The 72,089-nt window shown below is 42.5% G+C and overlaps 1 long non-coding RNA gene across 1 annotated transcript; it reads left to right on the top strand.

The window, feature by feature from the left end:
- The first annotated feature begins 18,544 nt into the window (after positions 1-18,544).
- On the top strand, positions 18,545-66,072 carry LOC129624968 (uncharacterized). The gene is made up of 3 exons (XR_008701207.1): positions 18,545-18,655; positions 61,243-61,335; positions 65,872-66,072. It is a non-coding gene; the product is annotated as an uncharacterized LOC129624968 (long non-coding RNA).
- The last annotated feature ends 6,017 nt before the right edge of the window (positions 66,073-72,089 follow it).

Genomic DNA, 72,089 nt, shown 5'->3' with positions numbered 1-72,089 from the left:
GCTCCTGGAGAAAGAGATTAGCAGTTTTTCTTTTCATAATAAAACTTATTAGTGACTTTAAACAGTTTCAATTGCTTCAATTTTGACTATTATTTTCTTAATTAAAAACATAAACCAGGCAGGAGTAATTAGACATGACAAAATAAATACAATAGATCTCTCAGGGAAATAAAAAAGTGAACAATTTTAAATAATATTCAAGGTAATACATTTCTCTGAAAAATATTTTATCCTAACACTTTTACTCATATCAACAACTGAATGCTTACTTTTACCAATTTGGAATTGTCATGATGAAACCTGGATTTGGGGTTGGAAAGATCTGGGTCAGTTGTTCAAAACCCCAAAGCAAACACTTTCATTTAAGCCAAGGGATCCTGTCCTAGCTTCTTACAAGCAGCATCATTACATAAAATATCAGTTAAAATGGAAATGGGAGCCTAGATGGAGATTCTGGGACCTGAAAAACCATTCTAAGAAAATGCAGTTAAACTGCAATACCTCCAATCTCCTGCACATTTTGGAAGAAGCACGGGAAATCTTTTTTCAAATATTGAAAACTTGAGATGAATGAATGAACAAAAGAACAGAAATGCAGCTATCATTTCTAGTACATAAACAAATGGAGATGAAAGAAAGTTTGAGTTTTTGCCAATTGTGTCTTTGAACTTTATTTCATGAAGCTTCCAAGAAGGCATTTTTGTGTCAGAGGTCAGCAGGCTGGTCTTCATCCCTCTGCTACGCAGGGAGGTGGGAACCCAGTTTCCGCTGATGGGTACCCAAGACCTCCTCCCAGGAGGTGGGAGCTGGATCGCAACCATGGTTTGTTGACAACCGTGGTGATAGAGCACCATCCACAGTTACTCAATACCCCTGAACTGGCACCAGAAGGGAACACTGGTGAAAGCCAAAGCAGCACTGCCCTCTGAGGAGGAGTGGGTTCATGGGTCTTGGCAGAACTTTCTGAAAATACCACTTGAAACAGCTGTTATCTTTGCTCTCCACATGTTTGCCAACTGCCTGTCCCCCTAGCATCACTCTTAGGTGATGGCAATCTCGTCTTCTTAAAAGTCTCATTCATATATATGACTCTAGACTTACTGTTTCTCAGCAGAGCCAAGAAAAATGACACTGTGAAAGACTCAAAATATATAGAAGATGTGTTGACATCCTCATTGCTAACTTTATTTTTCTTTAAGTCACTCCCTGTTTAATGGAGCTGATTCTCTTAGAAACTGTTGGGAGGCTGTGGACATCAGCATGGTTATACTGGTAAAACTGAATTAGAGCCAGTTTCCCGACTGGGCTCAGATCCGTGGTCTAAAAAGCATTTGCCACATAAGTAACTTGATCCAAGAAGTTTAATCTCTTTGGACTTGAGCTTCTTCATTTGTGAAGACAAACTGATTTAATAAATCCAAGGCATGTGGAACATCTTGCATTTGCCCCCACTATTTTTTTTAAATGATTTTATTTCGTTTTGGTTCAGTAGTCTTTGTTGCTGTCTGTGGGTCTTTTCCCAGTCGTGCCGAGCAGGGGCTACTGTCTAGTTGTGGTGTGTGGTCTTCTCGTTGCGGGGGCTTCTCTTGTTGCAGAGCACAGGCTGTAGGGTGTGTGGGCTTCAGTACTTGCAGCTCTCAGGCTTAGTTGCTCTGTGGCATGTGGGATCTTCCCAGACCAGGGATCGAACCCATGTCCCCATTGGCAGGCAGATTCTTTACCACTGAACCACCAGGGAAGTCCTGCTCAAATTATTGACATGTTCAACTGTGATTGGTGTTTGAAGGAAGGATCAACAAAGTTCTTGAGAAAATAGTTCCTAACCTAAATTATAAATCATCTGCGTAAGCTTTCCCTTCCTATAAAAAAAATTGTCCAATAAGATATTAAGCAAATACTAGAGGTATTTGTTCTTAGAGACTACTCTTTGAGAGCATACCTGGGCCTTCATGATGCTTCAGGACCCAGCCAATGCCATTCTGAAGTGTCCAGAGGTGCACGCATTACACAGACACAATTAAATTAGCCTAACCTGGAATTTATCTGTAGACACATTTAATTAAGCACTGCCTTTTATCTTGCTATTTTTTAAAGCCTTGTAGCTGCAAATCTGACATGGCTGCAATCCAGTAGTTTGTGTTTCTGTATCCTGGAGGCATGAGTAATTTGAAAACTCATTGAAGATTTATAATCTCGTTCAGACAGGTTTTGTTAATATTCCTTACAGACTATCCCCATTTATTAACATGTCATAAGGTCTCTTTATGCAATAATTTTTCTCATCAATTTAATGTGACAAGACCTGCAGTTCCATAGTTTCATATGATCCCTAAATCCGATTATATCAAACATGTATAATGAACAAAGACTAATTATACAATTAGCTGCTGTCCTGTTGCATTTGAGAAACTGTCCATATTGCATTACCTCCAAAGTTTCTCTTAGAATCACAAGAACATCTTCTTGTTTTAGAATGAAGCATTAACTTTGAATTAATTTTCCCCTTTTTTTAATAAAAAGTTTTGTTTTATTTTTTTTGTGGTTACACACGAGTGTTACTTTTCATTGCACATCTACTGTATAAACAGTGAGTCCTTCAGCTGCTGGGGTGCAGAACACCCCTGATAAGCTGTGCTTGCCTTTCAGGATCTAACACGCTGATTTACTAGAGACTGGGCCTTGCATGGACCATCCTCCTTTTATGAGAAAGTGTCTATGCTTTCTTCTTACACTCCGATTTTTCTCTCTTCAGAGATAATGGTCCATCCACAGGGTTTGTGATTTTGAATGCACTTTGAAAAAGCTAAAGGTATAAAGCAATGGTTTCTGTCCTTTGATCATCGTGATTAAGAAATTTTTATGACATATTTAAGAGGTATTTCACTAAAAGCTTCATGCATTTAAAACAAAACTTAAAATGTGACTGCACAAAAGTATATTTTCTTAATGAAGAGAAGGATTTTGCTTTATGTAGTGTGCTCCTTCAACTTAATTTAATAAGAAAACTAGAGAAAAAATATTTGAAATTCGGAACGCTAAGGACTTTTAGCCTTTTAAAAAAATTCACCAAATAAAAGGGGGGAAAGCATTAGAATATAGGTCAAAGGTGTTGTTTTCTTAAAATATTAAGCTACTTGTCAGCATGAATTTTCTTACAAAATGAGACACACATGTGGTGTGGAAAGAAATGGAAACATTCAAGCACTGCCCTTCCTCTTTTTGCTCACAAAGTAAAAAGTGTAAGAAGATCCTGTAGCCCTATACTGGTGAGAAACGGGTTGGTATGTTTTAATTTCTTGGTCCATCCCAAGGTGTTTTTTTTTGTTTGTTTGTTTTGTTTCTTGTTTTTATAACATGAATCCCAAAGCTAAAAAAAAAAAAAGAAAACTATTTCAATATTGGACAATTCAACATTGGACTTTTTTGCATGGCTGAACTCAGCCTGGTGCTGATCTGGTGGGTACAGGACAAACCCTGACCACCCATATTTCCCGGGGAGGGGGGCGATCCAGGCAGCGTGGGTGACAGAGGTGCCCTGGTCCTGCCCCAGCTCCCTCAGTGAATCATGAAGTGAGGCCAGGGTCCCCACCCCTCCAAGGAGTGCCCTGTGTCTTGGTGAACAGCATGTAGACCAGATGACTGCAAACACAGGTACTAAGGAGCCTGATTTTCTTGCTCCCATCTCAAATATTCTGTGAATTCATTTTCTAATTCACTGTTGCTAGCTAAACGTTTTATGTGCATGGGAAACTGCACCACAAGAAAAATATATCATCTATTTTTGGAAGAGGAGGTAAATGTAAGCTATCAATAAGCGATTTTATGTTCCTGAGCTAAAAACGAGGCATTTAAGTTTTACAAGAAGAGCCTGTCTAGTGTAAATTATAAATAATATGTGAATTATTGCAAATAGAAAGCTCTTGGTGTAACATAGCTTATATTTATCACTGAGCAAATTATGGGTTGGAATTGTATCAGCAAGTGGTGAACAGAATTGTATGTTTTTGAGGGAACTTTCTTTAAAGACTGCTTTAAAATGTAATACACTTCAAAATAATCTTGTTATTATTCCCTGTGGTAGGTGTACAGCTGCATACATTTACTATCATGTCAGAAAGCCTGTTCCGTCTACCTGCAGACTGAGGTTCCTGTGGACCCCACCCCAGGGAACCAGCAGAGAAGAGTTGAGGGCAGGATGCAAGCTGGGTGGGGCCTGGGGGGAAAACCATCCTCTCCAAGCAAGAGGCATCCTAAATGCACCCTCCCACGTCCACGTGCTTCTGACCAGGTTGCAGCCTATGGCCGGTGGTTCTGGGTTCTTCAACACAGGGCTGTTTGCCAGTCAACCCTCTCTCTTGACCTCAGGGTGGTTTCACATCAGGCTGGGGGCCACACGAGACTGGTCTTTATGAGCAGGGATGCTTCAGTCAAAGAAACAACTGCTCACGAGATGTCTTTACAGGCCTGTGAACCAGTGGTGGTTCAGAAAGCGTCTCCAGGTTTCATTAGAGGGTGTGTAGCTGGCAGGGCTCTGGTTTTGCATGAACAGGAGCCACCTGGTTGGAGCCTAACCTCGGGATCTTTCCAGTTGGGCGAAGTCTACCACCCCACCTCATGATCAGGAAGGCTGGTGTGTGCATGGCCGATCCCACCACCATCTCCTGCTGGAGCAGTGTCCCCAGCAGTCCCCACCCCACCTGCTGAACGCCTCCACTTGCAGTGAATAGAGACGGGGGTGTTAGTCTGATCCCTCCTGATAGGCCTTCCTCTGCCAGTTTGCCTCAGTGAGTCGGCAACACGTCCCTGGAGCACCTGTGTTCCCCTTTCTTGACAGCCCAACACATCAGATGCTGTCAGGAGCCATTGCTAATCAGGGATAAAGACAACCTGAATAATAATAATAACAGTAACAATAAACAGAATGCATGTAATCTCTCATTTTGCATCACTGGCTGGAAGCTGCCGGAAGATCCAAGGAGATTTCACCCTCTAGGGGAGCAGTTATATAATGTCCTAAGCAGTCCTGACAAATTAAGAACTTGTGTCCATCTTCAAGTCAAGCGTGTGGTTTAAGACAGTAGTTTTAACTTAACATTTTATCTTAAAGACATTTACCTAAATAAAGCCTATTGAAAAAATGACAATTGTAAATGATTGCCTTCTTGAGGGGGAAAGAAGTGATGCAGATTGTCAAAGTTTGTAAAGATCAAATAAGTGACTGGAAGATTATGGAAGGTTTTATAGTGTCAGTGAGCTTTCAAGAAGTCTCTGTGAGTTTTACTCATTTTGACAGTCTTTATTCCCAGAGATGGAGAAGGCAATGGCACCCCACTCCAGTACTCTTGCCTGGGAAATCCCATGGATGGAGGAGCCTGGTAGGCTGCAGTCCATGGGGTCACTAAGAGTCGGATACGACTGAGTGACTTCACTTTCACTTTTCACTTTCATGCATTGGAGAAGGAAATGGCAACCCACTCCAGTGTTCTTGCCTGGAGAATCCCAGGGACGGGGGAGCGTGGTGGGCTGCAATCTATGGGGTCGCACAGAGTCGGACATGACTGAAGCAACTTAGCAGTAGCAGCAGCATTCCCAGAAAGGGTGGTTACATAGATTCCCAGTGCTTAAGTATTTCTAGTTGACTCTGAAACTGAGGTACACATCAGTGTCTGCTAAGAATTTCTTGTGTTCTGAGATTATCTCTCTATATATACATCTGCACATAGAGATATACTCACTAGAGTCTCAAAAAATAAAACTGGAAAATACATGAAGTTATGCCATGGTGGCTTCAAATTTAAAATTTAACAATAAAATTAAACCTATGTTTCTATTGTAAAATCATCATCAATTTCTCTAACCCCATTCAGGCTACAGTTTCATCCTATAGAAAAGCATATTGTACTTAATAAAGAGTTTTCATGTGGCTTGATATGTTCTTAGTAGGCAAAATATTAAGTTCAAATTGAAATATATTTACATATTTTGCTATATGTAGAAAATACTTGTGTAAAAAATAAAACAGAACCGAGAGAAAATCTTTAATATTATTTAAGAAAAAACTGATTTAAAAAATCATTTTCAAGAAAGCATTTAATACAATGCCTTTAATTATGAAGCATTTTTATCTGTCCATTAAGAACAACCCTTAAGGTTTTTACTTGGAAATAATTATTGTCCATAGAACAGAAAAACTTACCTCTTTAATTTCAGTATTTTAGAATATTTTTTGTTGATTCTAGAATTTCAAGAAAATTTCAAGAAAATCAACTTAAAACTCTAAAGATTTCTGACGGCATATAATTTGATCCTTGGCTATTATTATTTATAAAGTTTACTTTAAAACTCTCAATGTGCTGTGCTGTGCTTAGTCTTGTCTGACTCTTTTCGATCCCCTAGACTGCAGCCCCCAGCTTCTCTGTCCATGGGATTCCCCAGGCAGGAAAACTGGAGTGGGTGGCCATTTCCTTCTCCAGGGAACCTTCCCAACCCAGAGATCGAACCCAGGTCACCTGCATTACAGGCAGATTCTTTACCAACTGAGCCACCAGAGAAATCCAAAAATGCGTGGTGTTAATATTTCTTAACACATGTGCTTGATGTGCAAATGCATATAAGTGCATATTTACCTTGTGACAAACTTCTGAGGTGGTGATGAAATGAACTAGATTCTATTCTGCGAGGGGCCTTATGTTTCCTACTGGGGCCAAGAACTGTCCATCTGTTAATGCATATAACCCCCTGGAGCTGTCTGGTTGGTCACACTGACTAAAGGAGACAGCAAAGCGGAGAGACAGTACACGCAATGCCCAGGTGCAGAGCTGGTCCCCCGCGTGTTTGCTCCCCTCAATGCCGCTCTATTCTGGAGGTAATCCCAAGGAGAGGGGGCCGTGGGGACTCGAGACCGTGCCCCAGGAGACGAGTTTAGAGCAAGGTCCCTCTTCAGATGGATGGATGAGACTCTGGACCTTCCTTAGGAAGACCGCTTGATTAGATGTGTCCTACAGTTCTATATCTGAAGAAATGTACCAACAAGACACATCTTTTGACATCATATAAAGTGAAACTTCTGAACAATCAGAGGTAAACCTCAAATGGCTTTTGGTGTTACTTAAACGCTTTAAAAACAATGAATGACTAACTATTGCTGAGCCCCGATTTCAACGATAACCTGAGAATACTGAGTTTTCAGGGTCAAGGACAGTTATAAAACTCATGTATCAAATGGGTATGAAACCCTAGACTGATATTTGCTGTGCTCTTTTCCAGGTATCTAATGGTACGTAAATTACATTAATCCTCCTGCATGGAGGTAGAATTTTGGTGAGTTAAATATTATAATGTATTTAAGAAAACATTGACCTAAAACAACCAACCAAATAAACATGCAATTGTAAATCTGATTATTGAAATAAAGAAAAATGGCAAGAGATCATCACGATGGAGAAACATAGCACTTAGCCGCTCTGAACACGTGACATTTGACCTGAAGACTGAGGAATGAAAGTGTCCAGATGGATGGAATGAAACCAGGCCAATAGGAGCATTCCCTAGACAGCAGCCCCATAATGGGAAGGGGCCATCACCCTGGGTGTGTGACTCAGTGCAGAAGGGGGAGGGGAAACATCAGGAGCAGCAGGCAGGGCGAGCTCGGCCAGTTCCTGGAGCCCGGGGGCTGTGGCCAAGGCTCTCGTCCGTAACCTCAGAAACTGAGGGGCACCAAGCACACGTAAATGGGAGCTGACCTGAACTAGGTTCTGAAAGATAATTATCACTCCACCAGTGGGGGTGTCTGGGCAGGGTACCCACAGGAGCCACACAGGGGCCCCTGGGCAGGGCTGACAGTGGCCAGTGAGAGGCCTGATGACCTGACAGCTGGGAAAGAGAGCCCACGAGAAGGAAAAGGTGTGCAGGGCACTTCAGACCAGGCCGCACGGGGGCCTGAGGAACAGGGCAATGTCGGGGGTGAATCCAAGTGGTCGGGCCTGTTCTTTTTCGTAGCAATCTCATTTTGCAGAAAATATTCTCTGGAGGAGGGCAGGGCAACCCACTCCAGTATTCTTGCCTGGGAAATCCCATGGACAGAGGAACCTGGCGGGCGACAGTCTGCCGTCGCACAGAGTCAGACACAACTGAAGCGTCTTAGCAGGCACAAAGCTATTTAGTAGCATGAGCTTAAAAAACTTCAGTGATTACTCTAAGACCCCAAATTTAAGAACTTAACTTTCACATTGCGCTGGATCAGGTGTAATTCAATTTGAACATTACAGGTAAAACGCTGGTGTTCAGAATGAGCAGACAAGAAAAGTGGTACCCTTGGAGCATATCTATTGTCGTAACATATTACCCTCTGCCTCTGTCTCATATGTGATGCGTGGTTAGTTTAATAGTCTGATGTGTGTAGCCTTGGATTCTCATGGATCCAATAGATGAAGTTGATCCAGCTTCAAAGAGCCTCAAACTGTATGTCTTTGTGTGTGTGTGGTATTTTCTGGGCTTTGCACTTTTCACTTGAATCTGAAAGGGCACTTACCCACATAGGTTTAAGAACCACTGGGGTAAAAATTTGGGAAAAACGAGTTAGGTTTGTGATTGTGGAAAAGGGATTTTCTTTTAATCACCAGCAGTCCTCTAGCACCCACTCACCTACCTCTACAAATGAAATGAAAGAGCTATCTTGAAATGTGTAAGAAAAGGAGGAATGAGCAAGAGCTACAGTGGGCAGTTGTCCTCCTGTTTCTCTTCCATCCCAAATGAAGGGGTGGAGAAAGGGAATTGGGTGCCCTCAGCCAGCTGGGCACAGAGGCTGGACACGGCAGAGGATCAGGAAAGGCAAAGCCAGCCCAGGGCAGGCAGCATGCTCAATGGACAGTGCTGGTTCATGAGCTCTGTGGACTAGAGCCTTCAGCATGAAACAGCTTTTAACTCTGCAGTGCTATACCACCCAATACAACACCAGACTATAATTTCACTAATTAGAGTTCAACTTATTCTGCAAATGCACACTATTTGCTATTTTGCCTTATAAAATTTTTTTTTCTCTTTTCAAAAGACTTTGATTCTACAATTCCATTTGGATCCTGAGCTCCAGTTTGGATTTTGGGTGATGGTTTGATAAACCCTATCTCAGAGGACCTCGTAGCCTGGTAAGTCTCCTCTGGAAGCCTGACTGACTATGTTAGCCTGAAATGCAAATCAACCCCAAGAAGGAAGAGTAGGTTGACATTCGGTGGCCTGACACACTGCCTAACAGATTGCTGTGCCAAATCTAATAAAACCAAAGCAAAGATCCAATGGCAGGAGAAACTGGAGCCCCATCCTGCTCTAAAGAGCTCAGTGCAAACCTGGTTCACACCTGCAGCCTGGAACACTCTTCCTTCATAAGAGTCCTTGACTTCCTTCCATCCACACGCACCTCTTTACGCAGGTGACAAATGAGTTCTGATGTGGAATGGCATGCAGGTATCTAGTCCTCTGGGAAGAGATAACAGAATGCCTGGTCCACCAGGTTGTCCTGGTTTCCCATGAGCGAATGTATATTTAGGTCTCTCCAAGAGATCTTCATACGGACAAATAAAGCTGTTTACTGATGGCTTAGGGTGGAGGAGTACCACATTTCACTGAATCTAAGTTGCCATCTACTGCAACTTACATCTTCATTTCCAACATGATGCGAAGTAAAAATAGGTATTTGCACTGATGGAGAAATCCAGACGCAGGAAATTCATTTAAGAAAAGTACGGACTAGCTTGGTGATCTCAGATACACAAAAAATGAAGGTGCACTAGAACGTTACTCAGAGGTTCTTTTCATTCTATAGGTAATAAATAATACACCACCTGCAAGACCAACTACAGGTACTGGGTAAAAATAAATTACATTACAACTGGATAATGGAATAGTATGTAGACCTACAGCATGAATTAGATCTATTTGCAGTGCATCTGAATTTTTAATTATTGCATATATTTTTCTTTTGTTTGTTTTCCCTTTTTCTCCCCAGTTTTACTGAGGTTATAACTTAAACAAAAATGCACATAATTATTGCATACAATTTGGTAAGTTTAGATATACATTCACTTGTGTTATTATCACCACAATCCAGGGGAGAACAAAATAGGTTTCAAGACAGTATCATGAGAATTATGATCCCATTTTTATAATATTTATTTTAATAAATATCAGCACATCACTCAAATCTGAGTGTAGGTATGGGAGAATAAAAATTAAATAATCTGCAATCACTCTTTCTGGGAAGTAGCATGTTTTGGGGTGACAGGTAGAGTCTCTGTTTAAATTTACACTCTCTGTGTGTGTTTGTTAGACTTGTTTTTCACACCAAGTATATATTACTTTATAACTGGCAAGAACAGTAGAAGCATTTGGGTTGTGGGAAAAAATATGTAATCTACATCTTTAAAATTGTTAACCAGTTTTGGAGAAGGAAATGGAAACCCACTCCAGTACTTTTGCCTGAAAAACTCCATGGACTGTCACCCGAGGAGCCTGGTAGGTGACAGTCCATGGAGTCGCAAAGAGTCAGACACGACTGAGCAACTTCACTATCACTATGCAATTTATGTGTATATACCGCTGAACAAAACAAACACCTTCCCCGTTTTTTCAGAGTCATAGTCAAGCCTGAGAGCTGGGCTAAACACATGGAGCAAAGTCATGACTGTCTAACAGCACAGGTGGCCCTGGTGGAGAGCATGATGGAGCCTGGCCCAGGGGCGGAGAAGCTGGGGAGGGCGTGTGGAGCAGGGGTGTGAGGAGGACCAATCCCAAGTGTTGGGAGAACTGCAGAACCCCCTGAATAAGATTACGTCTGGGGAGCGGGTGTTTGAAGGGGCCCTGAGACAACTTCCCTCATGGCTCAGTTGGTAAAGAATATGCCTGCAATGCAGGAGACCCAGGTTCTATCCCTGGGTCAGGAAGATCCCCCAGAGGAGGGCATGGCAACCCACTCCAGTATTCTTGCCTGGGAAATCCCATGGACAGAGGAGGCTGGTGGGCTACTGTCTATGGGGTCATAAAGAGTCAGACATTACTGAGGCTCTAAACTGGAGAAGGCAATGTTAACCCACTCCAGTACTCTTGCCTGGAAAGTCCCATGGATGGAGGAGCCTGGTGGGCTGCAGTCCATGGGGTGGGGAAGAGTCGGACATGACTGAGCGACTTCACTTTCACTTCTCACTTTCATGCACTGAAGAAGCAAATGGCAACCCACTCCAGTGTTCTTGCCTGGAGAATCCCAGGGACGGGGGAGCCTGGTGGGCTGCCGTCTATGGGGTCTCACAGAGTCGGACACGACTGAAGCAACTGAGCAGCAGCAGCAGCAGCAGCAGAGGCACTAAACAACACTGAGGTGCTTGGGTGAGGTGTCTGAGTCTGAAGCTCAGAGGACTGGTCTAGAGTGGGCAGACCATGGAGAGCCCGTGGCGGAGGGGGTGGCTAATGACAGGGCCCTCTCCTGAGGAGATCAGGAGGGGAGAGCCTGAAAGGGGTCCTGGGGTTGGGGGAGGCACAGCACGGCCAAGAGGCAGAAGAGCAGAGCTGGGACCAGCACGGGCGCTACAGGCACTGGAGTGACTGTGCAGATACAGCTCAGTGACACAGGCGGGTCCGGCCTATTTAATGCTCAGATTTGTTTGCAGCGCTAGTTTATCTTGAAACCTTGATTTTGCCTCAAGTACAATAATAGAATCAATTTATGGTTTTTTTTTTATTTTATTTTATTTTTATTATTTTTTTTTGTGTGTGTGTGTTTTTATTTTATTTTATTTTTAAACTTTACATAATTGTATTAGTTTTGCCAAATATCAAAATGAATCCGCCACAGGTATACATGTGTTCCCTATCCTGAACCCTCCTCCCTCCTCCCTCCCCATACCATCCCTCTGGGTCATCCCAGTGCACCAGCCCCAAGCATCCAGTATCATGCATCAAACCTGGAGTGGCAACTCATTTCATACATGATATTTTACATGTTTCAATGCCATTCTCCCCAGTCTTCCCACCCTCTCCCTGTCCCAGAGTCCATAAGACTGTTCTATACATCAGTGTCTCTTTTGCTGTCTCGTACACAGGGTTATTGTTACCATCTTTCTAAATTCCATATATATGCGTTAGTATACTGTATTGGTGTTTTTCTTTCTGGCTTACTTCACTCTGTATAATAGGCTCCAGTTTCATCCACCTCATTAGAACTGATTCAAAATGTATTCTTTTTAATGGCTGAGTAATACTCCATCGTGTATATGTACCATAGCTTTCTTATCCATTCATCTGCTGATGGACATCTAGGTTGCTTCCATGTCCTGGCTATTATAAACAGTGCTGCGATGAACATTGGGCCAAAGAACTAAATAGACATTTCTCCAAAGAAGACATACAGATGGCTAACAAACACATGAAAAGATGCTCAACATCACTCATTATCAGAGAAATGCAAATCAAAACCACTATGAGGTACCATTTCACACCAGTCAGAATGGCTGCGATCCAAAAGTCTACAAGTAATAAATGCTGGAGAGGGTGTGGAGAAAAGGGAACCCTCTTACACTGTTGGTGGGAATGCAAACTAATACAGCCACTATGGAGAACAGTGTGGAGATTCCTTAAAAAACTGGAAATAGAACTGCCTTATGATCTAATTTATGGTTTTTAAGCAATGTTACCTATTTATTTAATTATGTTTATTTATTTTGGTGCCTATGTCTGAACACTTTGTGTTCTAATCCAGGAAAAGATACTGTCAGGGTCAGAGCTACAGAATCTTGAGTGAATCTTTGCTTAAGACTCTGTGCCTTGTATTTTCATAGAAAATACACTTTTAACCAGTGGTATTTTTAAATGCTTTGTTATAAATGCTCAATTTTGCAATTATATGACATTAAATGCAAGGTAATAAGGCCGTCTATAACATGGAATGCATTATTTGGAGTTTATTTCAAATATATTCCGACAGTGACTACTGAGTACTGTGACGGCCCATTAGAAAGTGCTTCTCCTAGCTATGGGTTCAGCTTTTCTCCAAGTCAGACTATTCCTCTTGTCTTGTGATACACAGTATGTCTCTCTTTAGGTAATGTAACAACCACCTTTATAATTCATGGATTATGGTTACAAATGAAATGTGTCCTTTTTTTAATTTTTGGAATTTATCTTCTAGCTAGATTGAACTTAGATTTTAATAAAGGTATCAGAATTATCTACTGCAATTCCTATGACTAAGCAATATGTATTTGAGTATCAGGTGGTAATGTAGCTGTTACTGTGTAGATGCTTCATAAATACCCTAAAATAAATGGATTAATGAAAACAGAGCTAGTGTCTTTGGTTCAAGGGTTTTAAACATCTTGAAATCTCTCATTTGCAATTGTTATCATCTTCAGAGTTTGTCTTATTGTCATGGTTCATTTAGTTATTTTCTTAAAAACTATTAGCTCAGTCTTTAGTGTTCACATTAAAATATCTTGAATTCATTTTATGCCTGTGCTTGCAAACTTTGGGGTACTGGTTTCTTTATCCCCAGTCAGTGGGTGATTCATGCCGGCAACGTAGACTGATCTCCAGGTGCTCAGTTACAAGTGCCGAATGTTTCTACTGTGGCTTTGAGGTCTGGGCCATTACTTAGTCCCAGGGGTAATTCACTAGTTTTCTAGAACCACATCTGCTTCAAGCTATCAGCCAGAAAAGAAAACTAGTCCAAGAAAAAAGTATGAGTGTGATCTGTGAAGATACATCCATGTACAAGTGTGTGTTAAAAGGGCCACATTTTTCAAGCAATGAGCTTTAAAAGGCACAGAAACATCCCCTGTCACTTGTAAAGAATACTTTCTTCCCCGGAATGTGGGGTCCTCATTCTGTCCTGCTCAGTCATTTTGCAGGCGATTAAGAAGCCTACCATGAATTTGTTCAGGCTATTTTTAAAAGAATTAATAACTATTTTTTAAAAGCCTGAATCTTTAACATTGCTACCAAAATGCAACAGCAGAAGAGGAAATAACACAGGGTAGTGTGAAGAGGTTGAGGGGAGCCCATCTGCTCTTGGGCTGGCCCAGGCCAGAGGAGAACAGTGGGAGGGTCACTGTGCTACAGGAAACCACTGCTCCTGCCATCTTTTTACAGCTGGTGATCTGTTCAAGGATACTGCAGACGGAGCCGTCACTGACTAACTTCACAAATGTAAACATATTACTGCCTATTTTTAGAGAGGAATTGGCTGTGCTGTTATAATGCTAAAAATTAACCTGCATTAAAATGGAAGTAAACTGCTCCGTGGAATTTAGAGCTCTGCACACACACACACACACACACACATTGGTGCACACACAATGTACTTTGTTGGAATAAGAGTGGAGGTCAAAATATACTCTCAAAATTCTGGAGTCAAAGCACACTCTTACCACTATGTCCTCCACATTAAATAAAATGTGTTCACAGGTGTGATGGCAGGAACAAACATCTTGATATTTGGAAGAGAAATCTATGACAACCAAACCTTTTTGAGCAGGAAGACCCAAATGCTTTCCTTTTAATTCTTCTTCGCCTGCAGAGAACGAGGGCTGTGAACAAGAGCTTCAGCAAGCCCCCTGATGTGGGGAAGGGCATGTCTTACTCTTGTTTGGGCATCAAGAACCCAGGCACCTTCTTTTTCTACTTCTCTGCTTTCCTAGCATCATTCAACGCATGTTCTCTGTTTTAGTCATTTTGAACTGGGCACTAACTGAACTGTCTTTTGTGCTCTGGCAAAGATAATGTATCTGAGTTTCCTTAGTGATATTCTAAACACATTTTTCCTGTACTCCCATACCGAGTGCATAGTTTTGGAGGAATTCCTGTTGTGTGGGAGGCCAGCTCAGCTCCATTCACACACTCGGGCCCCAGCTGCGGCCCCTAGGCTCAGCCCAATCTTGGTCTCAGCCCCCAGCTGCTCCCCAGCATCTGCGCCAACAACCACAGTGGCCTTTGTGCATCTACTTATTTATTTTGTATTTGCGCGGTGTGCTTCAGCAGTTTTTGTTTTATCTTCCTTGGAGTAAGTTAAGATTGTGAAAAAAATTTGCTCCAGGAAAAGGGAGTTCAAGGGCCCACTGATTCCTTCAACTGCTTAAACAGGGGAGCGGGCAGGAGATGGGGGAGGAGAGTGGGGAGAAGTGAAAGGAATGGAAATGAATCAGCACTTTGGGTCATCAGATAAGGTGCCCTTCTATTAAAGGATCAAGTCAGGAGACAGGCTAGAGGGAGGCTGGCATCAGACAGGGGAGGGGGTGCTGTTATTACTGTCCTTGTTAAAATCTGACTTCACGGGATGACTTTTAAAAATCTCAGTGAAACAGGGTACTGACCTCTCCTGAACAGATATGCACAGGAGAGGAGACCTGAGAAGAGAGGAGACCTGAGATGATACTGACAGCGCTTCTGACTCAGGAAGGTCACTGTGTGACAGTTTCAGGGGGACACCTGCAGCAGGGCTTTGTCAACAGGGTCTTGAATGCAAACAAAACACAAGCAGTCTTTTCCCGCCAGGAAGTGACACTTGGGGCCGACCCTGAGCAAGGGCACATCTGGAGGACGACTGTTTCAGGCGGCGATTGCTCCTCTGGTCCATGACTTCATCTGTCGGGTGTCTGGGAGGGGGTTGGAGAGATCTACTTCAAAGCCTGTATGTCTCTAAGTGCAGCTGGGGGCGCAGACCAGGGGCTGGGAAGTCTTGAAGCGCAGGCGCCAAGCCTCCAAGCCACTATTCTGAGTCTGATTTAACCAAATGCCTGGGGGGCGTGGGGTTCTCAAGTAGTGATATAAATGTTACTCATTGTACGACTGAGGGAGAGACATCACTCACAGGAAGTGATTACAGTTCTTTATCTCCCGGGGCCCCGTCGCTAAGGAAACTCTGACTCAGTGCATGAAAGACAGCCGTCCCTTTGGAGTTCAGGCCAGTTAGTCATGACAGCTCTGGATCTACTGTTATTAATAGCAATCCTGTCCAACAAGTGGACAGTCCTCAGGGCCTGAAAAAAGTTCCACATGTATGAGCCTGCTTTATTAACATTCGGAGTCAATGTTATTCATCCTCTTTTCTCAAATAAAGAAATTGAGAGCTGCAGTCTGGTAGGAAAGCAGATTCCAATCCAGGTCTTCTAGGTTCAAGTTCAAGCCTCATTGCCCTGCTCCCCAAGAAATGTTCTAGTTAGATGCACTGGTCTTTAGGCTTCTGTGCACAATCCTGCCAATGTGAACCAGCCGCTGTTGTGGGATGGGAAAGCGATGTAAACATACTGGTGGGGTGCACCTTCACTTTTCTCAATTTTTTAATCAGAAGAAAAATGCTGAGTTGGGCTTGACATGCACCAAAAAGTTTTCCTGGTTCTGCAGAAGGAAAAGTCTTCTGGCACAATTAACTCGGAATAAATCTGTTTCTCTCGGAGCTGAAGTGCTTCAGGGAGGTCCTAAATGGCATAAACCAAAGGTCCTAAATCTCATACTTTCATAAGCTACTTTATTCAAAAAAATCATCTCAGGAATCGTTTATTTTCTGGAGATGGCAGTCTTTATTTATACTGGAAAACATGCGGTTTTATGTGGGTTGTCTTTCATTCTTGGTGAGGCGATGAGAAAAGAAAACAAAATTTGTTTAGAGCTGCAGTGAACAAATAATTGGCTGACAGCTAGGTTAACTGTGGAAATCAGAACTTTCCCATGCTATCTGAGGAATGAAAACACATCCTGGTTAGTGATGCTGACCAAGCTTGGAAGGTTAGAGGTGATTCTGTCTCCAGGAATGTGGTCTGGTCTTATTTTAAGAAGGGCCTCTGAGTCATGTGGAGTCATGTTGAAATGTGTGTTGTGTTCTGTAATTTTAAAAAGGAAGCTTGCAGGGAGGAAATGGAACCAGTTTTTTTTTCCCCCCAAAAAAACCTCTGCCCTTTAATGGAAGAAAAGGGCAAGTCGATTCCCACACATCTCACTTGCTCCCTGTGATGCAGGCTCTGATGTTTTTTTACCACAGATACAGTCTTAATGTGGTTTGCTATAACCTTACTTGCTTAGAGTGCTTTAAGTTTGTAACTTTAACTGATCTTACTTAATAGTTATCGTTAGATGTGGCTATATGCACTGCTTAGGATCGAATAAAATGGACTAGGGATCACTATGATCTTGACTGATTAGCCATCTGGAGTGATTGCTACAGAGATACATGTACTATTTTTATCAACATAAAATATGAATCATTTTAAGTGAGCTTCAGGTTTCTCAACTCAGAAATATAGGAGTAGAGCCAATATTGCCTATACTCCTGGGTGAGCTCCTGGGTGGGGCATCAGAGCTGTTATCACGAGAAGGGGGTTGACATCTCCAGCAGGAAAGGAAGTCCCCAGCAACAGGTGCTCAGATTCCTAGCATCATAGGAACTTGCTCATATACATCCACACCTTTGTAATAAACATTCTAAATTTAATAAAACAGATGCTGTGAACTTGGGAACTCAATTTGGGTTGTAACTCGCCACCTCCAGAATGAGACTTCGGGCTTAATTTTCAGTAGTCTAGGCCCTTTGGCTACAGGGGAGAAGATTTCTTACCAGGCCAATCTAGACGTTTCCTGGTTCCTTCTGCAGATCTTAATCTGGGAATTTAAAGCCCTGAGCACATCATTTTCTTTTCCTAAGTTGTCTAGCATAGTTAGAAGTAACCAACCAACCCGATATTATGTGTATTTTCCACCAAAACGTTCAAACTCAGTAAATACTTGGCCATCCAGAACCTCATCCTCAACAGGCATGTGATGACTACAAGTGTGTGAAGGTGACCATCTGGTCTGAGTGACTGTTTCACCACTGTGTGCTCAACAGTCCTTTGCTGCTGGAAATGGAGTCCTTCTTGTCTTTGATCAGATGAGAAGACCAATTCCAGAAAACCCAGAAGAGAGCTCATCCTTAAGACACTGTTCCTTTCCCAATCCCCCCAACACCAAATTTTATTTCAGGTTTAAATCAGAGAGACAGAGCAGGTCCACATTTGTGTTTGGGTGTCTGGCCTTTGAGGTGTGGGAGCGGGTTACTCCAGCCTCTGTGAGGCTGTGGTCTCCGCGTCTGATGCCAGAGCCCCCAGCCCAGGAAGGGGAAGGAGGACAGGTCGGGAGTGGAGGAAATCACTGACCCCAAAGACAGCCTAAAACCTGGGTCAGCTCTTGCCAGCTCTGCCCTTGGGTGATGCGGGGGACTCTATGTGGGCCACTCACAGAATGCCCGTGGACTTGATCCTAAGGTTTTCCAGTTGCTTCAGCAAGACCGCCTCCTGGCTATTTTCAAAGTCATCTATCTAGAAGCACTCTTAAAAACCAGTGCTTGGTTATTGCATCTCACTGGGTCTTCCACAAAGGGTTTTTCAGAATGTTTCTTCATCCGGACACCACCATCACCAACAGCACAATATTTGCAGAATAATAGGTGCATGACACCCATCATGTGAGGGCTATGGGGGAGCTCCACAGGTGACAATCTCAGCTGGCCTTCTACGATGAGAAAGACTTCCGGGTCAGATTGGGTGTCCCTGCTTGCCTCCTGCCAGGACTCCAAGGGCACTTGCCCAGGAGATGAGTAATGTCAGATGATGGCTGAATCACTGGATGCGGCAGTGTGAACTGGGTGGTGAGTCCCCTCTTGGCCTGTGGCTGGGAAAGCCTTGTAATAACAGAACTGAGGGCATTTGGGTCTTCTCAGGTCACAGCCCGGGGGCCTGGGAGGGAAGGACCCCCCAAAAAGAGGGAAGCCTGGCCAAGACAGATGGGTGGGCATGCTCTGGGCTTCCTTGGTGCTGCTCCTGCTCTGAGGTCGAACACAAAAGCTGAAGGACTGTGAATAGTCATGGATGAACCATCTAGGTCATGACAGCAAAATGCAGAGCTGCTTCCTTGCAGAGGAAGCATGGCCAGACTCCATCACTTCCTACTTCCAGGGCCCTGATGAGGGACGGTGTTTAAAATCTGCTCCAGGGAGATCTGACTTTGCACAGGTTAGGGAGCATCCTCTCCCCAGACAGCATCTTTTCCAGCAACCAGGATGCAAAGCTGGGCATGTTCTCCAGGAGCAGACAATGCTAGAGTGTTTACCAGGAAAAGCGAAAGCAAGGCTAATGAAATGGAAAAATGACCCAGACAGAAATTTTCCAACTTATTGCTCAGAAAATGATTCAGGGTTGGGGGTGGGGGAGGACTGGATCGATTAAAACTTTTGGTTTCCAGCCTCTTCATAGCAGGTGGTTGACACTTCTGTCCCTGTGTTGATCAGCTTCCCCATTTGGATCACTAACATGTAAATGTGCTCAGGTCTGCCCGCTTCTAGGGGGCCCAATGTGACACATATCTGAGTGTGTTTCATTCAGATATGTGAAGAAAAGATACTCATGTATTAACTGAAAGCTAATCCAAACCTCCCATCTCAGGTGATCGGAGGTTAGATGAGTGCACTGATTAGGGAACATGGTCACGTTCATCAGGCCTGTTTCTCAGGCTTCCTCGGGGTCCTGGTGGACAAGGAGAACCTGAGGCCTCTGGGCTCAGCTCCTCACCAGGCCCCCGGCTCCCCATCCTTCCAGGACCTGGTGTCCCACTAGAATCTGCTTCTGGTTCTCCGACTGACTGGCGAATGTGGTCCATGCCCCTGACCCGGCTGTTTGCCTGGATGCTGTTAGTCCCACCGTGGCCCTCCTGGCCACCAGGTGCACCCTGAAGTCCAGATCTTTCTCCCAGGTGGTCCACACAACACTCCCTGTGGATCTTGGCCATTTTTCCTCAAGACCTGCAGGCCAGCTGTGTGGCTACCTCACCTCAGAGGATGCTGGGATGTCTCAGGAAAGGGCCCCAGACCTCCTTACCTGGCCAAGCGGCCCCCTCACTTGTGTGATATAACCCTGCAGTGGCCGAGCAGAAACCCAGGGCGTGAAGAGACAGCTAAGCAGGAGCACCTTGCTTCCAGTTTCACCTCAAAGTTCCCCCGGTCGACAGGCTGGAGGACATGGGTCTCTGTGCCACCCTCCAATCTTCCTCCCAAAACAGCAGACACCACCAACTCCCTCTGCCAACTCCCAACACTTCAGGGCATCTGCTCTCATCCTTCCCTAAGGTTGTAAGCATTGAACAGAGGCCTGTGAACATCCTTTGTCAGAGTAAGTGGGAAAATAGATAAGCTTGCGCTAGTAAAGAATCTGCCTGCAATGGAGGAGACCCCAGTTCGATCCCTGGGTGGGGAAGATCCCCTGGAGAAAGGAAAGGCTACCCACTCCGGTATTCTGGCCTGGAGAATTCCGTGGACTGTATGTGACCATGGGGTCGCAAAGAGTCAGACACGACTGAGCTACTTTCACTTCAGTTCACTTCATGCTCAAAATATGTCTCTGTGTCCTTTGAGAAAGTCACCCAGACCCTCACTTCCTGACTATTCCCCTGTCCCAGGCCATATCCTCAGAAATGTCAGCTACCTCCTTGGTTTCCCATCCACCTCCCCTTACCCCTTCTTAGGTAGTGTTAGTCTCTCAGTCGTGTCCAACTCTTTGTGACCCCATGGACTGCAGCCCATCAGGCTCTTCTATCCATGGGATTCTCTAGGCAAGAATCCTGAAGGGGGTGGACATTCTCTTCTCCAGGAGATCTTCCTGACCCAGGGATTGAACCTGGTCTACCGCATTGCAGGCAGATTCTTTGCCATCTGAGATATCACGGAAGCCCAGAATACTAGAGTAGGTTGCCACGACTTCCTCCAGGGGACCTTCCTGATGGAAACTGCATCTCCTGCATTTGCATGAGAGGTTTTAGTTTACTTTTTTTTTCTTAAAAACCACTGGCACCACTTGGGAAGCCCAAGCTGAAGGCAGGGCACAGAAGCTGTGAGTCAATGAGGATGGGATTAGAACCCAGAGTACAGTGGATTAGTAGTCTATTGCCTTAACCACTCAGCCGTGGTCGTCCTGACATCCCGCTTCTTAGCTTCCTGCAGTCTGACTAACCCCTCCCTCCCTCCCTCACTGACATACCCTGTATGAGGTCAATGACCCCATGCTGGCTAGTCCTGGGACAATTTTCACGCATGAGACTTGACTACTCTCAGGCATTTGTTACCACCAATCACTCCTGACTCTGTGATGCCCCCGCTTCCCTTGGTTTCATGCAAATGTTCTTCCATTGGAGGTCTCCTCCTCAGCTCATCTTAGGCCTGGGTCAGTCCTGAGTAGGACTCATGTATGTGTGTGCACGCTTCAGTCATGTCTGACTCTGCAACCCTACAGACTATAGCCCACCTGGCTTGCTGTCCATGGGATTTCCCAGGCAAGAATACTGGAATGGGTTGCCATTTCCTTCTCCAGGGGATCTTCCATACCCAGAGATTGAACCCTAGTCTCTTGCATCTCCTGCATTGGCAGGTGGTTCTTTACCACTAGCACCATCTGGGAAGCCCGGGAGTCATGTGAGACCAGGCTTTGTCCCCAGCCTGGGCTCTACTCAGTCCCTCACATGCTTGCAACAGTCAGCCAAACATCAGGGAGTCTCAAAGGCACAAAAGTGGCCCAAACACTGCACTGTGCACCGGTAGCCTTCAACCACTGCGCTCAGGGGTCCTACATGTAACGTTTTTGCCCTCCACATGGAGGTAAGCTGGCTGGCTTTGGGAACACAACTGCTTTGGCTAATCAGTATCTCTCCAGCACAGTAAAGTGCCCTGGGGCAGGTGTTCAGTGAATCATCTTTTGAATGAATGATATTAGAAAGAATACATAAAGGAGCTACAAACCGTTTGCTAAAGTAAATAAAATGACCTAGTGGCCAAAACATGAAATAACCTTTCAAATCTTACTGGCTCAACCAAACATTTCCATTCCATTGTCTCAGTATTATTTCTGCTTCCTGTAGGTTTCCCTTATATTTAAAAAAAAATTAATTGTGATTAAAAAAAAAACATAAAATGGGAACAACAGACTGATTCCAAATAGGAAAAGGAGTACGTCAAGGCTGTGTATTGTCACCCTGCTTATTTAACTTATATGCAGAGTACATCATGAGAAACGCTGGGCTGGAAGAAGCACAAGCTGGAATCAAGATTGCCAGGAGAAATATCAATAACCTGAGATATGCAGATGACACCACCCTTATGGCAGAAAGTGAAGAGGAACTAAAAAGCCTCTTGATGAAAGTGAAAGAAGAGAGTGAAAAAGTTGGCTTGAAGCTCAACATTCAGAAAACGAAGATCATGGCATCTGGTCCCATTACTTCATGGGAAATAGATGGGGAAACAGTGGAAACAGTGTCAGACTTTATTTTTTGGGGGCTCCAAAATCACTGCATATGGTGACTGCAGCCATGAAATTAAAAGATGCTTACTCCTTGGAAGGAAAGTTATGACCAACCTAGATAGCATATTCAAAAGCAGAGATATTACTTTGCCAACAAAGGTCCGTCTAGTCAAGGCTATGGTTTTTCCAGTGGTCATATATTGATGTGAGATTTGGACTATGAAGAAAGCTGAGAGTCGAGGAATTGATACTTTTGAACTGTGGTGTTGGAGAAGACTCTTGAGAGTCCCTTGGACTGCAAGGAGATCCAACCAGTCCATTCTAAAGGAGATCAGTCCTGGGTGTTCTTTGGAAGGACTGATGCTAAAGCTGAAACTCCAATACTTTGGCCACCTCATGTGAAGAGTTGACTCATTGGAAAAGACCCTGATGCTGGGAGGGATTAGGGGCAGGAGGAGAAGGGGACGACAGAGGATGAGATGGCTGGATGGCATCACCGACTTGATGGACATGAGTTTGAGTGAACTCCGGGAGTTGGTGATGGACAGGGAGGCCTGGCATGCTGCGATTCATGGGGTCTCAAAGAGTTGGACACGACTGAGCGACTGAACTGAACTGAATCATTTTCAGTGTACAGTTGAGAACTGCTAGGATGCACAGAGTCGGATACGACTGAAGCGACTTAGCAGCAGCAGCAGCAGCAGCTTCAGTATTGCACAACCAATCTCCATGATGTTTTCACCTTATAAAACCTAAACTCTACCTAAATACCACCTCCTCTTTCTTCCCTCCCTTTCATCCCCTGGCAACCATCATTCTACTCTTCTCTCTGTGAGTCTGACTACTCCAGGTAATAAATTACTTTTGCAGGTTACCAATACCTTATTGATAAGTGTCTTTCATTTAAGAATACTGAGAAAATGGTGTTATGTGTGTAAGTGGCTATTTAATCTTGATTCTTTCATTTCAGCTCAAAAAGCTAAACAGTCGTTCTTCTGTGGCCTCTGGTGGAGGTGGAGGGGATGATGCAGTCATCTTTTCTTCTATTCCAGGTGCACAAATCCCAGATAATGATCTTAGGCTGTTTCAGAAGCAACTTTCTGCTTAAAATACTTCCTGTATCTCTAGGTATGAAAGAGATTCAAAAGAAAGGGCTTCCAATGAGTGGATGGAAGCAAATAAATACTCTTGAGAGTATTAGAGGGTGTGATCAGTGGAGGAGACTCCTTAAGGGGGTTCCTCATTCTTTCTGGGCACAGCTGCCCCTTTAGACAATCATTCCCAGACGGCCTGGTGCCCTGTCATCAAAATCTTATAGAATATGGGCATCAGTAACATCTGTACATATGAGGATATGTTTAACTTGCCCATAAGAGACCTCTTTCCTCCTGGCTGGACGTCAGCTGCAAGGATGGGGGAGATGTGTGTTCAGGACAGTGAGCTGCCTGGATTGTTTGGCTCTGGCTGTGACTCTTGGGAGCGGAGCCTATTCACCCTCCCTGGACTGTCTGAGAAGAAAGACCCCTCTGACTGGTGAGAACCACTGCGTCTGCAGGCACCTCTTGCAGGAGGGCATCCTTCCCACTCACACACACATCTCTGCTCCTCATCTTACACTCACCCGAGTCCCTCCCTCACAGATCTAAGCACGGCTTGTGTGCAGACGTGGGTATGGCTCACTGGAATGTACAGAGCAAATACGAGGGACACGTTCTCTGACTTGGAAGAATTTATTGTTGTTTTCTTGTTGAGAAAGCCAAAAATCACAGGAAACATAACTAATTAAGAGCCTATTTGATTAGTACTGACAGTTAGGATTCTTGAGTCCTAACTGGGAAGTTAGGAGCTTCTAGAAAGTCAGAGAAGATTGGAGAAGGGATCAGCAGAAGCAGAAGGTTTCCAAGGTTTCCTGTTTTGAGTCAGTGTGCACAAGGGTGGGGACCCACCTGCACTGGGTCCCCTGGAAGCATCTCTCCCTTCTGTTTCCCCAGAGAGAAGAAGAGTTGAGCTTAGCACATCTGGGCTGCTGGTTGCTGAGCTCCAAGTTCTGAGGGTTGTGTATGAGACCTTGTGGTGGGGGGACCTTCATGGTGACACCTCAGGGTGCTTAGGACACTCCCTCTCCCCCAAGGTCATCTCGTCACCTTCTCCTGTTTCGATGCTGCATCCACAGGAGCCTTGCCAGGCCCAGAACCCAGTAACGCACCCTTCACACGGGAGCACCCGACCTCCCCATGTGGGATTTCATCTCCCACGTGACCGAAGGTGTCTTCTGTGGACCTGTGTCATCCTTTGTCCAAAGAATAGTTCCCAGTTCTTCAGAAAATGTCCAGACAATTATCAATAAATGTATTTTAAATATATGAACAAATCATCAGTGCCTATTGAGTGACAAATATTGGACAAGATCAAAATGTGCAGGTCTGCCCTGCATTGCAATCCATCCTGTAGTAGATGATATCCACTGTCTTCTCATAAAGGCAGACATTTCTCGAATGACAAGCCATTCTATTAGCAACATGTGGTCATGTGGGGGTCTGCTAAATTCTTCTGTTCTTTTTTGGGAGCTTAAAATATGAAATGAGTTCCCAGAGGTGGAATATTTTCAAGCAATAGAAGGCCAAGATTAAACCGCTTCTTATTGCCCCTCTGAGAAGGAATCATTTGTCTCTAGTGGAACTACCAGAGTTCTGGATAAAAATAAAAATGTGAATTTTTAAAATAGGGCTCACTTTTTGAACTGCTCTTCTGAAATGAATCATGCAGCGTGGCCTTTCTATTTGAGCCATTCTGATGCAATTTTGCTCACACGGATGTAAAGTGTGTTAGAACAGGCCCCTCAGCTGGACTGAGGGACCTAGGAGGCTGTGTTCAGGCTTGAAACCTCAGCCTCATCTTCGGGATGTTGAATAGACAAAGAGTTAGCTCTCAGACCTCGAGCACTTTGCAAATGGAGGGAGATTTCTCAAAATTAAGAGTCCATTGGATGCTTTCCTTGGGTTCTGAAGTAACTGACTACAAAGTAGAAATGTTTTCCTGTCCAAAATAACTCTCTCCATCACTGGAAGCATCTCTTGGACAGTCTTTTTTGGCTGGGGGTGGTTCTGCCCAGGGCACACCCATCTGGAGGCCTTCTGACCCTCACACCTCCCCACCACCCCACCAACGCCAAGCATCCTTGGACCCCGAAGTATCAATAGTCCAGAAGGTGAGAAGCCCCATTGTGTGCTTAGGAGTTTTTTGCATTCTGACCAAGCAGAAGGACCTTGGTAACCTGCCTTCCCCTTGGGTCCTTGCAGTAAAGACCCTCCCCAACACAGTGCCATGCACCCAGGGAGCAGGGACTGGTGACCTCAACTCAATGGAAGGGTGGGCCCTCTGGCCATTGGTGTCATGCCTTGAGTCTGATGACTCTTAGCTTGGCGACTCACCAGGTAAGGCCCAGAGATCCCCTCTCAGGGGATCTTATACCCAGAGGAGTGGACCTGCATGTGCATACTGCCAGTCACATTTCTGTGGCTGGTGTCGCACAGCTGTGGGCTCAGAGCCATGGTCTCAGAGAGGAACTCTGTCTGAAATTGGATGGGGACTGTTGTGCTAGAGTGGCCCACTCCACTGGTACAGCCCAGAGGGGCTATGCAGACTCAAACCTCCTCCGTCCGAGCTGTGGGAACCCAGAGGAGGACGTCCCTGCTATGCCTCTGTGGACAGCCAGCTCCGTGGCTGGACTGGGCCTGCCCTCCAGAGGCCAGGACGCCAAGGGGGTCAGGGTGTTCCTGCCTGTGGATGCCTGAGCGTGGTCTCCAGACAAGGGGTTTCAACCCCCTCTTCTCCTCCGTCTGTAGTCGTGGGGAAGACAGGGTTACAATTTTGAAACAAAGATGTGATCACATTTCTTTTCCATTCAGGGATCTTTTATGATCACTCTTTTTTTTTTTTTATTTTTTTTATTTTTTTAAATTTTATTTTATTTTTAAACTTAACATAACTGTATTAGATTTGCCAAATATCAAAATGAATCTTGACAGCAACAGCAGAGGCACAAGACACCATGCATCTGCCCGCTGCTCTCCTCAGCCTGAGCCCTCACCCGCTCCTTGCTGCCTACAAACAGGCTACGCTGCAGTCACGCAAGCAAGTTAAATTTCCTCAAATTGAAGCTTCTCCTTTCCTACAGGACCTCCATTTGCTGCCCCATGGGTCGATTCAGTTCCTGGTTAGAATGTGAGTGGTGTTGGCTGCTGTAACAGAAGGACACAGATGTCTCAGTGGTTTAACACAGTCAGTGTTCCTTCCTCCTCAGGAGGAAGTTAACTTCCAGCTTGTGTTTCCGGTTGTCAGAAAGCCTTGTGATGACTCAGGGCCCGCTTGGGTCCGTCTTGAGGGTCTGCCCTGCCTGGCATCTGTATGTTGATGATGAAACGTAAAGACACACAGAAAGGCAAGGCTACTGCTGCAGAGTAGCGCCCCCTGGACTCAGGTGACCTTGGTCAGAGCTCACCACGTGGCCACCTGGCCTTAGGAGGGAGAGGCTGGGGGAGGTAATGATATGTCCCTGGACCGGGCTGGGGTGATGGACAGCAGAGGGTGGGAGTTCCACAGGATGGTCCCCCTTGTGACAATTCACTCTCACTGTTCACATAACCTGTTTGCTTTCCTTGAGGTATTTTTCCTTCAATAAAAGTTTGATAAACACACAAAAAAGAGCATTAGTGGCCTTTTCTTTGCACAGTTTCTCAAATGTTTCATAATGAATTACTTTATATTATACATTGAATGGTATCACCGAATCGATGGACATGAGTTTGAGCAAGCTCCAGGAGTTGGTGATGGACAGAGAAGCCTGGCATGCTGCAGTCCATGGGGTCTCAAAGAGTCGGACATGACTGGCTGAACCGAACTGAACTGATACATTGAATGAGACTTCTTGCTTCAACTAGGTACCACAGATAACCCGGGTCCTGAGAGCTTCTACTTGCAATTTTGCTTACAAGTCATGCTGATTCACGTGTTTGGATTCTTCTCCTGTTCCCATTTCTGACAGAATTTCTTCTTTCCCCCTCTTGGCTGATAAGTACCTATTAATTTTAAAGACTTTATTAAAAATAATCCTCTTTGTGAAGCCTGTTCTAAGCCTCCCATGTAGAACTGACCGTCCTATTGTTAGTGCTCAGAGGACACAGAGCGCATCTTCTGTCTAATCCTACAGCATTTCAGTAAACTTATTTGATTCCAATTCTGAGATACTAAGCTTGTTTGATAATAGAGATTATGCTTAATCATCTTTTTATCCCCATTCCCCCCAAAACATAGTAAATACTAAATAATTCTTTAGTTGAGTGAAAGTTCACGCAATATGTAACTATAACATAAATCCAACCATGGCCCAGTGATTGTTGTAGTTTATAGTAAAAACATGTGATTTTAAGCTTATACTCTAAAATCACTTAACTATATGATAGAAGTCAAGGCAATTTTAGGCATCTAGTTATTAATTATTTTAGTTCAGGTAAAGCAACAAGATTCAAATATTTGACTCCTAAGTAATGTTTTTCTGTCCCTCAATATCTGTGTTCTTCCCTGTTAGTTATTTATGATGTAAATACTGTAAGTAAAAAGGCACAACTGCCATTTTTGAGTGAGGAAAACCAGATTTGAATCTCACTTTTCTTTCTGTAAGTTGACTGTAGACAAGTAGTTTAATTTAGACCTTAGTTTATTCATCAAGAAAATAAAGAGTTCAATTCAACCATAATGATAGGTATGCCAATTAAATGAGGCCACTTCCATGCACTAACTCAGGAGATTCTCAATAGATGTCATTTTCTTCCATCTCCTTATTAAGAGTTCTGAAACATCTTACAAACATCCAATTATAAAAACCCATGACTCGCTATTTCTGTTCATTTTCTTTTTTCCTCTGCTTTTCAAAGAAGATACATAACCTAAACCTTAAACGTAATTTATACCGCTATTTTATTAGATTGGTGTTGGGGGCTGGGGTAACATACACAGGAATACTTTTCAGCCTTCCTTTCATTTTTCCAGTTTTCGTTACACATTGCTGGAGGCAAATTTTCATTTGAAAAATTCTATAAATAGAAGCATGACTGATGAATGGTCCATGTTAAGTATGAGATACTCAGTGTTCTTACACTGAACTGCTATATAAGGGGAAATGCAGCATCACAAAGGAATTTATTTGTAAAACAGGAGCTAAAGTGGATGTGTTGGCCAAGTGCTGGACCTGAACACCAGAGAGCTGGCAGCACCCGTCCTGTCATCCAGACCTCCGGCCCTCGTCACCCTCAGTCTGTTCCCCTGCCCCTCATGCTCTGCAGCACAGGGACCCTCTACAGGGGGTCACTCTGGAAGAGTCCAGAGCCCGTGCCTCTGCTCTGCAGCCCCACCTCTGGGACTGAGCTGACCCAGAGCATGGAAGCCCCTCCAGGGATGGCACAGAGCCACACTCCGCCCGAACCTCGCTTTCACTGGTCATCTCACACCCTTGCTTTCTCCTGAAAGAATTTTTGTAATAAATTCTTGCCCCATACCCTGGTCTCTTTCTGGGACAACTCAGTCTGAGATGGGAGAGTGCCAAGAAAGTAAAAGGGAAGAAATGCGTGTCAGAACACATACTTGAGGCAACAGAAAGGAAGAGGTGACCAGGGACTCATGGGAATCAGGCAGTTGAAAGTCTAGACACGATGGTGAGACTCATGTTGTGTGTTCTATTATGCTCAGTAGACTGGGTGAGGAGTTGAGGTGGGTGGAAACTTGAGGACAATGAGCTGATTATATAAACAGCATCCAACAGCCCAGAATGAAAAGTCCTTGGGGAAGATGTTTACAATCCCAAGTGGGTTTGGACAAATTCTGAGCTCTAGAAGTATATATCTCATGAGAGAACAATAGAATGACGAGAGTTAAATGATCTATTACCCAAGACGTCAGGGTGGGGCTGGGTGTCTGACTATCTATGTTTGTCACAATAGACTTCTCTAAGGTAAGAGGATGTTTTATCATATAAATATTTATGTTCCATTATATTCAGCAAAACTTGCATTTAAAAGCTACTCAAGAAAAGTTGAATATATAAGATCTTAATAAGAATAGTCACAGTATCTTTGTTTGTAATATAATAACTTTTTTCCTGTTGTCTTTATATAGGAAGTGAGAGGGGAGAGAAGTCATTCTGTTCCATTGTCTGTTTTCACAAGCCCTGAAATATATCCTGAAATATTATATATGTGAGTCCACGCTTGTGGGAGGCACCTCCAGCACATGTGACCACAGCCACCGAGGCATGCGGGCAACCCCGAGGGCAGTGGCCATGAGACATTTTCTGTAAATGAGATGCTTTGAAACATTTAAAGCCATAGCACTGAAAAATGAAAGTGTGCATTTATCCAATAAGGTGGCTATTTCATTTACTATGAAAGGTTAAGTAAATAATTTAAGCCGCAGAGATGGCTAACAAAAATGTCTCTCAGGGAAAGGAAGATGATTCCGTTTAATTTTATTCCACCTTTGCCACAGGAGGCTCATTTCTGGGCCTGTCTCAGGGCTGAGTGTGACTGAGTCGATAATGGATCCACCTTTTTACTCTTTGATGGATGCTACTTGCCAAAGTTGACATTTTTTAGTTGCAGGCTGGTAGCTACTGAAGTCAAAAGCCCTGATTGTTCATTTATCCACAGTCTGCTGGGTGAGGGGAAGGAAGGGGTGGGCAGAGAGATGCCTTTGGTCACTGTCAGAGATGCAGCTCCTCTGGCTACCTGGGTATGGAGAAGCCACAGACACCTCACTCTAGTTTTTTCAGATAGTTATTTATTTGGCTGTGTCGGGTCTAAGTTGTGGCACACAGGATCTTCATTGCATCACACAGGATCTCTCGTTGCGGTGCACGGATTCTCTAGTTGTGGCCCTTGGACGCACTGCTGCGGTGTGCTGGCTTAGTTGCTCCGCAGAATGTGGGAAATTAATTTCCCCACCCGGGATTGAATCCATGTCACCTGCATTGCAAAGTGAAAGTCACTCAGCTGTGTCTGACTCTTTGCGCGACTCCATAAACTATATAGTCCATGGAATTCTCCAGGCCAGAAGGCTGGAGTCAGTACTTCCCTTATCCAGGGGATCTTCCCAACCCAAGGATCGAACCCAGGTCTCCCGCATTGCAAGGCAGATTCTTAACCACTGGACCACCAGGGAAGTCCCCCTCACTCTTGTTCTTATTGTTGTTACTACTATTATTATTATTACTTCTAGTTCCATGAAGCTCCTCTCCAAAGCAGTAGTGTCATTATTTTTTAAAAAATCTTTGAATGGAGCAGTTTCTTCAGCAGGAATGTTCTAGAAAGGAGTGGCTACACATGTACCTTTTTGCGGCAACACTGTGTGAACCTTGACTCTCTCCCTTCCTCCACTCTGCTTGGCCCAGGCTGTTAGAGCAGGACACCGCCTCCCAATACATTACCACGACAGAGAACAAATGTGCAGCTGTAAATATTATGGTTTCATCCAATGCTTCCACTGTGAAAACAAATGACAGAAGATGTAGCTCACATCACGGATATGGAGGTCGAAACCTATTGGCGTGGCTATTTCACGACGACTATTACAATACACTTTTCATGGAGGGCTTATTTATGGGAACCTATTATGAGTCATAGCAATTCATAACATGATGTTCTATGGAAAATTCCATCCTGCACTTGGGCTAAATACTAGACACACAGCACTCACTTTTGATGAATGAGCGTCATAAACATACCCCAGCAGGTATAATACAGTAGTTTACGGCTTTAACCTAAATTGATAGATATATATATGTTTTTTCCTCATAAAACAAGGAAAATAGAGTAGAATGAAATCTTTGCAAGTCTCAGCAGGATGGTTAACTGGCTGCAGCCCTTGCAGGCGCTGTCTCATCACCCGCCAGTCAGAACTGGGTCTCCTCCCGCACAGTGTGCTCACTACCTGCACTGCAGCGTTTCCATGGGAGTCTATAAATAGCGCTCTAATTTGAATTAGGAAAATGTGCTATCAGGGCCTGTTGGATGTGGCACAGCGCAGTGTGTACTCACTTTCAATCTCACCGAGTCAGAGAGCATCTTTGCATTCCAAATAGAGCTAAAAATATTCCCCCATTAAAATAGTAATCATCATTAAAATTAGCTCACTGATTTTTTGCTGATTAATTTTTCAGTAACAAGTATGCCTCCTAAAAAGTTTCAACTGAACATTTTTTGACAAAACTAGAATTTTAAGATGTAAGCCATGTAGGAAGAAAAGAGATAATTAAGGAACTAAAAACAGAAAATTTAAATCTACTGTAATTTTTAAAAACTTTAAGGAAAAGTTGGTTTCAAATAAAAGAGTGAAGAGGATGGAAATAGTTGCTCTGACTGGAGTACAGGATTGAGGTCCCTACGCAGCTTCATTTTGGGCTGAGATTCTCATATCTTGGGTATGTTACTTATTTTTGTCTGTACAGAAGTGATCTAGCAGGATAATAAGTATTCAAGTGATCAGAACCACTCAGTGAGATTTAAATGCTTATTTGCCTGTTTCTATTTTCATATGCCACAGACAGGCTTCAGGCTCAGAACAAGGTTGTAAATCAGGAATAGCATGAAGAAGCAACATAAAGGGTTCTGCTTTATAAGATGCTGTTGGTGCAATTTCTTTTTGTCTTCACTGTCTTTATTTTATCAGGCTTCCCTGGTGGCTCTGATGGCAAAGAATCTGCCTGTCAAGGCAGGAGCCAGGGGTTCAATCCCAGGTTGAGAAGATCCCCTGAAGAAGGGAATGGCAACCCACTTCAGTGTTCTTGCCTGGAGAATTCCATGGAGAATTCCAGGGGAGCCTGACGAGTTACAGTCCATAGGGTTGCAAAGAGTCAGACATGCCTTAGCGACTAAACAATAACAATCTATACTTTAGTTGGAGTTAAAGACTTAAACAAGTGAAAATGTGGCTTTGATCAACCTTATTGAAAACTATGAATTCCATGGTGGTCCAGTGGTTACAACTCCATGTTCTCACTGCCCAGGACCTAGGTTTGATCCCCAGTCAGGGAACTAGATCCCACATGTCACACAGAGCAGCCAATAATAATAATATAGATTAAGAAAATAAAATTGTGGGAGGGAGAAATATGTGTTTTCATTTTAATCCTTTAAGAAAATCAACCCCTCACTGTAATTTTAAGAAAGCTCAGTACAAATGCCTCTGTTTTTAACATACATAAGTATGTTTCAAACTAAAAGAGGGAATATTAATGACAAGACAGAAGCTGGTTGAGAAGACTTTATAAGACAAAGATCAGGAGAAAGTTATGTTCGGTTATGTTTAAAATAACGTTTGTGTATCACTCCATACTAATTAAGACAATGAGATACTGCTTGGCTGTGAATGTTTGATGTTTTATATTATTTGGAGTGGACACATGTCACAAAGCAGTCATGAAATTCAGCATGTCATCAATGACAACTGAGTAGTGACTGCCCTGGAAACCTCTGACCTTTCAGCAGATCTAGAGAAAGACACAGTTTTGTCTCAAAAAGACCGGTTGTGTGGCAGGCAGGAAACAGCAGCAGTTAACTCAGGGCTCTTCATATTTCCATGAAAACACACTCACATACACCTTTCTTTTCTGTTTAGAAGACACAGATCCTAAGTCATTACATATTTATTTTCAAATATTAAGCTATAATGGAATCCAGTCAGGTTTAATAATGTAATTTAGCCTAATCTTTTACAGAGCTTTAGTGACTTATTTTCTAAAATGTTTTCAAGAAAATGTCATTTAAAGCACACACGTCTTATTATATAATCTCCTGGATAGGTTTATTATAAGAGATATTCAACCAAAACATTCATAAAAGGTCATTTATGTGTTCTGTGACAGTATGTCTGAGATGTTGAACATTTCAGAAAGAAGGTCATCTTGTCTCCTGTAGTTTCAAATATAAACCTGACTTAGCCTAACATGGGATTCTGAGTAATTATCAGAATAATATTCATGTTTCTGTGTGTGTGTGTGTGTGTGTAGATTGGTAGATAGATAAATAGATAAGCAGATGGGAAAGATAGATTGAGGTCCAGAGTATCTCAAGTGTCATATATTGGTTTTGGTTTGTAATTAAATTAAGAAGCATAAAAAAGTAAAGGACTTCAAGTGTTTTGAAGACTATATGTGATATTTCTCAACTCTCACCTCCTCCACCCCTTGCAAACCATCTTCCCTTTAGTTTCCAAAACAATTTAAAGGAGACTATGCAGATATAGGAAGGGATGAATCAGTGAAGAAATGTACCATATATTACCCTGTACATTACACAAGCCTACAAACAAGCCTTTCCAGGGGCCCAGGGATAAACCAGCACTGAAGAATTGCTCAGTCTGCCAGTCTCACAGGGATGTATGTCCCCAGGTGGACTGGTGTGGGTATCCATACAAGACCCACTCAACAGGCCTGGAAGCACTGGGATAACTGCCAGGGGAAGAGCCATGCGACTAAGGTAGTTCCCCTGCTTGCCAGATACCCCAGGAGAAGGTGGGTGGGGCAGGGGCAGATAGCAGAAGTGAATTGAGGGCTTGCCTCTCAACTTTTCATCACTTGGCAAAGGTTTTGTGATACAATGTGTAGAAGAATGGAAGTCACATTTAACTTCCAAAGTCTGTTATCTGGAGGCACATGGCACTAGATGATTTATTAATTCAACAAATATTTACAGGGCACTTTCTATGTGCTAGGCTTTGGTCTAGACATGGGGCTATGAAAGTGAACCAAACAGACACACTTTTCTCTTCTCATTTAGTTTATGTTCTTGTTAACTGAGAAAGGCAAAACATTACTCCAAACCACAGCAAGCTGAGGAGAGCGATGACGACAGGCTGTGGTGGTGGCTGTGAGATTAGGGATGTAAGGGAGGACCCTGCCAGCACCTGGGCAGAGAGGACAGGAGGGGAGCGGCCCAGACTGCCGTGGGGCTGGAGGAAGAACAGGCAGGAGCCTTCCCTTAACTCCAGAGACATTACTGCAGGCTGCTGCCAGGGCCCTGGCCTTTCCCTCAGCAGCCAACAGAGTAAAAGGCCGTCAGTGTACACAGGTAGGTGATGGGTCCTGACTTCAGGTTCTGTCCCATCTCAGTAGCAGAATAGTAAATGGCAGTCGAATATCAGAATTTCTCTTATCAGAGTTATAAATTCTCCTGGGGGAACATCAGAATGTGAGGTTCCAGAGCCTAGATAAAGGAGAATTAGGGGATGACATCTCACAATAACACCTCACCTAGAAATAGAGAAAAAGTCATTCTGACTGTATAGATGAATTAGGGATAATCATTTATATTAAGCTATTCATCACAGAACAAAAAGATTCTATGTAAGAGTACTATGTATAATGGTTTTCTCTGGAGCAGTTAAAATATGATTTGTTACTCTGCAGAGGGAGCCAGATTGGCAGGCCTGCATTCTCTGCCATCTGCACTGAAAATCTTTTGGTTTTAATTCATAAACATTGTGCAATGAGATGGCACATAATCAAGTTCTTTTCTCAGTTCTGTTAAATGAGGTACCCAATTCATTGCAAAACATACATGAATAATTAGACATCATGCATATGTGTGTACATGTGTGTGAACGTGTGAGTGTGTATGTGAGCCTGTGTGTGTGTTTGTGTGTGTGTGAGTCTGTGCTTGAGCATGTGTGTGAGTGTGCATGCATATGTGTGTATGTGCATGATTGTGTGGGTATATATGTATGTGTGCATTTGTGTGTAAGCATGTGTGTGTGAGAGCATGTGTGTGTGATCAAGTGAGTCTGTGACTGTGTGTGTGTGTGTCTGTTTATGTGAAATGTGTGTGAGTGGGTGTGTGTGAAATTGTGTGTGAGTCTGTGTGTGAGCACATGTGTATGCTTGTGTGTGAATCTGTGTATGTGTGTGAATCTGTGTGTATGTGTCTGTGTGTGAGCGTGTGTGTGAGTGGGTATGTGTGCTTGTGTGTGAGCATGTGTGTGTGCTTGTGTGTGAATCTGTGTGTGAGTGTGTGTGTGTGTGTGTGTGCATGTGTTCTACAGTCTGGGCACCCAGCCTGCTGCATCTGTACTCAGGCCCGGCCCTGCGGGTACAGAGTAACTCGCTCTCAGGAGCGTCTGGCACAACATCCCGCAGATGTGGCCACTTAGTAACAGTGTGCTGAGGACAGCCATTAGGTTGATGACAGATCTTGGTGCTGAGTGGAAAGAGCTTACTAATTGGTTTCTATAATTGCTGCCCAGTCTTTATAAAAAAATGAGGCTGTGCATTCCTGTTATTTTTCATTGCTGTTGTTGGATCGGTGGGTTCTGTCATGCATTTAGTTAAGCTATGAAGGCTGCGTTCAGTGAGCACATTCTAGTCTTCCTGGGATATGCGTGTCTTAGGGGGACTCTTGGGCCTCTCTCTCTGTCCTGGGAGGGTCTGTGGACAGGAGGGGAGACCTCCCACTGGTCTCCACTGGGCAGAGACCTGGATGCACTCCTGGGCATGGCATGCGTGTTTCAGAGCCTTTCTGAAATTTCTCAATCCTGTGCCACAGAGAAACACCCAGGTCAGGGCTTGGGGCCCCTCAGACTAGGATCTCTCTTACTAAATGATGTAATGGATGTGATTTTATAAAGGCCCAGAGGAGCAGTTGGCTGTGAGCATCTTAGGAGAGCTGCGTGGGGATCGGGCTGCCTGCGTGGTCAGAGGGTGCTCGGAGCCTCTCCAAGGACCCCTTTCTTAGAGAGTTTGCCTGTGACAGCCACACCAAGTATGAGACAGTCTGCTCTTTCCGCCACTCAAGTGAAACTGGTACCTTTTCCATGAGCTGTTTCAAGGGATCTAAGGAAGACACACAGGAGACTAGGAGATATTGCTCTGAAGAATAAGAATTAACAAGAAGTTTCCAGTACCATGAGAGGTAGATAATGGGCCTTTCCTGAAAAACAGTGTCAAATAAGAGGGACATGAAAGTGGATGTTCCCAGTGAAGTTCCACTCTTGGAGCCAGTTGCAGTACCAATCAGCTGGGACTCCAGACAATTAAATATCTGACTGGACCACAGCAATAATAAAAAGAAGTGAAAGTGAAGTTGCTCACTCATGTCCGACTCTTTGCAACCCTATGAACTGTAGCCTACCACGCTCCTCTGTCCATGGGATTTTCCAGCAACAGTACTGGAGTGGGTTGCCATTTCCTTCTCCAGAAGATCTTCCCAACCCAGGGATTGAACCTGGGTCTCCTGTATTATAGGCTGATGCTTTACCATCTGAGCCACCAGGGAAGTCAATAAAAAGAAGGAAGCCAACTAAAACACAAAGTGTGGGCCAGAAAATTCCATGGAGACCAAATTCACAGGATTGAGCATTCCAGTGTCTTACTGGCAAAGATCATTATCAGAACAGGCAGAGACATCGGTTCCCCTTTGTTGGAAGCACAGAGCTGTCTGTGTAGGACAAGGACTGGAAGTGGACACTGAAGAAGCAGACTGGTTTTTCAAGCGGTGAGAGGATAGGGCATCTCTTAGGGCCTTTGGAATTTCAGAGACTCCAGAGGCCGAGAAACCCAGCCACATCCCAGGGTGCAGGCTGATAGGAAAGGGGGATGGGGTCTTCAGGGCCCATTTAAAAAGGTGAATTTTGTTTTTAGAGTGACAATAACACAACGGCTGTTGCAACTTTGCCCGGCCACCTGACCTGATGGGATCTGCCCCTCCAGTCCACCTCAGCTCCAAACTATTTATTTCTACCTGCCTACATTTTCCCCAAGCCCACAAAGGCATGGGCACTGAACCAGAGCGGGAGCTAGGAAGGGGTTGGGAAAGTCAGGGGGCTTGGGGCCAGCAACGGGCTCAAGGAAGGGAAGCGGGGGCATGGGAACCGGCTGTGGCAGGTCAAAATTCTGCTCTGGGAGATAGTGCAAGGATGCTCAGAGATGGATGACTGCAGATCTTCTCTGGTACTGGCCGGTGGAAAGAATTTCTATCCCCTTAGAATAAGATTCTAAGTCATCCTTGAAAAATGGGTATAGAAGATCTTAGGAATGATCACTTACCTCACTCTTTTGATTTAAAGATATGTATCATTTTATAGAGGGAAAACTCTACACAGAATGTTGTGGACATGTGCTGATCAGAAGTCTTGGCTTCAAGTTTTCTCCCAAGGAAGAGAGTGGAGAATCACTGAAAGATAAGGCTAAAGATGGCCTCAGACTCAGACCTGAGATCCTCGTGTGACCACATCAGAATCACACCATTTTCTACCTGTGCACACATGATCTTCACACCTTACTCAGAGTGCCACACACAGCAAGCTGGTATCCATTGGTATGAGGTTGATGGCTCAAAAAGCAACATGAACACAGAGTATTTTTTTTCTTTTAAATCCCTTTAGTTCAATCCTTGTCTTTCAGGCAGCAAAATAATCTAAAAGTCACAAACACAGATTTGACTCTCTGATCACAATTGCTAATGATCCCTGATTATAATGAGTGTGTGGTTTTCTTTGGAATGAAATTATCTATTGCTTTTCTTAACAAATCAATTTGTGATCATTCTGAGATTATTCAAGACAAGTAGATATTACGTATTTCTTCTCCCTTAAGCTTTGAGAGAATTTTGTGGTGGGCCATCCTACTTTTCTTGGGCTCTAAAATCACTGTGGATGGTGATATAAATTTAACAGCCATAAATTTAACACACTTGCTCCTTGAAAGACAAGTTATGACAAACCTAGACAGTATATTAAAAAGCAGAGACATCACTTTACTGACAAAGGTCTGTATAGTCAAAGTTATGGTTTTTCCAGTAGTCATGTACAGATGTGAGAGCTCAACCATAAAGAAGGCTGAGTGCCAAAGAATTGATGTTTTCGAATTGTGGTGTTGGAGAAGATGCTTGAGAGTCCCTTGGACTGCAAGGATATCAAACCAGTCAATCCTAAAGAAAATCAACTCTGAATATTCATTGGAAGGACTGATGCTGGAGCATCAATGCTTTGGCCACCTGATAAGAAGAGCCATCTCATTGGAAAAGACTCTTGATACTGGCAAAGATTGAGGGCAGGAGGAGAAGAGGGTGACAGAGGATGAGATAGTTGCATGGTGTCACTGACTCAATGGACATGAGTTTGAACAAACTCCAGGAGATGGTGAAGGACAGGGAAGCCTGGCATGTTGCAGTTCATGGGGTTGCAAAGAGTTGAATACAACTTAGTGAATGAACAACAGCAACCCTACCTTTGGGAGCAGCACTGATATTCCTGGTTTCAGCTATGTTTTGCAAAACTGTTTAAAATGGTTGGAAAATTGGCAGGGACTATGCCATAATTTCAGAGAAGGCAGTGACATCCCACTCCAGTACTCTTGCCTGGAAAATCCATGGACGGAGGAGCCTGGTAGGCTGCAGTCCATGGGGTCGCTAAGAGTCGGACACGACTGAGCGACTTCACTTTCACTTTTCTCTTTCATGCATTGAAGAAGGAAATGGCAACCCACTCCAGTATTCTTGCCTGGAGAATCCCAGGGTCAGCGGAGTCTGGTGGGCTGCCGTCTATGGGGCCGCACAGAGCCGGACATGACTGAAGCGACTTAGCGGCATGCCATAATTTTGTTTTAAGATCCTTTCATTTTATGTTTGCTGAGTTAGTGAGTTTAGCCTAGTAATTTGGACCCAGGCGTATTCACTGGGACCTGCACCAGCCCTCCTCACTGACTGTCATGGTAAAAGGACACAAACTGGTTCCTCGAGCCATAACGTAAAATAGTCCAGTGTGAGCACATTCTTTCTGGGCCCTGAGAACCTCTGGGGAAAGATAAGTGCCTTAGTCAGTTTGGCTGCTGCAACAAAACACCACAGACAAGGCAACTTAAGCAGCAGGTATTTATTTCTCACAGTTCAGTTCAGTTCAGTCACTCAGTAATGTCTGACTCTTTGAGATCTCATGGACTGCAGCATGCCAGGCTTCTCTGTCCATCACCAACTCCTGGAGCTTGTTCAAACTCATGCCCATTGAGTCAGTGATGCCATCCAACCATCTCATTATCTGTTGTCCCTTTACATCCTGCCTTCAATCTTTCCCAGCATCAGGGTCTTTTCAATGGGTCAGTTTTGGCCTCATGGGTGGCCAAAATATTGGAGTTTCAGCTTCAGCATCAGTCTTTCCAATGAATATTCAGGACTGATTTCCTTTAGGATGGACTGGTTGGATCTCCTTGGAGTCCAAGGGATTCTCAAGAATCTTGCTCCAACACCACAGTTCAAAAGCATCAACTCTTCAGTGCTCAGCTTTCTTTATAGTCCAACTCTCACATCCATACATGACTACTGGAAAAACCATAGCTTTGACTAAACAGACCTTTGTTGGCAAAGTAATGTCTCTGCTTTTGGCAAAGTAAGGTCTCATAGTTCAGGGGGCTGGAAGTCTAGGATCAGGCGTCAGCAGGTTTGATTTCTCCATCGCTTGAGTGACCCATGAAAGTGGCTGAGGTGGTGAGATTCTCACAGCAGCTCCTAGGCATCAAAGGTGAGGAGACAGACCATTGTTTTGTGCATGCGAGATTTTTGCAAGATTTCAAAAAATGTTATGTTTTTTCAAGAAGCATAGAAGCATATAAGTTTATGCTTCATTAAGATTTTAAAAAATCAGTGTATTAGATTGGTTGATGATAGTTTAATCTGTTCTGCTAGAATTTAGTGAATGAAACACTCCCAAAGCGGGGGGTAGGGCGAGCGGTGGGGAGCCTCCACAACAAGGGAGAGTGGCACCAGACAGGGGCCCCTGCACCCCTCTGCCCTCTGCCCCAATCTGGACTCTAGCTTTACTCCACTGTCACCCAAAACACTCTTCTGTTACCTGTTTCCACAAGTTCTGTCTGTCTTTGCTGGTTTAACCTCAGTTTCCTTTGTTCTGCTTTCTGAGTTTTTTCTTCCTAGTCATCTTCTAACACATTAAAAAGAAAAATGCCTGCTCTCGTGTTTCATATCAAGTAACTACTTCTTGTTTATCTGATTGTTCCTTTTATCTTTTCTTGCACCCTGTCCTTATTTCAAGAAGACAACATTTTATCCTGTTTTTATGGATATTTATTTTTTTGTGTAAACAGCATTTCTTCTGTTTCTTTTAAGTTTCTGTTACTTGATGTTTCTCTCTAACAGTTTGCTTATGTATTCTCTTTTTTTAAGCAACTTTGAGACATTACTCCAACATCTACAAAGGCAATTACTTAGTGAAAATCAATGCCCGTCTTCAAGTTTATCTCTGTCCAGGAGACCACAGCAATTCAGTGTCATGAGCAGAGAATGAGAATGTGTCCACTGATGCTTATAACTGGTGGTAACCAAGGTCCCAAATAACCCCACCATTCATCCTGACTTTTGTAGGTCTCAGGAGTGAGCCTTAGTTATTTAAGGCCATAGGTAATAGCCCTGTTTAATAGTCTTTGTTTTAGGCACTTCTTGACTGATAGCCTGATAAAAGTCTTCTCCTCAAATACTTAAATTTGTGGACCTTTAATATTTACATTTGATCTTTCTTAGATGAGATATATTCTTTTTTCTTGTTTTTATGGTCACTGAAGTAATTTTTAAGAATGTATATATGTATATATATATTTATATTAATCTGGCAAATGTGTACAGGACATTGGCTTAACATATTTCTTTTTCTTTGATTTATAGAATTCATCATTTTAGATCTTTTGAAAAAAATGTATAAGTAAGTTTGAGCAAAAGACTCTGTATTCTATTTATACTTTGCATGGATCATTCAACCAGTCATGTAGATGGGACAGTACCATGCTACCAGAGACTAATTCAACTACAGGCGCTGATGGCTTTGTCCCTACAAAATGTGAGACCTATCTTAAGACATATTCTCATGAGAAAGCAGAAATATGGTTTTGGCACTTATAAAGGGCAGTTATATGAAAGCATAACTGCATAGTCCTTTGAGAGATTATAACTAATTAAAGATGAAATCAATTCAACTTCCTTGAGAAAGATTGTCAATGGATAAGATAATTTTAAAAGATGATGGAAGGATTTGTGTTATTTTAAAAGAAACGGTGATTGACTTTTTAATCTAGATTTTTCACTTGTTTCAAGTTGAAAACCCATCAATCCTTACTATTTTGCTCCGAGCCAAATGGGCACATATATGTGCCAAAACAGTTTCACTTAATTACTCAAATGGAGAACCACTTTCATCAGGCAAGGCTTCAATTCAATATTGATTTTCATTTTATTATCTAAATTATCCTTCTAATCTGTCTCTGTATATATGTACTAATCTTTTTGTTTATTGTGTCATCTATATTATAACTGCTAAAGTTTAACTTGAGGACAGGAAGCATTTATATTTGGTAATTAGTGTAGGAAATCATAGGAGAAAAAATGATTTTGTCAGATTTGCCTTTTGTTCGAAGGTTGGAGCTTGTTGGAAATGTATTTTGTGGATTACCATCAAGACCTAATGTTTGCATATTTAACAGTCATCTTGGTTGCTATGAAACTGGAGATTAAGTTTCTTCAAGTATATTTATTTCTGAAGACATTTCTGCTTTTTATAGACTACATATCCTGGAAAAGGAGAAGTTCTGGTGAGGAGAGGGCGCTCTGCTGTGAACTGGTGACGGAAAAGGAATCCCCTGGACCGTGTCACAGTGACACCTGCACCTGCCCACCGTCTGCAGACTTCCTCCCGAGGCGCGATGGCTAATTTTATGTGTTAGCTTGGATTCCGGGGTGTCCAGGTGTGTAGTTAAACCTTGTGTCTGTGAGGTTGTCTCCTGATGAGACTAGCACTGAGCTGGTGGACTGAGTAAAGCACTTGACTTTCCCAGTGTGGGGTCCTCAGTCTCTCAAAGGCCTGAACATGACAAAAAGATGCAGGAGAGTTGGATTGGCTCTTTTTGCCTGATGTCTACCTGGGACGTCAGGGCTTCTCATGTCCTTGGACTTACACCATTGGCTCTCCTGGTAGATCAAGGGGTTTTCAGCTTACACAACAGCACAAGCCCATCCCTCATAATAAATCATGCTTATACATACATATGTGTATGTATCAGTGAGTCAGTGATAGTCACTTGGGCATGTCTAACTCTTTGCACTCCCGTGAACTGCAACTGCCAGGTTCCTCTGTCCATGGAATTCTCCAGGCAAGAATACTGGAGTGGGTTGCCATTTCCCTCTCCGGTGTGTGTATATATATATATATATATATACACACACACACACACACACAAACACACACACACACCATTGGCACTGCTGGAGAAGGGAATGGCAACCCATTCCAGTATTCTTGCCTGGAAAATCCCATGGACAGAGGAGCCTGGCAGGATATAGTTCATGGGGTCGCAAGAGTCAGACATGACTTAGCGACTAAACCATCACCACACACACACACACACACACACATTTCCCATCCAACACATCCTGTTGGTTTTGTTTCTCTGGAGAGCTCTCACATGAAAGTCATATAATATCTAAATGATGCAGGATGTACACCAGGTACTTCTGAAATGTCCAAGCAGAAGTAGAGCTGAGTACACAAATAATGAAATAATGACTCATCTTTGAATATGGGAGGTTTTTACTCTGCAATAAAGGAAGTGAAGTTTTAGACAGAAGGAACTGGTTAGAAGGTGTGACATAAATTGTGTATCTTAACCAATTTTTAAAACAAGTTAACCATTTTCTCTTTTTTCTTTCAAGAGCATCCATTAGGCTATTTTCTAATAAAAATGCCAACACTTTACAATGAGGAAATTTGCTAAAGATGATCAGAATTGGCTATTTGAGAGAATTTCATTTTAACCATTTCTACATCAGATCAGCATTCCTGTGGTAATTGCTTTTGAACGGACTTGTGTTATGCAAATTGAAAACATTCACTCCCATGACTTCTCCCTGAGTCAACTGCCTGAAAATTAAATGGTACTAAAATAGTGAGGGTTTAGAATGTTGATTACTGAGTTACTGATTTATACAAAGCAGATATTTAAAATATTCGAAAAAGAAGGGTACCTATACCTGCCTGTCTGTCATCCTCATGTACCCTGTTTCCCTCTTGGTTCAGTTATAAAGAATCCACCTGCCAACACATGAGATGCAGGAGGTGTGGGTCCCTGGGTTGGGAAGATCCTCTGGGGATGGAAATGGCAACCCACTCCAGTGTTCTTGCCTGGAGAATCCCACGCCCAGAGGAGCCTGGCAGGCTACAGTCCACAGGGTTGCCATGAGTTAGACATGACTGAGTGAGTAACACACTGTCACCTACCCTGCAGAACAGTCCTCTCCGCAGTGAGAGGTGAGGCGGTGATCAGGACAGCCCGCAGGGAGTGAGTCCTGTAAGGCAGTCGCCAGAGGCTGCACCTGCGGTGACAGCTTTTAGAAAACCAGTTTATGGGCCAAGGATTGTGCTCAGAATTACTTCTTAGATTCGTTCTCATTTCATCACCCAGTCATCCTGTGAAGAGCCCACTATTGTCATTTCCACTGTACAGGGATGGAGACAGCGGCTCCGAGAACCACGTAAGCTGCGTAAGGTGACTGTCAGCTCAGAAGACGTGCGGCTGGGGCTGCAAACCCACAGGCTCTGCATCCCAGCCTCTGCTCTTTTCTCCAACCCTGTCCTTCCAGGTTTGGGCACCAGACTGCACACTTGAAGTGGTCTGTGTGCATATGCAAGCAGCAGGTCTCTGCCCTCTCCCCAGGGTAAGTGCATGTGAGATCTCAGCAACCATCTTTTCCCACCCAGGAATGGTCTCAGAAATCTACTCTACCTATAATTTTTTCCTACTGTCCATTTCAATTACATGTGTGTAGTGGAAACAGAAAGGATTATACCTGAAAACCTAAACTGAATTCTGTTCACCTCTAGTTCTTACAGGAAACCCCTCCCCAGTGTTTCCACTTCCTTGGTTGCACATTATCAAATGGTCAACATTTTTTCTAACATCATACTTCTATGATTTCGCTTTGTTTCATGTCTGCACTTTCCAGGATTTAATATGTTTTTACATGTATACCTGTGGCAGATTCATTTTGATATTTGGCAAAACTAATACAATTATGTAAAGTTTAAAAATAAAATAAAATAAAAATAAATAAACAAACAAACAAAAAATAAAGTTAAGTATGGGTATACTTGATTTGCTGTAACCTCTTCTTAAATTTTCGGTTATCACTAAAAGATAAAAAACTGAAAATTCCCAATAACACCACATTCAAATAGGACTCATTCAGAAGTGAAAATACTTGCAAATTAAAAAAAAAAAAAAAAAAAAGGAAGCCTCTCTTTAGACTGGGGCCAGTGTCTCCATGCTAATGCACATGGTTCAAGACTATCTGGGTTGTAGGTGCGCATAAGAAAAGGTGAAATATCTGCTTCTGTAACAGAAACATCCACAGGTAGGGCTGATTTAGATTTGCCTTCAGTCAGGATGAGAACTGTGTTACTGAGATCCAGAGGCTCAACTGTCTCTCAGCTGGCTCCCTTCACAGGACGGCCACAGGCATCCCCAAGCACAGAGGAAAAGCAAAAGCTTATCTTTAACAAAGATTTCAGCCTGTGTTTTCTCATGTTGCTTTGATTCCCACTGGGTAACCTGTCTGAAGGCTACCCAGGATCTGAAGCGATATTCATGGTCAAGGAACACGGGATACACTGATCCATTTAAGCCAACCAATCCCACAAGCAGAGTTGGTTTTGGAGTCTTTTCCCTAGAAACAGGAGAGGAGGTTTCCCTAAAGAAACTTGGGTTTATTTTACTACCAGAGGGAACAAAATGAATGTTGGTCAGTTAGCAATCAACATTCTGAAACTGGAGTCTGAGGATATTTGGAGTTTTGTAAATAAACTTTGTCATATGTCAAGAATATGTGAAAAAGCATTCATATCTTTCAAAATATTTGGTTTCACCTAAAATTAATAGCTACATGCTTGAATATGCTGATAGAAAGTGGCTTAAACATGTGAACAATATGTCAAAGATACATCCCTGGTACCAATTACCTCGAATTCCTTTCCTGTCTTTCTTTGAATACTCCATTTTATAACCAAAGAGGACACTTAATAAATATTACATGATTTAGATTTTTTATAAAAAAATCAACTATATGCTCTTATTTAGTTGTTGTAAGAGATAGGTTTGTTATAAAAGGGCTTACTCAAAATAAATATGTCTTCATATTCTATTATATTATAAAGGCTTTTAATAGGTTCTTTTTTCATTAGAGAGAACAGTTGAAGGATTATAAGAGAAATCAAGAGCATCGGGCAGACCAGAAAAGAGAAATGCAAGACAGTAAACCGGTAATAAACTGTCCCTTAATGAGACAATTCTGCAAATGCTCTAAAGACCAGAATAATAATAATAGCAATAATAATAATTAGAATTTTCAGTCTGTAGTGTCTTTCTGTTAAAGGCCTATAAAGCAATTGGATGTAATGGGATAATGTCCATGAAAAAGGAATAGCCATTGCCATAAACATACATGGCACTTAAGCACTAATGAGGAACTCTGGCTTTCCTGACTTGTAGAAGCATTTCCTCTAAGTACCTCTAAGTACTTCTAAACATCAGGACCATTGTTAGAGACAGATGGGATGCCCAAGACTGACAGGAAGGTGAGTGGTTCATTAGAACCAGGTACAATGGTGCCAGTCATGGTGCACAGGAGTTCTCCCTGTAACTACCCCTGTGCACGTAAAGCCTGAACATCTACGGGTTGGCTCTTCTCTGAGACACGCCAGGTGCTCTGAACCCCATTGCATTGCCCTCAGAGCCAGCCGTCCACCAGTCACCCTTTCCCCAGTTAGTTCAGGACTTCAACTCTCAGCTGGGCTACTCCAGCGACAAGCTCACTGCCTCCCAATGTGCCCATCCTCTGAATTCTAACCAGAGTGATATTTCTAAACACAAACTGGATTTCCCACTACCTAACGTCATCAGTGGCTCTCGTGCCACATCAGAGTGGAACTTGTTGAGCTATGACTTTCTGTTGTATGGTTTTCACCCAATGCAGCTGAGCCAACTAAGTCATGCCCTGAGATTCTCCTGTTCCCACCCCAACCCCAGCCCACAACTCACGTGCAGGGGGTACCTGCTGGCCTCTGCCCAAGGTGGGCAGGGGACACAGGAGGAGGGAGGGGAAAGCTGGGGAGCACCCAGGGCAGGGAGGGGGCCAGGAGGGACTTGGGGATACAAATTCAAAGACACAACCAGCAAGACTTTCAAGTAGGCAATGCCATCCCCTGAGCCCCAAGTGCAGGGCCTTCCAATCTGCCCCCCTGGGCCCTGGGGAGAGCACACATACTTCTGCAATAATTAAAAGTGATATTTCAACATATATCACAGCGATTCTCTTCAATGGCTTTTAGTTTTCAAGGGCATGTTTATTTTTTCATTACTTTCTAAGGGATGTAAGTAGTTATTAAGTAGTATATTAAAATTATTAAACTCATTAAAACTCATGGAAGCACCAAATATTTCAAGTTATATGTAGAACTTAGTGTAAAGGATAAGACTTTTTTAAAGTGCTATCCAAGGGGGTTTAATTACAAAAAAAACTTTTTAAAAAAAGAAAACCAAAGATTATCCACAATAATGAGCTTCCACTATGAGTACAACTGGTATCAGAACACAATTCCAGAAAAACACTTCTGAGAAGTCCGAAGGGCAGATGAAATGTTAGTAGTAGATTGTCCCACACTGTCGACTTAGATTGAACCAAAGCGTTAAAATTATTAGTACAATTTGGCCTTGAACTGCAGAATGGACTTTTACTGCCTTTAAGTATTATTAAAACTTCATGCAAGATCATAAATAGAAAAAAAAAAAAAGAAAGAAAGAAACCCTAAGGTCATGACAAAAGGAAGTATGGTGGAAAGAATCCTTCCTTTAAGACCCCAGAGAGGCGGGGTTTCTTCCTGTGAAACTTATGTTTTCAGATTCTCACAGTTGGGGTCAGCGCAGTATGTAAGATGTGCACAACTTTGCAGTATTAATTATATCCAATGTGTGTTTTAAAACATTAATGCAAGTCGTATGCCTGTGAGATTTTCAAAAAATGTGAGAATTTCCCCCTCCCATCTGCCTTCCTCTCAACCCCTTTGGAAAACAAGCAAAACACTCCTAAGTACAGAATGTACTTGTCTGCAGTGCACTCAACTTTTCCTAATGACCATTTATGTAAACCTCGGTAATGTTGAGAGCAGAGAATTCTTGCTGCGATATAAATAGCTTGTGAGACCTCTGCCCTTGACCCTGCTGCACCAAGGGAATAAGGGTTTCTGATGACTGGGTTCTGCTCCTGGCCTGGACCCAGTGGACTGAACGTGGCCATTCATGTTGCTTGGACTGGTCAGCGGCCCTGGCCCTGAGTCCCAGCCAGTGTTGGGCTGATGCTGGGGGCTTCTAGGTCTGTACTATCTAGAAGGGAAACTGGTGCTCACCCCAAGGTGTTTTCACCAGGGAAAGACTTTCCACAGGAGAGCAGCAGCATGACCATTAAGATAGAGAAGCTAGGAAGTCCTCCTACCGCTGTAGGTCCACAGAGCACACAGGTCGGGTGGCCCTCCACCAGCATCAGTGCTCTGACATCAGGCAAGATGTGCAAGTGGCCCCAGGGCTAACTGTAAGTGGCCCAGGACTAACGGAATATGCTTAACTTCTCAAACTACAGCCTCAGAACACACATCAATTTTCTGAAAACCTAGAGATGTCTTTCTGTCCTAGTTTTCCCCTTCTATTCAGGATTAGTGAACCTAAAACACTGTCAGCCTTTCCCATTCCATTTTGCACATTTTCTTCTCCCCCAGCCCACTTCTTGGAGGTAAATATGAATTTTCTAGTAAACATATGGCATCTAAAAAATTACCAGTGATTTAATGGGAATAACTAAACACAGAGCAACTATCTTCCATTAACATGGTAAAAAAAAAAAAAGTGAAGTTGTACAAGTTCCTCTGATAAGGCTGCCAGAAGCCTTTGTCCTCTTCTGGAATGATCCTGCTCTGGGCTTCCTCATAGGTACTAAGGGAGCCATTCAAACACCTCCCCATCAAAACAGATGTGAATGGAAACTCAGTTCTCTTGGTGTCATTACCACTAATCTATTATGAACATTTCACTGTGAACACCTGCTAATAAACACTACTGTCTCACAGGTGCTACGTTTATGATGACAAAGAAATGAAGCCTTTGAGATGCTGATGTGAGCACATCAATTATGTGGGTTATTTTGGTCCAAGGGAAGTGTGGGATTCTACTGAGCATGAAGCTGTGGGGGTGATGGCCCAAGTGTCACCTCTGATTTCTGTGACAGTGTCCTTGGGTCCATGTCATAATGTCTTGCTTAAGTGTAATTCCAGAAGAGGGCAAGTCCCTCTGCAAATCATGATGGCATTTTCTCTTGTTAGAAAACTTGTGGACTGGACATATTCCTCTTTTTTCTCAGCTACCAAAAATCTTCAAATGAAATTGAAGGTGTGATTGTTGCGTTTAGGATTCTTATCTTTTAACTACTTCAGAGGATTCCTCAACTCTTTAAACTCTCCAAATTACATGTTTAACCATTTTGCATTGCATTATAACTTGTAAACTGACTCAAAACCTCTTAGAATTGGAAAAGGTACAGATTTTTTTCAGGATTATAAAGTATTATCACCAACTCAATGGACATGAGTTTGAGCAAACTCTGGGAGATTGTGAAGGACACAGAAGCCTAGTCTACTACAGTCCAGGGGATCTCAAAGAGTCAGACACCACTTAGAAACTGAACAACAACAACAACAATAGTTTTATTTATCCTTGGCTAGTCTGGGAGCTCTTTCCTTGTAAACACAGAGCAGGGTTTCCTCTCATCCCTCCCCAACCTCCAGTACTCAATTCAATAGTTGGGGTAGAGGATCTTACACCCGGCATCCACTCAAGGTAGTGAGAAGCGGTCAGTCACCAGCGTCACAGCGAGAGTGGGAGTGTGGAGAGCAGGAAAGAAAAAGGAAACAGGGGCCCCCACGTTTGAGGAGGGCCACCCTCCATGCCCCCTGAGGGCAGTCCTGGATCTCCCCTCCTGAGTCTGCAGTGAGGGCTGCTTCGCCATCAGGAAACACACAGGATCCTGAGATGGTGCTCTGAGTTGTTTCGGCACACCTCTCATCTCTCAGGGCAAGTCTGGCCAGGCTGGCCCTCGTTCCTTGCAGCCTTCTCTGAGGAGGTCCAAACACCCACGTATGCCTCTGATCCCTGCTTTCCCACTGTGGATCAGACCGCTGTTCTCAGTCACCTCCTGCTTCACACTTAGCCTGAGCATGTGTAGGAAGAGTTCTCCCCATGCCTCTCTCTGACAGGAGAGGGGACCCGCCAGATGTGAGGAGTGGGATCCCCATGGCAGAAGGGACTGCAGCCACCACCCCTCTCCTGCAGGAACCAGGTCTCCGTAGGTCACGATATTCAGCTCCATAAAGTGTAAGCATCCTCCAACGACAGTCTGGGGCTTAGAGTTACAGTGAGATGACATTCATATTTAACAAGCAAAGGGCAGATACTGCCTTTTCAAATGCGTTCTTTCCTTTTTCCACTTTTTCCTCCTAAGTGTGTTGAAAAGACTGTCTTTCCTATCAGGGTCTAACATGGAGAAAGTTTGGGATGACCACATTCCTGGGTCTTAGCACATGTATCAGGTGACTGCATTTCCGACAAGCTTGCTTGGCTGCCCAGCCCTCACTGCCACACGTGACTGACAACATCAAACATCTCCAGATCACGTGCATGTACCTGTTGCTTAAATACAATAAACAAGAATCGGCACTCTTCCCCTGAGATTTCAGTATTGAGTAAATCTTTGTAAATATCTTTCTGCAACAAACGGGGACATGGTTTCTTCCTGTCCTAGTAACCTGCACAACTCTACTGGAAGTGAAGCCCGACAGTCACATCTGCTACACGACCCATTCACACGTGGTTCTGGGACTACGGATGTGCACCTGGTCCAACGTTGGTCTGAATGTAACTTTTAGGGAATAAAAGATACACTGAATTCTCTCTCAGGAACATGACCTGAGACTATGAAGGAAAGGGAGGCAGTTAGCTATGGAAACCAAAATACTAACAAAAAGTGAAAGAGTTAACTCCTGAAAGTACAACTAACTCTTCAGTCACTCAGTTGTGTCTGACTCTTTGTGACCCTATGGACTGCAGCCAGGCCTCCCTGTCCTTTACTAACTCCTGGAACTTCCTCCAACTCATGTTCATTGAGTCAGTGATGCATCCAACCATCTCATCCTTTGTCCCCCATTTCATCTCCTGCCCTCAGTCTTCCCCAGCATCAAGGTCTTTTCCAAAGAGTCGGCTCTTCACATCAGGTGACCAAAGTATTGGAACTTCGGCTCCAGCATCAGGCATTCCAATGAATATTCATGGTTGATTTCCTTTAGGATGGACTGGTTTGATCTCCTTTAGGAGACATTAATTTCCTACATGATCTTTTTTTTTTCTTTTCTGAAGGGAAACTGCCAAACTAAAATGTTAACTCTACTTTAAAAATATGACTTCTCTTTCAAAATGTTTGAAAAGGTTATCTTCACAAAATCTAGCCAGGAAAACAGAGTCTAAAAGAAAACCTTAAAATTGCTTCCATTGGAGATGCATCTACAGAATAATTGGTGAATTAAAACAAATTTTCTCTGACATTTCAAGCCTCCCTCGAACAAAGCATTTCCAAGCTCTCCATGGCTTGCCCCTGGATTATTTCAATGATCAGTTCATCAGAGAAAGGTGCTCCCTGGTTCACTGTGTCCTCAAACAAAGAGGCATTGATTCTGCCCTATCACTGTTTTCATGAGTTAAGTGGTTGTGCAAATGATTCATTCATAAGTCTGTGTATAAACCTTTGGATTATGGCAGGTTATTGAAACACTTCAGGCTATTTATCATGTTCTTATCAGCAGTAGCCACACAAAGAGTTTGCCTCATCAGTTCTGGAGTAGAAACATGAAAACAAAGCAAGGTGACTTTCCCTTGTTCACTTGCTGTGTCTGCTGTGATCGAGTGTCTTCATCTTGTGGACACTTTGGATGGTGAACTCCCACAGAATGCCCCTCATATCCAGCCTCCAGATGGACCAGTGGTGGCAGCCCTTTCATCTTGGACAGATTGCTTGCTTTGTTCTAATCTCTCCGAGTTTCAATGAACACTTGCATTCACAGAATCACAGAATGGGATACCCAATTTTGAGTCATTTTACACAATGAATTCTAAATCAAGAGCTAAAAATCTGTTTCATTTTTTATGGCAAACCGTTCTGTATATGGCTGCCAATGAAAAACTTTGCCATTTTCAAAACGAAATCCATAAATCACTTAGTTTTGTATGTGTGTGTGTGTGTGTGTGTGTGTGCATCTATGTGTATGTATGTGCTCAGTTGTGCCCGACTCTTTGCAACCCTTTGGACTATGGCCCACTAGGCTTCCTCTGTCCATGGGATATTTTTCAGGCAAGAATACTGGAGTGGTTAGCCATTCCCTTCTTCAGGGGATCTTACCAAACCCACCTCTCCAGCAGCTCCTGCATTGCAGGTGGATTCTTTACCTGCCGAGCCATCAGGGAAGCCTTATGCATCTATGAAAGTGAAAGTGAAAGTGAAGTTGTTCAGTTGTGTCCGACTCTTTGCAACCCGTGGACTGTAGCCCACTAAGCTCCTCTGTCCATGGGATTCTCCAGGCAAGAATACTGGAGTGGGTTGCCATTTCATGCTATTAAAGTGTTTAACAACTGGTTGATATAAATTATGGCCATCAAACCAGAGACTTAAAAAGTTGAAATGGCTAGTCCTGGTAATGCTGAATAGATGCCCAGGCTTTGCATAAATGTTAGCCTTATGTGTTTGTAAGTGTAGGTGCATGTAATAGACATATTTCACATTCAATTATAAATAAACTATGTTTATAGAACTAACAGAATGCTGAAGTTATGGCTTATTATCCTAAAATCTGAAAATATTATTTGAATATTGACTGTCAAATGTAGCTTTAACCTCTAGGGCAAAATTTTCCATTAGATTTTATATTAATACAAAGACTACATTCAGCCCTTGAAGTAAAAACATGTATTTAATATTGCCATATGAAAACATGTTCTTGTAATAATGCTTGTGAAAACTGTAAGTTGTATGTACAGGGACAATTTTAAGAACTTTAACATAATTAAGTAGGAAAACAGATCAAAATAATGTAAATATTAAGGGATGATCCTTTGGAACATTCCTTTAGTAAATCATTTTAACTTTCTGAGTTATAATGTTAAAATCAGATATTTCAATTAAAATAATAATACAAAATAGGTTAATAGAGACTTGGCTAAACTATAATTCAAATCTCTTTAGAAGTATTTGGTGTATTGAAATTTATAGCCGAAAACAAAATAACCTTTAAGAATTGTATTGAATTTGACTTATTTAGACATGAATTTCTCTAAAAGACAAAACAAAAGCCTCATTTAGGGAAGGTTTCACATTTTATACAGCTGAGGATGAAATAAAAACATATCAACTGTGCCACATTAAATTTTCTTAATGAGGAAATACTATAAAGTTATACTATCCATGATAAAATTAATATAGAAAAGACAGTGGAGAGAATAAGGGTATATCTTATAAAAATTATGAAGACGAATATGGTAGAGAAAAGAGGAATGTATTTTACTCTTTCAATCAATCTTCTAAAGATAGTTTTTATAATCACTGTGGAAGAGAATGCCTTGTAGCTTATGAGATAAATTTTAAACTATTTGGACATTGAGTCCTTTTCAGTAGTTAAAGTACATTTTACTGTTGTCCAAGCAGTAAATCCGCAGTACAAAGTTCCTTCTAGGAAAAAAAAATACTTCTGAAAATCTTTCCCCTTAACTGTATTCAGTTTGCACCAAAAGGCTCCTATCAGTCATACACTAGTTGGAACTGTGCCTCTTTTTAGTGTTGCAAAGTGTGTCAGCAGGAACAATTCTGCCACTGATGGGGCTGCAGTATCACCATTCTTGAACAAAAAGTCCAGCTTTGAAAATTTTGGTACAAAATTATAATAAAGTTGCAATGATAACTGTTTTGGGATGATGCAATTTTAGGTTTATATTCCTGTGCCAGAAATTCAACCCATCACATGGTCATCACCTTGAACCCTGACCTCAGTTGTGTGTTCACTCTAACCTTGTGCCATTCAGAGTGACTAACACCATAGGTGGGACAGGTTAAACAACAAACATTTATTTTTCGAAGTTTTGGGGGCCAGGAAGTCCAAGGTCAAGGTGCAGGCATACTGGGTTTCTGCTGAGACTCTCTGGTTGACGGGCAGTGACCTTGCTGAGGCTGCACGTGGAGGAGAGAGAGAGACCATCTGTCTTGGGTCTCATTTACAAGGGCACCAATCTCATTCATGAGTGTCCCACCCTCGTGACCTCATTACCTCCCAAAGATTCCCCAGCTCCTGACACCATCACATTGTGGGTAGGATTCAACATATGGACCAAGGGGGCACAAACGTTCAGTCCATAGCACAGTGTTAGGCTATAAATACAAATATAAATTTCATTTGTCTCTATTAGAAAGAATAAAATCATAATTTGATTTCAGTGTTGTGCAATGCAACATTTCATGCTTTAAACCCTCCCCCTGAGTAAATTTGAGACAAGAGAATAAATAACATATAAGTAAACAATATTTTATTTATTTCTCAACAGATATTTTTCTCTGTACATTTAGAAGAGTACAAATCAGTGTGAAGGAATTTTAGGGAAGTGATCAATTTAACATAAGGAAGATATCTTCTAAAGATTAGCTTTGGTCCAAAATGGAGCTTGACCTACCTGATTAGTTTGTCATTTCCCATCTAAGTTGTATGATGTTTGGTTGAGAATGTGGTAGACAGATTTTGTAACAAGGTAGGAAATTCAGCTGGAAAAATTGAGGATTCTAAAATTGTTTATATTCCACAATCAACTTTGTCTTCATGGTTAACCAGCGATCATCAGCAATTGGTCTTCAATTAAATCAACTGGGGGTTGAATAAGGGCTTAGCATCGTGCCATATTCAGATGTTGAACTTGAATCCAGGTTACATCTTTTTGTTTGAGAAACACAATGCCACAGCAAAGCACATGATGTGGGCATTAGAGCAACTGTAAAGCAAGCAAGGGATGACTGAAGCCCCAGAAAGACCCTCACCCTGACTCTCCTCCACCCCAGCTTACCTTCTAGTGTTACTGCTTATACATATACATTCCTGATTTCTGCCTGTTTTTGACCTTTGGATAAATGGAATCATATTGTATATATTCTCTCACATCTTGACTCTTTCTCTCAATAGTACATTTGTAACATTCAACCGTGTTGCTGCCTGTTCAGTCATCATCGTTGTGTACAGTTCCACTGCATGCATATTCCATAATTTTTATGCTATTGGGTTGTCTTCTCATTTTGTTTATTATTTAATCATGCTAGGGTAAACGTTCTTCTACAATTATCTACTGCACAAGGACATGAGTCATTGTAGTGTACATACTGAGAGTGGAATAGCTTGGTCAACAAGGAACCTTTGACAATTCTGGATAATGTCCAACTGTTCTGTAAAATCACTGAGCCAATTTGTGTTCCTCTCAATAGTGTGTGGAAGTTTCTGTTGTTCTATATCTTTGCAGCCTCTTTGTATTACATGGCTTTAAAAATTAATCTTACATATCAGAAACCTCACCATGAACAATCTTGGCTAAATCAACTTTAAAGAAAAAGGCTGTCTCTTCTGTAAATCAGAAGTAATGGTAATAGTAAGAAGAATAGCAAGGTTATAGTGAAAATTAAATAGATAAATAAAACATTGTAACGTGTTTAAGGCAAGGTTTGGCATTCTGTGTATTAAGTAGCTGCTTCTGTAATATGGACTTCCCTGGCGGCTCAGATGGTAAAGAATCCACCTGCAATGCAGAAGACTCAGGTTCAATCCCTAGGTTGGGAAGGTCCTCTGGGAAAGGGAATGGCAGCCCATGGCAAGAATAAGTCCAATATTCTTGCCTGGAGAATTCCAGGGACAGTGGGGTCACAAAGAATTAGAACTGAGTGACCATCACTTTCACTTTCTATAATATGAGCTATGAAACAATTAAGTTCAAAGAAATATAGACAATAAACAGCATAAGCATTCATATAGAAAGCAGAGTGTGAAACAGCCAAAAGGGGGAGTTCTCAAAGAGGAGGGGACTTCAGCTGGACTTTACAAATAGATCTTCTATGAAGGCAGGAAGGACCCTCCAAGCAGGAATGAAAACATGAGCAAATGTATTTTTGGACACATGTTTGTCTTTCCCAATAAGCACACCACTCTGACCCTGTCTCTGTAGTCACCTACCTGCTGGCTGTGCACACACCTGGCTGTTAACTTGGTGGACCTTATATCTGTGGGGAGATCAGGTTAGAGCCAGTTCTTGGTGGTGAGAAATTTTCTTCTAAATGTGAGTTGTTTAGTACAATGAAACTAGACTCAGGCCCTGCTTTTTGATCATGAATTAATATAGTATATTGTAACCCCCGACACAGATTATCATGTCAGAGTCCGTGCTGCCTCTGGCATTTCAACAACCTCTGTTTCCATTAATTATTTTATCAGATTATATATTGACCTCATGTCTTAAACCCTTGAGGCAAACAATTGTTAATGCATAAAATAAAATGGTTATTTAACACTTACTTGTGTACTAACTTTTCAATCAAATTAGAATGCAAACTCATAAAGATACTTTTTTGTCTGTAATATTCTCTATGCTAGCCCCAGTTTTCCTTAGACAAGACGGACACTATGCACACACCACTGAGTGGAGCAATCATCTACCTCCTATCACCACCAGCTTGTTGATCACTCCTCCTCAAGTCTCTATATTTTCAGGTTCTGACTCCTGACCACTAGCTTCAGTACCATTCTAATTATTACTAATATCCATACACATAGAAATAATCTTAAAGTTTTGGCTTCTCATTTTTGAAACTCCTCAGAGATCTTATATTCAGCCTGCCCAGCGCTCATGGACTTTGTCATTACCAACGACCACAGCCCTTTGATAACCTTTATTCTGAGCAGCCCAGTTCTGCTCAGCCCAGCTGAGCAGCTGCAGCTTCCTTCTTTTCAGCTCATCTACTCTTGAATCTCCATGGCAACAGTAACCCATTGGCCCCCAGAGACCTCGGGATCTCTTCCTGCTTTGTGGTCTCCCCTCCTCCCACACCCCATCCTTCCTTCCTTCCCTGGCCATGTCCTTGGAATTGCTCCCTCACACAACTCTGGCTCTCAGCACTCCTCCACCTGGTGAAGGCCACTCTGCTCCAACCCTGCCCTCCAGTCACTCCACACTGGCACCACTGCATCTGACATGGCTCGAGAAAACCTTACAGCCTTGATGTCTCCCTTGAAAGTCATGGTCAGAAGCATGAGTGTGCCTGTGGTGGCAACAACACCTTCCTGTTTGCTGAGCCCATTGAAATCCCCACTGTCACGGACAAGCACTGTGTACCTTTTCTCTCCACACAAACACAGAGCATCTATTTTCCTGTTCCAACTGAATGTCACTTTTCCTAGTTCAAGAAACAACATAAAACAAAAAGAAGAAAATGAAGCTTCCACAGTGGGACATGCAGAGGCTCTGACCACGTGGACCCTCTGCTAGGATTCTGTGCACTCTGCCCTCCCTTCTGCTGCAAGACCACCCAGAGCGATCCCACCAGATGGCAGGCCTTTCTCTCCTGTGATATTCTTCTCTCAGCTATTCATGATGACTGCACCATTCAAGTTATACACATTTCTGGGTCCATTTTCCCATTTCTTTTGGAAACATGTCTAATACTGTTATGTCTCCAGTCTTAAAAACAGACAAAACCTTCTCCGGGCTCTACTCGCTCCAACAGAAAGTGGTCTCTTCTCTGTGGCAAAACGCTTTGTGTTAGCAACACTGTGTCTCCAGGGCTCTTTCCCCACTGCCCCACCATGCCCATCTGGACCATAGATTTACCTACCTAAGAAATCTTTGCCTAACCCAAGGAAACACATGAACTCTTTCCTATAGTGCAGGTATTTTATAGTTTTAACTTCATGCTTAGATCTATGATGCATTTTGAATTAATCCTTGACTAGTTTTTTTTTTTCTTTCTTTTCTTTCCTGTATGAATATCCAGTTGCTGCTGCTGCTGCTGGGTCGCTTCAGTCGTGTCCGACTCTGTGCGACCCCATAGACGGCAGCCCACTAGGCTCCTCTGTCCCTGGGATTCTCCAGGCAAGAATACTGGAGTGGGTTGCCATTTCCTTCTCCAATGCATGAAAGTGAAAAGTGAAAGTGAAGTCGCTCAGTTGTGCCCGACTCTTAGCGACCCCATGGACTGCAGCCTACCAGGCTCCTCCGTCCATGGGATTCTCCAGGCAAGAGTACTGGAGTGGGTTGCCATCGCCTTCTCCGTATCCAGCTGCTATGACACCCCTTATTAAAAAGATCATCTTTTCCAGTCTGAATTGCCATTTGTCAGAATTCAGTTGACTGTAAACGCGTGCATCTCTTTTGGATCCTGCACTCTAATTTATTGATCTATTACCTTATCTTGATGCCAAAACCACTGTCTTGATTACATAGCCATAGAGTGATTTTTGAAGTCTGGTAATGTTAAGTCCTTTATTTTTCTTTTTCAAAGTTGTTTTGGCTCTTCTAGGTCTTTGCAATTTCACATGAATTTTAGAATCAGCTTGTCAGTTTCTCAAAAAAAAATCTGCAAGGATTTTGGTTGAGGTTGCATTGACTTTACAGATGAATTCATGGAGGGCTGATATCTCAACACTACTGAATCTTCCAGTCTGTGAACACAGTGTATCTCCTCATTTATTTAGGTCTTCTTTAATTTGTTTCAGGATACCACACTTGTATATGTTTTATTAGATGTATCTCGAAGTGTTTCATATTTTTTATTCTACTGTAGTGGTATAGTTTTTAAGTTTTGGTTTTTGGCGGTTCCCTCCTAGTATACACAAATGCAGTTGATCCATTCCTTTTTTTTATTTTATTGTGGTTAGACATGCATATCAAAATTTGCCACCTTATCTATTTCTGAGTACATAGTTCAGTAATATCAGTGCATTCACATCATTGTACAACCAGCACCTCCACCATCTCTATAGCTGTTTTCATCTTGTGAAACTGAATTTCAATTACCACTAAAAACCAATGACTCCCATTCCTCCCTCCCTACAGCTTCTGGAAGCCTCCATCCTGTCTTCTCTCCCTATGATTGTGACAACCCTAAGTACCTCACATAAGTGATTTCATACAGTATTTATCCTCCTGTGACTGGCTTATTTCACTTACTGTGATGTCCTCCAAGTTCATTCATGTTGTAGCAGACGTGAGAATTTCCTTCCCTTTTAAGGCTGAATATTATTCCATTGTACAGATAGACCACATTTGTTTATCTTTTCATCAATGATGGACACTTGGATTTCTTCCAGGGTTTAATTATTGTGAAAAATGGTGTGTGAATATAGATATATAAATATCTCTTCAAGACGCTGATTTCAGTTGTTTGGGAGGATATATTCAGAAGTAGAATTTTTGGACCATGTGTTAATTCCCTCTGTAGCATTTTGGGGAAGCTTCATACTGTTTCCACAAAGGCTGCACCAATTAACATTCACACCAACAGTGCAGAAGAGTTCCAAATTTTGACATCCCGATCAACACTTGTATTGTGTGTGTGTGAGTGTGTGTGTTTAGATAGTAGCCATCCTAGTGGATATGCAGTGGTACTCTGTTGTGGTTGTCATTTGAATTTCCCCAATAATTAATGATGCTGAGCATTTATTCATATGCTTATTGGCCATTTATAGATCTTCTTTGGAGAAATATCTATTCAAGTCCTTTGCCAATTTTTTAATTGGGTTGTTTTTTGGTTGTTGAGTTTTAGGACTTCATGTATTTTGGATAGTAAGCCCTTATCAGATTTATGATTTGAAAATATTCCTGATGCCTTTTAGTCATATATTCTGGTTAGCTTTTTAGTTGTTTCATAAAGGAGGGTAAATTTGATCCCTGTTACTCAGTCTTTTTCAAAAGTGTAACCATTGATCTAATTTAAAATTAAATTTACTCGAGGACTCTTCCACATCTACCTAAAGCCTATCATTTTGGTGATATTGCCTCTGTCTATGAGTTTTTAAAGCAAACATTTGTTCTTGCCAGCTGGATGTCTTGAATGTTCTAAGGTGTGAGGCTACATGGTTTGAAAACAAGCTGTATTCACATGTCAGGACATTCACCAAACCATGCTGCTGACTTGTTTCATCTAGAGCTGACCTTACAGTTCCCTCGCTTGCCAAACACTGTGATTAAATGCTTTCCCCTAAGGTCGATGGAGCCATTCTCAGCATGATCATTAGAACATCTGTCCTGTTACCACATCTGTGTTCTAGAGCAGGCTATCAGCTGTCCAGCTCCAACAGTATTTCAATGGTTGCATGTTAACATGATTGCTGATGCTTAAATGATTTTCCTCTTTTCTCCTTTTTAACTACAAATTACGACCCACCAATTAAAGCAAGTAATTGTACACTTAAAACTATTTTTCACTTGCTTTAGCTCATCTGTTGTATCAGTTTGGATGAGGATGCAGTCCTATATTAGAAAGTGTTGTAGGGTGATGGCAAAACATTTATATCCTTATTACAATATGTCAGCCTTTATACCCGGAGACCTTTGGGGAATTATTTAGTCTTCCTCTGAACTTTTGGACTTACACTGAAAATGGATGATTTTAGAAAAAAAGTTGTGTTGAACAGTGTCTTTTTGTTGAGTTCTTTCCTTTTGCTAGCAAACCTGAACTTATTTGGGGATGAATTGGTAGCACATGGCCATTAAACGTGAGCGTCTGCTCTGTTAATCATCCTTCCCACGTCTAGCAGCATTCTGGCAAAAACCACTGTTGAGGATGAAAAATTGTAAGTCATCTACTTTGAAGGCTTCACAGCTTTAATAAATGTGATGTGTCAGCTACTTCGTTTCTAAGAGATTTTCTTTCTTTTTTTTCCCCTGCTTCCTGTAATTTTCTTAGAAGGAATAAAGTTATAAAGGAGCCTACTTTCATGCAAATGAATTACACTTTTTGGCTCAGGTTGCCCTGCTAAATTTTATACTTAATAAATAATAAATGAAGATACTAGAATGGAGAAGTGTTAAAGAGACAGTACATTCCTCCTGGAAAGAGCTTTTACGCTGGAAGAACCGGGCAGGTGGTTGGTAATATAAAACACAGCAGTAGCAGCAACTGTGATTTGGTTTAGGGACAATTTCAATAATAAATGTGCCCAGTGCCTTTTTTTTGTCTTTATGAATAGCTATATTTAGCTTACTTTAAATGGAAAGACTTAACACCCAAAACAAAACACACTGGCTTCCCTGGTGGCTCTGCAGTAAAGAATCCACCTGGGAAATTTACCTAGGAATGCCTAAGAAATCCCATGGACAGAAAAGCCTGGCAGGCTGCAGTCCATGGGGTTGCAAAGAGTTGGACACGACTGAGCACACATGCACGCACATGCTTTTGGAGACAGAAGACAAAATTCTCATGATTTTTTTTCCTTCATATACTGGCCTTCAGTCCAAAAGAAACAGTTGGCTATTAAATAGCTCATTATGTTTAGTGAATAGTTTTAAGTGTGAAGATTTTAAAGATAAATGAGATATTCTCCCAAAGACCAACTTTCACCTATTTTTTAAAATAAAAATGTATCTTTGCTATTATTCTGTAAGTGCAAGTTATAATCTTGTTAAGATAGTACTGACTCTCTCAGAGATGTCTGACTGCGTTACTCAACTGATACAACCCCTGTAACTGGTGATATTTTTATTTAGCAGGACAATCATTGGGGTTAAATCGACGGCTTGGTCTTCATTCAATCATTCTGCATTATGACGTCTTCAGATGCTGGTCCCAAAGGATGTCAGGTAAGACTTTGCACATATTTAAAATATCTTCTTTTCCTGAGGATTTCCCTGACGTGGTTGGGGAGGATGGGGGGAAATTCACAGATGGCGGGTCTTCAGCCTGGCCTGATTACAGAGTCTCAGGAATAAAGTTGTGCAGTTTCCTATATTACATGATATTTTGGGGAGGAGACTTTACTGGGTGATGCTTTTTTTTCTCTTTGCTTTCATGATGCCTTTCTGAGTTCTCTGAAGTAAAGTCTCTGAAGCTAAAAGCCCCTGTAACATTGACAGAGTTTGTATTTGTTTCCTAGGGCTGGTATAATAAATTACCACAAATGGGTGACTTTAAAAGAACAGAAATACATTCTGTGACTAGAAATCCAGCATCAAGGCATTGGTAGGGATGTGCTTCCTCTAGGACTCCAGGTAGACACCTCCTTGCCGTGTCCTAACCTCCAGCACTGGTCATCCGTCCTGGCGTCTATAGTCAGAGGAAGTCCCCCGTGTCTCACTGTCTTCTGTAGTATCTCCCTTTTTATAAGAGCACAGGTCGTATCGCTTTAGGGCCCACCCTAGTGACCTCAACTTGATCGCCTCTATGACCTCTATTTCCCAATAAGGCCACATTCCCAGAGATAGTCAGCTGGGATTCCAAGGTGCCATTTGGGGGGAAATAATTCAATGGATAACAGAATTCCACTCCATCAAATGACAATTCATGAGACTGACTTTTTATCCTCTTTTATTTAAAAAGAATAATTTGTATTAGGACTGTTGTTAAAGACCAACATCACTGATAGAATAGATGTTGCATGAGGACCAGGGTCAGATCTGCTTCCTGTTGACTCTGTCCCTGTATTTTAGTTTTTATTACCACATCTTGAGAGAATAGGTATGCAAGTAATGAAGACACAAACAACTAAAATGTAATTCTACTCTCCTGTGATTCCCTGGAATCTATTTATTTCAGTGTGGTCTTCATGGTGATTTGTAGAGAGCACAGGTTCAGTTCAGTTCAGTAGCTCAGTCACGTCTGACTCCTTGGGACCCCATGAACCACAGCACACCAGACCTGTCGGTGATGCCATCCAACCATCTCATCCTCTGTCATCCCCTTCTCCTCCTGCCTTCAAACTTTCCCAGCATCAGGGTCTTTTCAAATGAGTCAGCTCTTCGCATCAGGTGGCCAAAGTACTGGAGTTTCAACTTTAGCATCAGTCCTTCCAATGAACACTCAGGACTGATCTCCTTTAGGATGGACTGGTTGGATCTCCTTGCAGTCCAAGGGACTCTCAAGAGTCTTCTCCAACACCACAGTTCAAAAGTATCAATTCCTTGGCACTCAGCTTTCTTTGTAGTCCAACTCTCACATCCATACATAACCACTGGAAAAACCATAGCCTTGAGTAGACAGACCTTTGTTGGTAAAGTAATATCTCTGCTTTTGAATATGCTATCTAGGTTGGTCATAAGTTTCCTTAAAGGAGTAAGCATCTTTTAATTTCATGGCTGCAGTCACCATCTGCAGTGATTTTGGAGCCCAGAAAAAAAAAGTCTGACACTGTTTCCATTGTTTCCCTATCTATTTGCCATGAAGTGACAGGACCGGATGCCATGATTTTAGTTTTCTGAATGTTGAGCTTTAAGCCAATTTTTTCACTCTCCTCTTTCACTTTCATCAAGAGACTCTTTAGTTCTTCTTCACTTTCTGCCATAAGGAAGGTGTCATCTGCATATCTGAGGTTATTGATATTTCTCCCGGCAATCTTGATCCCAGCTTGTGTTTCTTCCAGCCCAGCATTTCTCATGATGTGCTCTGCATATAAGTTAAATTAGCAGGGTGACAATATACAGCACTGACGTACTCCTTTTCCTATTTAGAACCAGTCTGTTGTTCTATGTCCAGTTCTAACTGTTGCTTCCTGACCTGCACACAGGTTACTTAAGAAGCAGGTCAGGTGGTCTAGTATGCCCATCTCTTTCAGAATTTTCCACAGTTTATTGTGATGCACACAGTCAAAGGCTTTGGCATAGTCAATAAAGCAGAAATAAATGTTTTTCTGGAACTCTCTTGCGTTTTTGATGATCCAGCGGATGTTGGCAATTTGATCTCTGGTTCCTCTGCCTTTTCTAAAACCAGCTTTAACATCTGGAAGTTCATGGTTCACATATTGCTGAAGCCGGGCTTGAAGAATTTTGAGCATTATTTTACTAGCATGTGAGATGACTGCAACTGTGCAGTAGTTTGAGCATTCTTTGGCATTGTCTGTCTTTGGGATTGGAATGAAAACTGACCTTTTCCAGTCCTGTGGCCACTGCTGAGTTTTCCAAATTTGCTGGCATATTGAGTGCGGCACTTTCACAGCATCAGCTTTCAGGATTTGGAATAGCTCAACTGGAATTCCATCACCTCCACTAGCTTTGTTTGTAGTGATGCTTCCTAAGGCCCACTTGACTTCACATTCCAGGATGTCTGGCTCTAGGTGAGTGATCACACCATCATGATTATCTGGGTCATGATGATCTGTTTTGTATAGTTCTTCTGTGTATTCTTGCCACCTCTTCTTAATATCTTCTGTTTCTGTTAGGTCCATTCCATTTATGTCCTTTATTGTGCTCATCTTTGCATGAAATGTTCCCTTGGTATCTCTAATTTTCTTGAAGAGATCTCTAGTCTTTCCCATTCTGTTGTTTTCCTCTATTTCTTTGCATTGATCGCTGAAGAAGGCTTTCTTATCTCTCCTTGCTATTCTTTGGAACTCTGCATTCAGATGTTTATATCTTTCCTTTTCTCCTTTGCTTTTCACTTCTCTTCTTTTCACAGCTATTTGTAAGGCCTCCTCAGACAGCCATTTTGCTTCTTTGCATTCCTTTTTCTTGAAGATGGTCTTGATCCCTGTCTCCTGTACAATGCCAGGAACTTCCATCCACAGTTTATCAGGCATTCTGTCTATCAGATCTAGTCCCTTAAATCTATTTCTCACTTCCACTGTATAGTCATAAGGGATTTGATTTAGGTCATACCTGAATGGCCTAGTGGTTTTCCCCACTTTCTTCAATTTAAGTCAGAATTTGACAATGAGTTCATGATCTGAGCCACAGTCAGCTCCCGGCCTTGTTTTTACTGACTATATAGAGCTTCTCCATCCTTGGCTGCAAAGAATATAATCAATCTGATTTCAGTGTTGACCATGTGTAGAGTCATCTCTTGTGTTGTTGGAAGAGGGTGTTTGCTATGACCAGTGCGTCCTCTTGGCAAAACTTGCCAAGAGAACTTGCCCTGATTCACTCTGTACTCCAAGGCCAAATTTGCCTGTCATTCAGGTGTTTCTTGAGTTCCTATTTTTGTATTTCAGTCCCCTATAATGAAAAGGATATTTTTGGGGAGTGTTAGTTCTAAAAGGCCTTGTAGGTCTTCATAGAACCGTTCAACTTCAGCTTCTTCAGTGTTACTGGTCGGGGCATAGACTTGGATTACTGTGATATTGAATGGTTTGCCTTGGAAACGAATAGAGATCATTCTGTCTACACCACAATTTAAAAAAATCTTTCATCTTGAAGATGTACATATTGAAAGAGTGTGCATACTTTTTAATCAATGTAAGAAAAAGGGCTTCCCTGGTGGCTCAAATGGTAAAGAATCTGCCTATGATGCAGGAGATCCAGGCTCAATCCCTGGTTTGGAAAGACCCCCTGGAGAAGGGATAGGCTACCCACTCCAGTATTCTTGCCTAGAGAATCCTGCAGACAGAAGAGCCTGGAGGGCTACAGTCCATGGGGTCATAAAGAGTTGGAGACACTAAGGGAAAAGAACATTTCTGTGCAGATGTCCAGGATGGAATAGAATGGTTCTTAACATTCCTTATACTCTGAAGAAGGCTCCTTGCTTCCTGAGAGGACACTTCAGTCTGTAAGTATTTTTAGTGCAGATGAAAGAGTGTAACAAAATGCAAATTATTTATGTTATGAAAATAGAAGTATAAATAATGTATCAAGTATATAAAGCAAAATTGTGCATAATGTACTTCTCTAATCTACTTGGAATTCAAGGCATTGCTAACAGCAGAAATGATGCACAGTATAAAAAGACAGCATCAAAAGGATGAATGACACTGTAAGGGGGCATGGGGAAGGCTATGTGGATGTCACCGCCTCATTTTTGCTGACTACTTTCTTGGAAATTTAGAGCCATGGCTAAGCATTTTGTCCAGTTCCTCAAACATTCCATCTCCCTCAGAGAAGAAAGTGTCCCACAAGAAAAGCAAGAGAGACCAAGTTCTGTGCATAGTGCAACAGCTCATCATTTTAACCAGAGGAAGATCCCCACTATGCTCCAGGGCTCTCTTTTTAAAGTTATGAAACCATAGCTATAATTCCCTATGCTGTACAATATATCTCGTATCTTACTTTATATGCAGTAGTTTGTATCTGTTAATCCCCTATTCTTCTCTTTCCCGTCCCCATTCCCTCTCCCCACTGATAACCACTAGTTTGTTTTCTATGTCTGTGAGTCCATTTTTGTTTTGCTATATATTTGTTTGCATTATTCTTCAGATTCCACATATCAGATCAGATCAGTCGCTCAGTCACGTCTGACTCTTTGCGACCCCATGAATCGCAGCATGCCAGGCCTCCCTGTCCATCAACAACTCCCAGAGTTCACCCAGACTCACGTCCATCAAGTCAGTGATGCCATCCAGCCATCTCATCCTCTGTCGTCCCCTTCTCCTCCTGCCCCCAATCCCTCCCAGCATCAGAGTCAACTCTTCGCATGAGGTGGCCAAAGTACTGGAGTTTCAGTTTTAGCATCATTCCTTCCAAAGAAATACCAGGGCTGATCTCCTTCAGAATGGACTGGTTGGATCTCCTTGCAGCCCAAGGGACTCTCAAGAGTCTTCTCCAACACCACAGTTCAAAAGCATCAATTCTTCAGCGCTCAGCCTTCTTCACAGTCCAACTCTCACACCCATACATGACCACAGGAAAAACCATAGCCTTGACTAGACGAAACTTTGTTGGCAAAGTAATGTCTCTGCTTTTGAATATGCTATCTAGGTTGGTCATAACTTTCCTTCCAAGGAGTAAGCATCTTTTAATTTCATGGCTGCAGTCACCATCTGCAGTGATTTTGGAGCCCAGAAAAATAAAGTCTGACACTGTTTCCACTGTTTCCCCATCTATTTCCCATGAAGTAATGGGACCGGATGCCATGATCTTTGTTTTCTGAATGTTGAGCTTTAAGCCAACTTTTTCACTCTCCACTTTCACTTTCATCAAGAGGCTTTTGAGTTCCTCTTCACTTTCTGCCATAAGGGTGGTGTCATCTGCATATCTCAGGTTATTGATATTTCTCCAGGCAATCTTGATTTCAGCTTGTGTTTCTTCCAGTCCAGCGTTTCTCATGATGTACTCTGCATAGAAGTTAAATAAACAGAGTGACAATATACAGCCTTGACATACTCCTTTTCCTATTTGGAACCAGTCTGTTGTTCCATGTCCAGTTGTAACTGTTACTTCCTGACCTGCATACAAATTTCTCAAGAGGCAGATCAGGTGTTCTGGTATTCCCATCTCTTTCAGAATTTTCCACAGTTTATTGTGATCCACACAGTCAAAGGCTTTGGCATAGTCAATAAAGCAGAAATAGATGTTTTTCTGGAACTCTCTTGCTTTTTCCATGATCCAGCAGATGTTGACAATTTGATCTCTGGTTCCTCTGCCTTTTCTAAAACCAGCTTGAACATCAGGAAGTTCATGGTTCACATATTGCTGAAGCCTGGCTTGGAGAATTTTGAGCATTACTTTACTAGCGTGTGAGATGAGTGCAATTGTGCGGTAGTTTGAGCATTCTTTGGCACTGCCTTTCTTTGGGATTGGAATGAAAACTGACTTTTCCAGTCCTGTGGCCACTGCTGAGTTTTCCAAATTTGCTGGCATATTGAGTGCAGCACTTTCACAGCATCATCTTTTAGGATTTGGAATAGCTCAACTGGAATTCTATCACCTCCACTAGCTTTGTTCATAGTGATGCTTTCTTTTTTTTTTTTTTTTTACACGTCCGTTTATTAAACAAGAACTCCTTCATGACAATTCAATATTTATTAGCGATTAGTGTTGAGAAAATTATTTCCCTCTACATACAAAAATACAGATTTGAACACTATGAAAACAATCAGGACAAGTACCGTGAAAAAATTGGTCCTTCAAAAGAAATAAAGGGGGAAAACTGAGGGCAGTGTGAGGCTTTGTAGGCTGTCAGGAATAAACAAACAGGAACGAAGGCTCTGGGGCCCCCAAACCACTCTGAATGGATGGTCAAATCTGGGCTTGTGGGAGCTGAGTGGTGCCCACAGCAGCCTCAGAAGCCAGGACGGGAGCTCAGACTGACCAATAGCATAACAAGTTCGCTGAACACACATCACCTCAGCTCACCCCACAGCTGCATCTACACTGTTAAAGGAAATAGACTTTTAAGAAGCAAAGTGTAGTAGTTATTAAATTAACATTGCCCCTCCCCCAAGTACCACTGGGCCAAGTACCAGAGTAGTCACATGGGAATTATCAGCCATCTGACTCATCTTCCTTTGTTAGAAAATAATTCTGTCTGACCTTTCAAAGCGGAAAAAAAAATTTTTTTTAATGTTTCAATAAATCCATTCCTTTGTTTTAAATGCACTCAGCTAGTTTCCTCAAGATTTCTCTTGACCAGACATAACTCAGTCCTGCAGGGGCAGGAAAGCGAAAGGTCATCTGTGTCTTCACCAAGCTCATCACAGCATGGAATCTAGTATGTTTGGGCCGGAAATCAGAAAGGGCCGTCCAACCTATCCAGGGCATCCACGAACCAGAGATCTGAGTGGAAGATGAACCCGAGACCAGCAGAGTCCCCACTCCCACTCCTGCCCCAGGACGTCTCACATGGGCAGAGGCAAGCTGGTGGCCACGGAGGAGGATGGCCTGAGCGAATCTGGAAGACAGGCAGCAACCGGGAAAGGGCTTGTCACCATTTCAGACCCAAAGAAGGGAAGTCAGGGCACCGAGAATGTTCTGTTCTTATGGAACCACTTTCCTCTTACCATCTGAGGTGAGCAGTGGCTGTTCAGAAGTAGCAAGTGGGTAAAAAAATGCCAAATACAGTTATACTGATTAATAACTATTTCACAGAAATATACTCTTACTCTCAGACTGTTTAAGTAAGAGGAAACGAGGTGTGGGGAGAAAGCAGCAGAGAAGAGAAAAAGGAAAGCTGAGGGGTTGGATTTCTTTTTTTCTTTTTAAAAATACATAATGAAGTTTTAAAGGGAAAATGACCAAACCTCAAAACTAGCATTGCTGAAAGCAATATTAAAAGGACACAATCTAAAATCATGCTACAAAAATAGTGTTATCTTGTTGAACCAAATGTGCATCTTTTTCAATTCCATGATTGATGGGATGCTTTCTAAGGCCCACTTGACTTCACATTCCAGGATGTCTGGCTCTAGGTCAGTGATCACACCATCGTGATTAACTGGGTCGTGAAGATCTTTTTTGTACAGTTCTTCTGTGTATTTTTTCCATCTCTTCTTAATATCTTCTGCTTCTGTTAGGTCCATACCATTTCTGTCCTTTATTGAGCTCATCTTTGCATGAAATGTTCCTTTGTTTATCTCTGATTTTCTTGAAGCAATCCCTAGTCTTTCCCATTCTGTTATTTTCCTCTATTTCTTTGCGTTGATCACTGAAGAAGGCTTTCTTATCTCTTCTTGCTATTCTTTGGAACTCTGCATTCAGATGTTTATATCTTTCCTTTTCTCCTTTGCTTTTTGCTTCTCTTCTTTTCACAGCTATTTGTAAGGCCTCCCCAGACAGCCATTTTGCTTTTTTGCATTTCTTTTCCATGGGGATGGTCTTGATCCCTGTCTCCTGTACAATGTCACGAACCTCATTCCATAGTTCATCAGGCACTCTATCTATCAGATCTAGGCCCTTAAATCTATTTCTCACTTCCACTGTACAATCATAAGGGATTTGATTTAGGTCATACCTGAATGGTCTAGTGGTTTTCCCTACTTTCTTCAATTTAAGTCTGAATTTGGCAATAAGGAGTTCATGGTCTGAGCCACAGTCAGCTCCTGGTCTTGTTTTTGCTGACTGTATAGAGCTTCTCCATCTTTGGCTACAAAGAATATAATCAATCTGATTTCGGTGTTGACCATCTGATGACGTCCATGTATAGAGTCTTCTCTTGTGTTGTTGGAAGAGGGTGTTTGTTATGACCAGTGCATTTTCTCGGCAAAACTCTATCAGTCTTTGCCCTGCTTCATTCCATTTTCCAAGGCCAAATTTGCCTGTTACTCCAGGTGTTTCTTGACTTCTTACTTTTGCATTCCAGTCCCCTATAATGAAAAGGACATCTTTTTTGGGTGTTAGTTCTAAAAGGTCTTGTAAGTCTTCATAGAACCATTCAACTTCAGCTTCTTCAGCGTTACTGGTTGGGGCATAGACTTGGATTACTGTGATATTGAATGGTTTGCCTTGGAAACGAACAGAGAGGAGCCACCCCACGTCCAAGGTCAGGGGCAGAAGCCGGGAGATTCCAGATATAGGTGATACCATAAAGTATTTCTCTTTCTTTGTGTGACATATTTCATTAAGCGTAATATTCTCTAGGTCATCCATGTTGCTGTATTTGGTAGTATTTCATTCTTCTTATAGCCTAGTATGATTCCATTGTACATATATACCACAGGTTCACAGGGATGATCTAAGTGTTGGTAGAGGCTGGAGGAGAGGGCTCTGGAGATTACAGGGAGCAGGAAATGCTTGTGGGTCCCAGGGCTGGAACAAGCTGTCATCATCCCCACACCACCCTCCAGGCTTCAGCAGGTTTCACTCTTCTTGTCGCGCTGGTCATGAATAGCATTACAGGTGTGCAGTGTGTACTGACTAAGTGGGATCACTTCCCAACAATTTGGCCACAGGAACAGCAGGACCCCTGGATCAATGGGCCATTTGGGAGCCGCCCATTAAGGAAGGCTGTGTTTAAACAAAACAGGGTGTGGAATGCACTCACCCTACAATTTTATGAGAACATAATCAGTTCCTAAAATGTGTTCTACTGACATCATTTCACGACAGAGCCTTGATGTCATGCTATCTGAGTTCATATCCTGGCTATGCTGTGAGCCGCTGAGCATAAATTTCTTATTTATAAGATATTGACGAAACTTCTACTGCTCTCCTGTTAAGTGAGATGAAAGAGGCAACAGTCACTTCTCAAAGTGCCTGGCACAAAGTAGGTCCTTAAGAACAGTCTAAAACCTCTTTTTTTAAATTACGAACAATACTGATCTAATTCACTGAATACATGTAGCAATCGAACTTTATTTAAAATAACGTCAAATTGTGTGTGCTGTGATCTTCAGGGTTACACTTCATCTGCGTTCTGCACACAGGCCTGTTATAAACAGCAGAAACATCCTCTTGAGAGCAGCAGGCATGGTTGCTGGGATCAGGACTATGCAGAGCTCCAGCCCCATCACTTACTTTGGTGAGTTACTTCCTCAGTAAGTTAGCTAACCTCCACATAACAGTTTCTCTCATCTGTAGCCTCCTAGGGTTTATGTGGATATCAGCATTTTATAAGACCATGGGTTTAAAGTCTTCAGTCCAGCGTCCGATCCTTGCCAAGTGATACACATTTGAGGCTTTGAACATCACAACCGTGAACACACTCTGTATGTAATCTACATGGCGATACTGATGAACATCTAAAAGGGAAAAGTGTTGGGACAATCAGCAAAACTATTGGTTGGTCCTAGTGCAAGACTATTTTTTAATTACAGCATTTTAAAAATAGCTGCTACAATTATTCTGGAGCTGACGGTGATCAGAAGCTGAAGACATGCTGTGAAGTGCCATGCTAATCAGGGGAGCGCCCAATCCAGGGAGAGAACACACCAGGCTAACAACCAGCCTGAATCAGGATCCCCCAGGAGAAAGCCTTACTTTGTGAAATGACTGCTGCTGTTATTTGCAGGAGTTTAGAATAGGAATGGAATCCACTTCCACTTGCTAGTGAATGAACTAAGGTATTTGCTGGGGAAGATACAGAATTTCCAGACCACTTGCCTCCTGGGAGAATCTGCTCTTCGTGACCAGTAACTGCTACTTCTGTTTATTCTACTTCCCAATAGAAAAGGAAACCATCCGATTTGTGTCCAGACATGTATACAGCAGCCCCCTAGGTCCAGTACCCCATGAGTCCTAGTTATTATATTGACTAGACAGGATATTACAGTAGTATTTTTTTCAGTGTTCTACAATAATAATTTTTTGCCTAAGTTAGAATTCCTTTTTTTTCCACCTACTCATGCCTTCACCCTCTTATTTATGGGCCATATTTTCTTTGATAGTTTCTGTCAGATGCCTCTAATCCATCATCCACACTACCACCTGAGGAAGCGCCAAGATCATACTATCATTTCTCCATGATTTTCCACATCAAATGCCAAATACTCTGCCTGTTTCTTCAGTCTGCCTCCCCCTGAGAGAGGGGGGATTTTATGCGTAATCACCCATAAAACTACATGCCAGGGCGCTGCTCACCATTCTCCACGATTGTGTCTCCTTGACTTTACCGATGTCATTTCTTAATCACATTTCAAATGCCTTATCTTTTATAAGTCCTCTTCTCCAGTCCTACAATTTGAACTTTGCTCTTTATCATCACCATTGTTTAAGATCACACTATATTTTGTTTTTAATAAGTGGGTCCAGAATGATGTTGC

This window comes from Bubalus kerabau, chromosome 13, assembly GCF_029407905.1.
Source record: "Bubalus kerabau isolate K-KA32 ecotype Philippines breed swamp buffalo chromosome 13, PCC_UOA_SB_1v2, whole genome shotgun sequence".
In the NCBI taxonomy this organism is placed as follows: Eukaryota; Metazoa; Chordata; class Mammalia; order Artiodactyla; family Bovidae; genus Bubalus; species Bubalus kerabau.
This window is presented reverse-complemented; position numbering and strand designations above follow the sequence as displayed.